Below are 70,352 nucleotides of genomic sequence, written 5' to 3'. Positions count from 1 at the left end.
CATTCAAGAAACCACAGTGTCCCATGTAGCAGGAGGCCTGACTCTTCTTCGGGATCCTGCCACTCCAAATGTTGTGTAATAGCCATGATCTCACCCAACTGCCCAGGAATGGGCGGAAAGCTGGTTTCTGAGGTTCAGTAGATTCTTGGGTTTGGTTCCACTCTGAGCCCAGTTACACGTTGGTAGACACGGTTTTGAGGTGCTAAGGAGCCACCTCCTGCTTTAAGCTCCTCTGTTAAGAAGGACCTCTTGAAGGAGGGTTGATGTTTGGACCCCAGATGCCCTGGAAAGGTCAAGTGGGCACCAGAGCACCCATTCCTCTCTCCATTCTCATCCACAGAAGTCATTCTCGGACAGCTCCAGGATTCAGACGGTCAACACTGGGAACGAGATCCTGGAAGACGCACATGCCATCAGTTCCCCGAGGAGGTAGAGTTTCTTCTTGAACTTTTGTGTAGGGAAGGTTTTCTGTCCCCCTGCCAGCCTGGATCTGGGATGTATCCAGTGCCGCTGACTGGCAAGAGTTGCAGGGCAGACAGTCAAAAACGACGTCTTCATACATTGTGTAGAAGGAGGGGCGTAACTAGGTTGGAGTGGGCCCTGAGACAAGATTCTTAAATGGGCCCCCCCGCCCAGAAATTTTTTAATAATAATAATAATAATAATAATAATAATAATAATAATAATAATAATAATAATTCGATTTCTATAGCGCCCTTCCAAAAATGCCTCAGGGCGGTTTACAAAGAGAAAAAGGTGCCTCTTTGCCCCGTAAGCAGGGGGCTTTTATTCTCACATTTCTGTCCTCATTCAAAACATACAAAAAACAGATGTACAAAATTGAGCAAATGAGGAGAGAAGAATTATATGGGAGTAAAACCTTTTTTTAAAGGAGTCAGGAAGTGCATCTTTGGAGGCTCAAATGGATACCTTTCAGGCACAACTATTTCCAAGTCAAAAATTCCTTTTTCATGTGGTGTATTTGCAAAACCAAGGATTTGAGCTTGAAGTTCATCTAAGCGACTTCCAGTCTGCCAGCAAGTAATACCTGGTGGTGGCTCTGTGGACAGCAGATGCAGCTCCCTTTTCAATCATGAAGCTCTCTGCATTGTGCTCCGTTTTCGAAGTAGAGCTCTAAGAACGGAGCCAAATGCGCTCAGGGGCGTAGCAAGGTTGGAGTGGGCCCTGAGAAGAGATTTTAAATTGCCCCCCCCCCCAAAGTCCAGGGCTTCCACACACCCCAGGCTTCCAAGGATTTAAGTCTGATATTTCAAAATATGTATGCTGCCAAGAAATACATTTCACTGAATACACACACACTTCACAATATATAGTGATATACATTGAATACTATATATTTGTGCTACTTTTAATGCCTAGAACACACTAGAAACACTAATGATTAAAATGGGCCCCTTGCTGCAGATTAGCAAAGGAGACTTTCAACCATGCACGGTGAGCCTATGTTTGTTTTCTCAGAATTCTGAACAAATTCAGTCCAGTTTGATTCCAGGAGGTTTTTCACAAGAGGCTTTGAAAGCCCTTTAACACACATCTCCTCTGGAATGGAGGTGCTGCATTCACATGTGGGCCAGATTGACCCTAAGGGGGAAAAATATAAAAGCACAACACATGCGTCACAGTTCTCACTCATGTCTGTTCTCACTCAGACTTGGGTTGCAAAACAACTTGAACAGAAGTGTATTTATGAATGAATGAATGAATGAAGACATAAATAAATTTGTTCCAGAAGTTTTTGTAATTTCCTGCCATGAAACAAGCCACTTCTAGGACTTTTTAGAGGGTTTTTTTAAGCCAGCAAATTTTCCAATCAGTCTTCCATGAAATATTCAGAGACTTCTCAGTCTCCCCACCCCCCATCCAAGCCCTATGGCAAGCAGATCCCTACCTGGATATAGGGGGCGGGGGGCGGGGTGTGACCACCAAAAGGAATCCACATTCTACCTGGCCAAGGCTGAGCTGTCTGGCCTGGGAAGAAGAGGGTCTGCTGCAGAGAACTGGAGTGGCCACTCTGACTGCCAGCCTTCTTCCTGGGGCTGGCCAGCCTACTCGAATTCAGGCTTCACGGAGGCCTACACGGAGGCCTCCCTGGAAGCCCCGCCCAGCCGCCGATCAGCTGAGAGGTGCCCGGGAGAAAAGCAGCTTGCCTGCTGCTTGGATGGCCGACCAGGAGGACCAGCAGGAGGGAGGGCAAACAGGGCAAGTGGCTGAAGGGTCTTGGGGCTGGGCAGGGGGCAATGGGGAGTCATGGGAGGTGTCTCTGGGGGGCCCCTCAAGGCAGTGGGGCCCCGAGGCGACGGCCTCCCCCGGCCTCATGGTAGTTACGCCCCTGCGTAGAAGCATTCACTCTTCCAAGATGTGGTGGTGATGTCCGCTAGCTTGAAGGGCACAGAGGATAGCTTCCTGGAGGCCTGCCGGATGGCTGTCCCCTATTGGAAGCAGAGTGCTGGGACAGATGCATCTTTGGTCTGATCCAGCAAGGCTCTTCCGAGGTACTCAGGCCATTGTATTTCTTCCTGCAGTGTCTTCACGGTTGAGGAGGATGGATGGTTTCTCCAGACCGTGGACACCGAATGGTCTTGTGAGGTAAGGAAACGATTCCAGTCGCTTTTGTGGATGGGCTGGTGGAGGGGTGAGGGGAGATTGCATCTCCACCGTCAGGAGACAGAGCGGGGTCAGATCCTGAAAGGGGAGGAAATCCAGCTGCTGCATGTTGGCCAGAGGATTACAGTGGGAACGTCGTGGCTAGGGAAGGATTCTGCAACCCTCTGCCTCTCCTTCCAATGGCCACCTTTCTGGGTTTGTGTGCTTTGGATTGGAGGCATCAAACGGCTCCCAAGACCCTGAGACGGGTCAGGAGAGGAGAGGGTCTTCCTGGCAGAGATCCTCCAGGTCTCTTGACTGAAGAGGCATTTCTGGAGAGACAATCCTGGTCCCCTCAGGGAAAAACAGCCCACAGCAGGAGGGATGGCCCTCACTCCGGACTCAGGGGCCCACCTTGTCTCTCCCCTTGGAAAGGCTGAGCTAACCCTGTTTCCTGCGGAGAGGAGAGAAGAGGACATGAAGGGGTGGGATCAAGAAGACTCTCTGGGCCAAACTATTGATGCCAGTGGGTCCCGTTCCTCTTGGTTTCCATTCCCCATGAAAGGAATGCAGAAGAAATGACAAGAAATGACAACAAGCAGTTAGCATTCCATTCTGGAGCTCCCATGCAGTGATGTTTCTGTTAATGGCTGGTTTTGGGGAGGGAAAGAAAGAGATTTCACAGACCTACCTGTCATGCTGTCTTTGGACTAGAGCTCCAGAGTGCAGCCAGCTGATTCTGATGGCCCTTTTGAATGATGGTGGCCAGTTTGCTTACCACAGTAGATCATATCACAATGGAGGTTCATGGTTGGACATAGGATGAAACCAAATGGCCACAAGCATGTGGTGGCTGTGCCCTGGCACTCCCAACCAGTTAGAATTAGAACAAATGGTTTCTTTTTAATAAGGTTTTTTTGTCTTTTAAAAAAAAAATCAAAATAATTTAAAGAAATAAAAATGAACTCAAAGAAAATGTCAGGGGGAAAACTCCCTACGAATCCTAGGCCCTAGGAAGATCAGAGTGAGTACACTCATTGGAAACCTTTGTCTCATATGCAGAGTCCTGACATCCAAGAGGCCAAGATCCCAGAAGACAACACTAGGGATCAGGAGCTGGACGTGGAGAGCTTTGTCAGTTCCCCGAGGTACTCTTTTCTCACCTGGAGGGGCAGCTCCATCGCTCATGGAAGTAGAGGACCTTCCTTAGGAGCCCATGCAATTTTTTGGGGGGTGGAAGTGGTTAGTTTAGCAAGAAGCCAAGGGTGGAGAGAAGCTCCGAGCAGCATGGAGGGTTGATTCCATGGAGGCAGGTGTCTCCATGCCCAGCCCGTGGGCTTCCTGCAGGCATCTGGCTGTCCACTCCTGGAAACAGGGTGTTGGGCTGCATGCCTCCTTCATCTCATCAAGCAGAGCTCTTTCTAAGCACTCGTGTTCTGATCTCATGTGTCTTCTTTCTTTCTTTTCTTAGCGTCCAGAGGCCAAGCACCGTGTTGAGGAGGCTGCAAAACACCGCCGCTGACCAAGAGCCATCCCTTGGAGAGGTCAGGAAGCCTCAACATCCAGTCCCTCCCTCGGAAGAACTGTGGGTTGGGCGTGTGGGTCCCCCGTGTTGCCCAGGAGTAGAGAGCATGTGGAATGGCCCCAGTTTTGATGCTGCCGGGTGGGCGGCCATCTTCTGACAGTTGTTTGCTTAAAGCTATGGTAAAGGGACAGCCATGCCCTTAACAACACTGCATCACAATGGTGGCACGGTGGGGGTGATAGGATTAAAGAATATGGCCGCAAGGAGATGGTGGCTATGGCCTTGACTTCTGGTCGAGATCTCACAGTTAAAGGTGGAGCATCCTGTTGCTTTAATGGCAACCATTGAAAAACAGTGACAAATAAATGAAGAATGAATAAAAATACAAAACAATAAGCAAACTAAACCAAACCAATGAGAAATGAACTAAATGAAAAAGGGGAAAGAAATGGGAAAGAAACAGGAAAGGAGACCCAGTTTTGGCATGTTTTTGCTCGTGCCTTTAGTGTCCTCACTAAGGAGCCGACTGAAAGCATGAAGTGGACTGGAAGTGGTCTTTTCCAGTCACCAGAGCCATCGGGGCCCCAGCTGAGTGAGGGAGCGCAGCATGTCTTGGAGTGGGGGGAGTTGATGCCTTTCCCGTCTGCCATTTGCATGAATGCACGAAGGCCTGAAATCAGCCCGACCGACCTCATTGCGAGGAAGGCGGGCACGAGAGAAGAGCTCTTTTGCCATCTCTCCCGCCCGCCTCCAGCCAGCATGCCTGGGCTCCAAAGTGGTTTTTAAGAAAGTTGGAAATCAGGAAAGCGGGAAGAGTTGTGTCCAGAATGGGACGATCCCCTTCCGGCCCACTTCCTGCATTCAGCTCACCCGGTGATGACCTCTGGAAGGTGCCAGGCTGGCCTTTTCCCTGCTGAAGCCTAGGAAGCTCAATATGAGGGACAGAGCAACCATTTCTCCCCCTTCTCTCCTTCACAGAGTTCTTCCTTCCCGGGGGCCGAGACTCCACATGCCAGCATGGAGGAAGAGGGGTCGGAAGAGGACTATGCCACCAGTTCCCCCAGGTACCTTTCTCAGCTGAAGGGCCGCTCCAGGGATCATAGAGGCGGATCACCTTCCCTGGGAACCTTGGTTGATTAGACATGTTCATGGAGGAGAATCCAGTTGAAGATTATAACCCATGACAGCCAAGGAACCTCCGAATCTCGAGATCTCTCTCTCTCTCTCTCTGAATAAACACACTTTAATGCCACATGTAACCAGGTCTCAAGTGGTTCACAAACAACTAAATAGGCATCTGGCTGTCCACTCTTGGGTTCTGGGCTACACGTGTCTTTCACTTGATCCACAGGGCATGCATTGCTGTTCTTATGCCATGTCTCTCCTTTCTCCTCTCAGAGTCCCGAAGCCAAAGAAGTGGCTCATCAAGAAGATGATGAAGAACACCTACACGGTGGAAGACTCGTCCTCCGCGGAGGTCAGAACTGATCCATTTCATCATCCATTTTTTCATGTGAACGGGCTCTAGGTTGTGTGTGTGTGTGTGTGTGTGTGTGTGTGTGTGTGTGTGTGTGAGTGCCCTGTTCCCCAGCAGGAGACAGAACATGGAATGTTTCTAGTTCTAGATGCTGCAGGATGGGAGGGATTGTGATTGGTGGGATGGGAGGAAATGCAGCTGAGGCATTGGAAAGGGGGCAAAAATGTGGTGAAAGGCTCTTCTGGGCTGAGATGCCAAATGCCTTTTCTACCAAGAGGCAGGTCTTATTTTAGAGCCGGATGTCTTCCCAACCGTCCCTTGGGCTTGGTTCCTCTCAGAAGCCTCGCAAGGTCAATGCAAGCCCCGGAACACTCCCGTTTCTCTTCTCTCTCCTCCCCAGTGCTCCTCGAAGGATGAGGATGACACCATGCATGACATCAGCAGCATCGAGGACGAGGTGTGGGACTCTCCGCTGACCCCCAGTTCGGCCAGGTAGGTATCCTCGTCTCAGCTGAGGAGCCAGTAGGGAGCTGGGGGGCTTTTAGCGTAGCCAGCAGAAGAATGCAGGGGACAGGGGCAGATCCCCCATGTCTGAGCCCCATAGAGGGATGTTTCCTCCTACCTGCTCCCTGAGAAATCTGGAGGGGGAGTTCACCCAAGAAGGCCTATTGGCAGCCGGTGCAAGAGAGACACCAGCAAGTCTATTGCTCGCTGTTAGCAGAGGGAGCTCTGAGACCCCCATGCTGTTGGCATGAGCGGGTGTTGGGGAGAAGGAGCAGGGGAGGGCTCCTGTCTCGATGCCCCCTTTGAACACTTCCCAGGGCTTCTCAGTGGGGAATGAAAGGCTGGACTTGGGAGATCTCTGGCCTGATGAAGTTCCCCTGCCAGCCACCTCCCAAAGGAGGCGAGATCTTTGCTTAGCATCTGTTTGGGTGCCCGTGTTCTTCTTCAGCTGGCTGCCATCTCCAACAGGACAGTTCTTGGAGAAGCTTTTCTCTCTCCTCTCCTCTCTCAGGAACATCGGCGAAGAGGAAAGAAGAGGACAGCTGGCCCCAGATTGGTTCTCCTCGGTCCATCTGGGAGAGGTAAGGGGTGCAAACCAAGGGTGACTTGACTCCACCCCTCTGCCCCTCCTTTCCTGCACTACACAGGATGGCGGCTTGGATGGCAGTCACTGTTCACACGGGAGGTGGGGACTTCCCTTTTCCCCTTGTGGATGTCTTTCCCTTGCAGTTGACCTCATGCACCCTGAGCCAGAGGCAGCACCCTTCAGGCCCAGATGTGGGTGCAGACACCCATGGCACTGGCCTGGCCCTGGGGATTCTCCTGACCCATAACCGTCCCTCGGACTGTGTGCTGAGGCCTGACCCTCCTCTTCTTCACAGGGGAGAGCAACAAAGAAGATTGGGGACGTCATCCGGAGCGTGGAGTATGCCAGTGAGGTGGAGGAAAGGTTCCCCGAACTCCTGGTGGGCCTGGTCAACAAGATCCTCACCGGCCTGCAGAACACCACCGAGGGAGTCGGGAACCGAGACAGCCATTACCTGCCTCCTGAGTAAGTCATGGCGGTGGGGAAAGCGGGGCCAGCAACTCCTCCTTCCAGCACTCTGGGAGGACAGGCTAGGGTCATTTCTCCCATGTCCCACTCTGATGGGTGAGCAGCATTTCTGGCCTGTTGGGGTGACTCTGGCACGGAGGTCCCCTGCCTCAGCTACACAGAGGAGAGCCCAGAATTTGCAGCCCTCTTGGCTCTGCAGAGAGCCTTAAAATGCATCTGCAGTGTTAAAAAGCCAGCTGTGGATAAAGTCACTTCACCTCTGTGGTCTCCCTCCCATGGTCCAACTCAGTCCCTCCACCCTTGATACTATGCCACCCCGCAAGGAGTCCCTCCCTTGTCCACTGCCTCCACCCTTGACATGGTGGTGACAGCAACCTTCTCTTCTCTGCAGGGAGACCGCGCAGATTGTCCGAACCCTGCTGGAGAGGGTGGCACAGGTGACCCCAGAGAAGACCTGCTGGGAATCCCTGTGCTCTCCGCAGAGCTGCCTCCAGGGTGTGGCCCTCTTGGTGAGGTAAGTAGGAGTGAATAGGAGATTCCTCAGGAGGCCTGGGGGCTGGGGTGGTTTGGGTCAGGTCTGCTCTTTCTGGGCCTCCCGCCCAGGACTCAGCAGGGGCCTTTGTGTGTTGCAGGGCTCTCCTCCAGACACCATCCTCCACAGTGGCCAGGCTGAAGGCATACTTGGCTTCCCTCTTCAGCCTCGATAAAGATCCAGAAGAGCATTCCCTCGCAGAGGTGGCCTTCTTTGTGGAGGTGAGAAGCATTTTCCTCAGGTGGGCTTCCCTGAGAGGAGGGTTTGGCCCCAGGGGCTGATGGGTCTTCTGCTCCTTTCCCTCTTGTAGCTGCTCCTGAAAGACCAAGACTTTGCTGCCTTAGAGAAGACCTGGATGCTCCTGGTAGCGTGGCTAGTCCACCCCAGCCAGAACATCCGCTACCTGAGCGAAAGGGGTCTTCTCCACATTTATGGAAAGCTGAAGGCAGTGAGTGACATCCCTGGGCATGGAGCATCCCTAGACATGGAGACTCCTCTCTTTGGGGAGCCCTTCCTGAGGCTGGTGCTCCTAGGCATCCCCAGGTGTGACAGGAAGATTTTTCCAGTTGGGAGGATTCAGCCTGTGGAACCCTTGCCACAGGATGAAGGAGAAATCCTTAAGGGAATGCATCTCTCAGTGGGAGCCCTGATTCCCCACGTGCTCCAATGCCGCCTTCTCACCCCTCTTGGATGGAAGCCAAGCGGCATCAAACATGGACAGCTATGTGGTCCATTTAGCAGGGGGTAGACTAGCATGTGTTCTCAAGGATCCACCTTTTCCCTCCCTAGGCGAAGAAACCCCAGGATTTTAGTGCTGGGATCCTGGGAGGGCTCAGGACCTCCAGTCTGGATGCCACTTTGGGGGTCCTGGCCTTCATGGAGCGGCTGAGGCACTGTCCATCAGAACACCAGGCCACGGTGAATGCTGTCCTGGCTGCCCTGTGCCGCCCTCTCTTCCACCACGTGAGTACTTGCACGCCAGCCCTCCGCCCCGGCTCTATGAGGGCCGGCCAACCTGCAGGTTCCGACTGGGTTGGAGAAGGGAAACCAGACACCCCCTAGAGACCCATGCAAGCTCTTCATCAATTATGGAGGTGAGGAATTCCTCCCTAATAACAAGCCCTGTTCTTCTTTGTAGGAGGAGGCTAAGATCCGAAGGGCAGCCATGAGGACCCACCTGGATCTCCTGCAGCACCGCCACCATCATCATGAGGGTACAGAGGAGAACATCACGACCCTCATCGCGGTGCTGATGCATGTGGAGGATGAGGACCTGGAGGTAGCACAGGTGAGAGCCCACTTCTTCCTGCCACCCCTACGAAGGTGTTTAGGCTTCCCCAAGTCCAGCTGCCCAGTGGCAGACCCCAGAGTTAGCCTCATGGGATGGTGAATTCACGAGCTGTCCCGCTGTGGTTTGGCATATCCAGGCCCTACTCCTTGAAGCCCCCTAAGAGGTTTCTTGGAATCCCTTGGGAGGATTTTTCACTCCCATTCCGGTCTTTCTTTTGGCAGGCTGCGAAGGACAATCTGAGCCTCCTGGCGGAAGCCCTCCTATGGCACCTGGAGGGCAAGCTGCTGGCGCGGGACTCTTACAGCCTGCAGGAGCTGCTCCACAAGATCGCCAAGCGTCTGGTAAGGGCAGCCCCTCCCTGTCCATCCCTCGGCTCAAATGGCTCAAGGACCTTTGGGCGATGCTTTGCTCACTCGGGATTTGTCTTTGCTCTTGATCCCAGATTCGGCAGCTCGGCACAGAGGACGCCGTGGAGATGGAGGCCACCAAGATCCTGGGCTTCTTCCACAGCGAGCAGCCTTCAGTGAGGAGAATGGCTGCCCTGCTGATCGGTAAGCGAAACAAGACTTTTGGGTCTCCCTTAGTGGGTCGTCTTGGTGGGCAAAGGTTCATTCTCTTGGAAGGCACTGCCAGAAGGGTGTGGAGGGGCAGGAGCTGTTCCCTCCCCAGGAGGACTGGCCCAGTGCGTGTTAGCGAGGTCTCTTGGCTTAATTTCCACCCAAGGTGACATAAGAGTCCCTGGAGGAATGGCTCAAATTGTCAGTCCCAGAGGGAGCAGAGAGGGGAGGACTTCCTCTCCTGAATGATCGGGTTGTCCATGCACAGTGTCCTGAACTGTGGTCCCATTTCCTTCCACCCTTGTTTTTTAGGTCACCTGGTCCACAAAAAGGGCAGCATCCTCACTGAAGGGAACATAGAGACCTTCCATGCTGGTAAGTGCCGGTTTCTGGGTGGGAAGGGGAAGTTTCTGTGAGGGGAGAGGCCTAGATTTAGGGACCACAGAGCTGGAATGGGCCACCTGTCCCCTCAAATGGAAGGTCCCGCTTGCATCCTCAGGGATGCTCAGCAGTAGGCTTTCCCAGAGTGCAGGGGAGAAAGAGTCAGGACTTGCGCCCTCTTGGTGTGGAAATGGTGGGGCTTGGCCAAGGGTGGGGTGATCTCTTCATGCCATTTCTGAACCTTCTCCTTCATCCCTCCAGCGCTGGAGAGCTTGCTTGGCGACCATGACCCCGAGGTCGGGAGAGTTGCCTGCAAGACAGAGAAGATCGTGAAGAAGGCCTTTTCCCTCCACTCCCGGCACGGGCTGCGGGCTGCCGTTCGGCGCTTGTGGGCGGGCTGTAAGAAGAAGAGACACCCGCCAGAGTACGGTGATCTCTCCACCTGACCGACTGGTGAGTAGACCAAGGCAGGGCTTCACTTGAAGGGGCCCCGATGGTTAGGGAGGGGGAGGGGGCTGGGGCTGCAGGAAGGGTGGGCAGGAATCTGGGCAACCCTCCCTCGTGTTGGAATGCCATCTTCGGCCCTTGTGGCTGGTTGTACCAGTAGCCAAAGGGAAAGAGGAAAGATCTCTCTTCCCTCTGGGAAATGAGGACACAAATATTCTGCCAGGAGTCCCTGGTGCTTGGTGGTGTCATGGGGGAGAGTGTGAGAAGACCCCCCATCTCTGAACCAATGTCCTTCTCTCTTTCCAGGAACAACAGCCCCGTGCTCTTCCCTTGAAGATCAGCAGCTGAAGGGAGGTTCAGGAAAGACCGTGCAGCGCAGGGGCCTCCCAGAAGACCTCCTCCAACCGCGTGGACACAAGATCTGTCCACAAGAAGACATCCAGCAGGGAAGTGCAGTTCTGTCTGAGGAGTGAGGGGGAAGCAGGCTCCACTCCCCTGGCCCAAGGAAGCCCCGCCTCTGGGGTGCAGAAGCCCCTCCCCTTGCTTGTGCTGGCAGGCTGTGGGAGGAGGCTACAGGACCACCCTGCCCCCAAGTGGCCCTTTGGAACCATTCTTGGGCTTCCCTTGGGTCCGGGTAGGCTGTGTGGCCCCAGCAGGAGGGCAAGGTCACCGCCTCCCTCCATTCCCACCAGCTGGCCAAGGAGCGCCCCCTCCTCCTTCCACCTTTCTCCCCTTCCCCAGCGGCCTGGCTTCCCCTGGCAGGGGAAGCCCCATCCAGGCATCCGCCCCCTCCCCTGCCGAGGGTGTGCTCCTCCCCCCCCTCCACTCCCGCAGCCACGCCTCACTCCCCCCTCCGCTCCCTCCTCCTTCCTCCCAAACCGGTGCAGCAGCAGAGGAGCCTGGGAGACTCTGGGGGCCCCCTGCAGCCCCAGTAGCGCCCCCTGGTGCTGCCCGGTGGCAGGCCAGAGAATCCTCCTCTCCCTCCTGCTCCATGCTGTGGCTGCACAGTGGGGAGCCCGAATTCTCTGGCTTGCCCCCCCATCAACCCCCACCCCACTGCCCGATCCCCGCTTGCTGGGCTGCCGGAGTGGAAAGGGAGGAGGAGCAGGGCAACCCCACTGACGCTGCTTTGTGCTTCTTGCAGGCATGTGCTGCTGCTGGGAGGCTGGAGGAGTCGATCCGCCCCAGAAGAGGAGACCAAGTGAACATGCCTGCAAGGAGCGGTGGGGTGGGTGGGGGCTGGCTGGGACTCCCCCCAATTTTGTTTGCCCTGCTATTCCCTTGTTCCGTGTGACCCTGGGCTTCCTCCCTTCCCTCCCTCCCTCCCTCCCCCTCCCTCCCAGGGACAGAATGGGCTTTGCTGGTCGCCCTGTTGGGGGCCGAGTAGGAATTTTTGGCTTTCCAACAGATTGGCCAAGATGGAAAGTTTTTTTGCCTACTCCATTCTGTCCTGTTTTGTTTCCTTTAGTTAGAAAGTTAAGTGACGACTTGTAACCTATTTAAGTATATTAATAAAGTTGCCCCTTTTGTTCAAAACATATGTCGTGTCTGAGTTCCTCTTTTCTTCTCGTCTCCCTTGGAGCGTTTGTGCCCACAGACTCCCAAGCTCACCTCTTGGCTGAGGGAGACGCTGCTACACTGCTACAGGTCCATGCAAATGCCTCTTGTTTGGAAGCACTCACTCAGACAATTGGCTTGGATCACTCCTGAGGAGCCCACTTGAGGTTTGCCGCCAATGAGGTTTGCTGAGCACAGGATCCTGGGAGCAAGCTGCACCTTCCAATCGAGTGCCCGGAAAGCACAGCCTTGGCAAGGCCTGGCAAGCTTACAAACCAACACTGACTGCCTCCAATACAGCCAAATATGACATGTGATTCCATTCCAGTGATTAAAAAGTCCTGCCAAGTATGAAATGCCATTTGTGCAGGAACAAGGCCTTGACCTCCTCTTGTGCTCTTCACATTTCTGTTTTGAATGCGTATTTGCTTCCTTCCTGTGCTCTGTAATAAGAAGCTGGCAGGGATCAAGAGTTCACAGCTCCCCTTTGACAGTTTGGTCTGGTTGGGGAAAGAGTCCTGCTGTTTGGTTTTTGGAGGGAGGAGAGGGTTGGATTGGATTGGTTTGGTTTCGTTTTTTTAATGGGGGGAGCTTGTATTAATTTTGATTGGTTGGTTTGGTTTTTTCCCCAAATTCAATTTTTATTATTTTTAACAATATTAATATGTCATTTATTACGAATAGACAAAGGTGGACTTCCCGCACGCATCTCTTCGTGAATCATCAGCTATAAAGTTCACCCTTGCTATAATAATAGTTCAAAACATAAATTTAAATCCTTACAAACATAGCTAATCTATCCAACCTGCAGGTTTTTTTTACTAAATTTCGAACCCTGCTGTAAAGTCCATAGTAGGAAAATAGTTCTTTAGATACAACAAGAATGGTTTCCAACCTTCTTTGAAGCATTCAAAATTTTGGTCTCTTATTAGTGTTGTAAGTTTTGCCATCTCCGCATATTCCAAAAATTTTATCAGCCAATCTTCTTTTGAAGGCACTTCATTACTCTTCCATTTCTGTGCATATATAATTCTAGCCGCCGCCGAAGCGTACATAAAAAGCGTTGAATTAGTTGTAGAAATTGCACCTTCTATTATTCCCAGCAGGAAGGATTCTGGCCTCTTAGGAAATGTCATTTTAAATATTTTCTTTAACTCATTATATATCATCTCCCAATATGCTTTAGCCTTCCCACAGCTCCACCACATAGGAAAAAAAGTGCCTTCAGACTGTCCACACTTCCAACATTTGTTTGATACATTTTTATACATTAATGCCAATTTTTGGGGTGTCATATACCATCTATACATCATTTTGTAATAATTTTCTTTTAAAGCATAACATGCAGTCAATTTTAAATCGGTTAGTTTCGGAAAATTGGAGGGGGGGGAGAGAATAAAAGGAGGCTCGCCTGCAGCAGAAAGTTAGTGAAAGCTGGAGGAAGAGTTTAAAGTTGGCGCTAAAGCTGGAATTAGAGCTGACTGGGAGTAAGACCCTGAGGCTATTCACATGATAGTCCTGGGATGCGGAGGGCGGGCAGTGGGGTAGGCAGAGTCCAACTAATTTCCCCCCCAGATGATTCTTCTGCTTTTCTTCAGGTATACTACCATGCGCTCACATGATCCTCACTGCTACCAGCAGTGTGGATCTTTGGAGGCTGGGATGACACATCCCAACCTTTGGATATTCCACAATGCATAGTGTGTCGAGCGTGGTGCATTGGGGGATAGGAACATATGAAGCTGCCAGTCAGACCATTGGTCCATCTAGCTCAGTATTGCCTACACAGACTGGCAGCAGCTTCTCCAAGGTTGCAGGCAGGAATCTCTCTCAGTCCTATCTTGGAGATGCTGCCAGGGAGGGAACCTGGAACCTCGATGCTCTTCCCAGAGCGGCTCCATCCCCTGATGGGGAATCTCTTATAGTGCTCACACGTCTAATCTCCCATTCAAATGAAACCAAGGCAGACACTGCTCAGCTAAGGGGGGAAGACACGCTTGCTACCACAAGACCAGCTCTCCTCTCCTCTGAGACGGGCGCTCTAGGCACCCATCTCTGTGTGCACTCAGGCAACAAGCAGCCTGAGCACCCATCTGATCCCAGTGCCGGGGTAAAGGGCACGCTCGCACCCTAAACTTTGTCTAAAGGCCAGGCTTCAAAGTGGGGTTAGGCGGGCCAGCAGCACCGTGATCCATAGGGATGCCTGCGCTGCAGACGAGCAGCCTGGGTTAAACTGCTTCTGGGAACCGTCTTCCTGAGAAACATAGCTAGAACAGTGAAGAGGGAAGCAGACGCAGGAGAGAACTGGCCCCCACCCCCACCCCGATCATTTAGGAGCAGAGAGCTGGAAATCACGGAGCTGGAATTGCATCTGCTTTGCTCGCAGAAGGTCCCAGGTTTGATCCCTGTCGTCTCCTAAATCTGCTTCCTTGCAATTTCACCCCATGGAATTTTTAATCCAATTTGTAATCCAGTCCTCGGGGGCAACAGAGAAAAGCTGCCTGTGACCTTGGAGAGCTGCTTCCAGTCAGAATAGACAATATTGTGCCAGAAAGTTCTGAGCCAGGTGGACCCAGGGTCTGACTTGGTATAAGGCAACTTCCTATGTTTCTACTGGGGGCAGGACCAGAGTTGTGAAGGCCTGGAAAGATGGTCTTCAAATACCCAGAAGATCATGGAAGGTGGAGGGAGGAGTTCAAGAGATGCATCATGACATTTCACAACAGAAACGGAAGAGGAGCAATGTGATATCCATTGTGAAGCACTAAAAAGGACTGTAGAAATGATCAATTCTGAGTGTGTTTTCTCTTATGCAAACTACCTGCCTTCCCTTGGCACATTATAGTTGCTGCACAAGGGTGTGGTCTGGTTTCGTTGCACATCTCGACTGTATGCTAGAACACTAACTCATCATTCGAAGGTCAGGGGTCCTCATATTTGGGTCTCCAGATGATACTAAACTACAACATCCCTGGCCACCATGGCCTTATAGAAGAAGGAACAGACTGGTTCTCTGTTGCTCCTTAGGGCTGGGCTACTCGAATCCATGGGTTGAAATGGCAAGGAAGCAGATTTAGGCTAGGCATTAGGAAGAATTTCTTAATTGTAAGAGCTGTTCGACAGCGAAGCAGTCTCCCTCATGCAGTGGTAGGCTTTCCTTTGCTGGAGGTTTTCAAACAGAGGCTGGACAGGCATCTGTCCGAGCTGCTGTAGCAGTTTCCTGCACAGAGTAGGGGACTGAAGAACTCTAAGGTACCTTCCAACTCTGACATTCTATGATCCTGTGATTCTATGGGAGTTGTATATAGGAACATAGGAAGCTGTCTTATACCAAGCCGGACCATTGGTCTGCTTAGCTCACTATTGTCTATACGTGTTGGAGATGGAGTTCCAGTGCATCGACCTTTTGCACCAACTAACCTAATGGCAACTAGGGGCATTAGGATCAGAGGGAGCTAGTCAGGGTCTCCTCACCTGTCCCTGCTTGCCTCTACTCTATGAACCCTGCTTTGACTCCTCAGGTACCTCCTGTGGTGAGTCAATCTTCTTTGTTTCCTCCTAGAGAGATGATGGAGACATATCCCCCTCTCTCTCCCTGATTGATTGATTGATTGATTGATTGATTAAGTGCTGTCAAGTCTGTGTCGACTCTTAGCGACCACATATATAGATTCTCTCCAGGATGATCTGTCTTCAACTTGGCCTTTAACGTCTCTCAGTGGTGCATCCATTGCTGTCGTGATCAGGTCCATCCACCTTGCTGCTGGCCATTTTCTTCTCTTGCCTTCAGCTTTCCCCAGCATTATGGACTTCTCAAGGGAGCTGGGTTTTCGCATAATGTGTCCAAAGTATGATAGTTTGAGCCTGGTCATTTCTGCCTTGAGTGAAAATTCTGGATTGGTTTGTTCTGTGATCCATTTGTTTATTTTCCTGGCTGTCCATGGTATCCTCAAAAGTCTTCTCTAGCACCAAAGTTCAAAAGTGTCAATACTTTTTCTATCTTGCTTCTTAAAAATCCAGCTTTTGCATCCACAGAGTGTCACGGGGAAAACAATTGTCCAAACTATTCTAATCTCTGTAGGTATAGACACTTCATGGCATCTAAATATCTTTCCCAAGGCCTTTCTTACAACTCTGCCAAGTGCTAGTTGAATAAATGATGATGATGATGATGATGATGATGATGATGATGCTTAGTACCGCAAGACCAGCTCTCCTTCTCAAACAACTTGTGGGAATCCAAATTTAAGAAGAATTTAAGAACGCGCCTGCCTTGGACACTCTCTGCCTCGAAGCTTCCCACGTGGACAGTTTGGTGCATTAGCATCATTTTCAGAATTGTGGACCGCCTCCCCCTATTCAGATTCCAAGTAAGATTTCATTCATTCATTCATTCATTCATTCATTCATTCATTCATTTGATTTTTATACTACACTTTCAAAAATGGCTCAGGGTGGTTTACACAGAGGAATAATAAATAACTAAATAAGATGGATCCCTGTCCCCGAAGGGCTAACACTCTAAAAAGAAACATAAGATAGACACCAGCAAAAGTCACTGGAGGGATGCTGTGCTGGGGATGGATAGGGCCAGTTACTCTCCCCCTGCTAAATAAAGAGAATCACCACGTTAAAAGGTGCCTCTTTGCCTAGTTAGCAGGGTATTGCTCATGCTCTTCCCCAGGAAAAAAACCACACATTTATTCTATGCAGAAACCACATGCTTTTTAAAAAACAAAAACAAGTTTTAATACAAGCAAGCATTGTGTAAGACTATGTGTAAGACAAATCCTATGATATTTATTTAGACTGCCTTCCTGCCTTCCTAATCTCCACCACCCTCTTGCCATTTTAAGCAAATCCAGACTCACAGTTCCATCAAAAATGTCCAGGTTTTCAGTTTTAAATATTTCCCCCCTCCGTTTCAAAACACTTAGGACTTCACTGTGAATATAGGAACTTAGGAACATCAGAAGCTGCTCTATATTGAGTCAGGCCCTTGGTCCATCTAGCTCAGTATTGTCTACACAGACTGGCAGCAGCTTTTCCAAGTTTACAGGCAAGGGTTTCATATGCTTTCGTAGTTTGTTGGTTCAATAAAAAAATCTTGTCCTAAAATCTTGTCCTAAAAATAAAAAAAAATCTTGTCCTGTCTTGGAGATGCTGCCAGGGAGGGAATATGGAACCTTCTGCATGCAGTTTTCAAACATTATTCCCTAAAGGAGCATTTTATTGTCCCTTGGACTGTGTTAGGGATGGGGCTGTATTTCAGTGGTAGAGTATCTGCTTAAAGATGCTGAAGGTCCCAGGTTCAATCCCTGGCATCTACAGGGAGAGCTGGGGAAAACTCTTGCCTGAAACTCTGGAGTGCCACTGCTAGACAGAATAGACAATATTGAGATAGATTGGGGTTCCCAACAGGGGGTACAAGTACCCCTAGGGGTACTTCAAAGGCTATCGGAAGAGCCAGCGTGGTGTAGTGGTTAGAGTGCTGGACTAGGACCGGGGAGACTTGAGTTCAAATCCCCATTCAGCCATGATACTAGCTGGGTGACTCTGGGCCAGTCGCTTCTCCCTCAGCCTAACCTACTTCACAGGGTTGTTGTGAAGAGAAACTTAAGTATGTAGTAAACTGCTTTGGGCTCCTTGGAGGAAGAGCAGGATATAAATGTTAATAATAATAATAATAATAATAATAATATCATTATTATTATTAATTATTAAAAATAATAATTATTATTATTATTACAAGACAAGTCTCACCAGAGGATCCAGACAAAGAGTGCCTCTCCCATCAACAATATGGTGAGACGTAACTTTAATAAATCTATACCGGATTGGTCATCGCCCGGGTCAACAAGGACCGCGCCAGGTGCTATAGTCCCTGGACATCTGGTGGCAAGTGGGCTACAGGACTCAGGATCTTCAGTTGAGCAACCAGGGCTGGAGACAGCAAAGCTACTGGAAGAAACGTCGCTTAACCAAAAAAAAATATACAAAAAATGCCAAGAAGGATATAATGATCTGCTATTACAAGTCTAGTCCAACTAGAAGAGGTGATTTAAAAAGAATGTACCAAATTTGGAAAGAGAAGCATCCAGATACAGAAATAACAGAACAAAGGCTAGCAGACCAGAGAAGATTCAGAATAAGAAATAAAGTATTCACAGGAGTTGTGCTGGAAGAACTGCAAAGAGCAACACAGGCTCAAGATATGGAAGAAGAATTACCACCAACGGAAGCAGTTGCTCAGGCGCAGATGGAGGAGGTGTTGGAAATAGAGGATATCACCGTTGCTGAACTGTTTTAAAATTAAAACCAGGCAACCTCCCCTTTGCCTTCACCTCAAAAACCCAAATGCCGTTTAACAGGAAAGCAAGAAGAACTAAAGCAAAAAATAACTGAGCACATGAAGCAAACAACCACCAGGGTTCGACTTCCCGCTCTAAAAACAGTTGCCAAAAAACAACTTGCTCAGGCATTAAAAGATGTCAATGCTGCACTTGCAGAAATAACAACCAATAATTTGCAAGAAACAAACCAACTCATGTACAGTGCAGCAACAATAACAACACAAGAGCTCGGATAGAAGATCAGTGGACCTGTCAAAAAAGAAAGCAGTACATCACCTAAATGGAAGATTTGATTAGAAAATAAAGTCTCCAGGCTTAGATCAGATGCTAGTAAATTGAAAGATATGCCAGACAAGAAGCTGAAGAATGAAAACACTAAACAGTATCGGATCCAAAAATACCACCTAGATTCAAGGAAAATGAGAGAAGTCCTGGAAATAATAAAGCAGCAAATAACAGCAGTGTCAAAGAAGATTAGCAGATATGAAGCCAGAATTACACAACACAGGCAGAATCTCCAATTCCAGTCGAATCAGAGACGTTTCTACCAAAGCATAGAAGGAGAAACTGCAAGAAACGTAGAAACGCCAAATAAAGAAGAAACAGTGCAATTCTGGAGGAAATTATGGGACAATCCAATAGATTATAATAAAAAAGCAGGTTGGATGAAAGAAGTCAAAAAATGTAACCAACAAATGCAAGATCTAATAATAACACCAGAATTAATCAGTGAAAGAGCAAAGAAAATTAAAAATTGGACTGCGCCAGGCGACGATGAACTGCATGGCTTCTGGCTTAAACACCTAACAAGCCTTCATAAACAACTATCCAAACAGTTCAATCACATTTTGCAAGGAGTGATATTGAACAATGGCTAACAACTGGGAAAACTCATCTCATCATGAAAGACCCAGCAAAAGGTGCAGTTCCAAGTAATTATAGACCGATAACCTGCCTGCCAACCATGTTCACATTATTACCTGGAATAATAGCAGATGAAGTGATGCAACACTTATTAACTAACAAACAGCTTCCAGTTGAACAGAAAGGAAATTGCCCGAACACCAGAGGCACAAAAGACCAGCTGCTGATTGACAAAATAATCTTAGAAAACTGCAAGAGAAGAAAAACCAATCTAAGTGTTGCATGGATTGACTACAAGAAAGCCTTCGATTCATTGCCTCACACATGGATACTAAAATGTTTAGAAACAACTGGTGTCAGCCAAAACATTCAGATATTTATTTAAAAAGTAATGAGCATGTGGAGTACACAGTTAACAATCAACGGCGAGGCACTTGGACAGGTTAGCATTAGAAGAGGCATTTTCCAAGGGGACTCACTATCCCCTCTATTGTTTGTAATCGCCATGACCCCACTTTCACAAATACTAAACAAAACAAGCCTCAGATACCAAACATCTAAAACATCCAGTAAAATCAACCATCTGCTGTACATGGACGATCTGAAGCTGTATGGAAAGTCCCAGTCAGAAATCGAATCACTGCTAAACACTGTCCGTATATTCAGTAGCGATATAGCAATGGAGTTTGGACTAGACAAGTGTGCTGCATTAATAATGAACAGAGGGAAAATAAGAAAAACAGAAGGAATAGAACTGCCCAATAGAAGCAAGATCAAGAACCTGGAAGAGAAAGAACCTTACAAATACTTGGGCATTCTCCAGGCTGATAACATCGCACACACTGAAGTTAAAAGAAAAATGGGAAGTGAATACATCAGGAGAGTCAGAAAAATCCTCAAGTCCATACTCAATGGCGGGAACATCATACAAGCCATAAACACCTGGGCTATACCTGTTATTAGATACACTGAAGGAATGATAGACTGGACCCAGGCAGAGCTGGAGACGCTAGATCGTAAGACCAGGAAAATCATGACCATCAATCGTGCTCTGCACCCCCACAGTGATGTAGATAGGCTCTACCTCCCTCGCAGCTCAAGTGGAAGAGGAATGCTGCAAGTCCATCAAACAGTAGAGGAGGAGAAAAGAGACCTTGAAGAATATATCAGGGACAGTGAAGAAGATGTACTTCAAATGGTCAAGAACGCACAACTATTCAACACCAATGAAACAAAACAGGCCTACAAGAAAGAACAAGTCAAGAACCGAGCAGAAAAATGGAGAAATAAGCCCCTGCATGGTCAATATTTACACAATATAAGTGGAAAATCAGACATCACCAAGACCTGGCAATGGCTTAAGAATGGCAACTTGAAGAAAGAAACAGAGGGTTTAATACTGGCTGCACAAGAACAGGCACTAAGAACAAATGCAATAAGAGCCAAAGTCGAAAAATCCACAACAAACAGCAAGTGCCGCCTTTGTAAAGAAGCAGATGAAACAGTGGACCACCTGATCAGCTGTTGTAAGAAGATCGCACAGACTGACTACAAACAAAGGCATGACAAGGTAGCAGGGATGATACACTGGAACATCTGCAAAAAATACAAGCTACCTGTAGCCAAAGATTGGTGGGACCATCAAATTGAAAAAGTTGAAGAAAATGAAGATGTAAAAATATTATGGGACTTCCGACTACAAACAGACAAACATCTGCCACACAATACACCAGATATCACTGTAGTCGAGAAGAAAGAAAAACAAGTGAAAATAATCGACATAGCAATACCAGGGGATAGCAGAATAGAAGAAAAAGAAATAGAAAAAATAAAATAATAAAATACAAAGATCTACAAACTGAAATTGAAAGGCTGTGGCAGAAAAAGACCAAAATAATCCCAGAGGTAATTGGCGCCCTGGGTGCAGTTCCAAAAGACCTTGAAGAGCACCTCAACACCATAGGGGCCACAGAAATCACCATCAGCCAATTACAAAAAGCAGCTTTACTGGGAACAGCCTATATTCTGCGACGATATCTATAACGATTGACAATAAAATTCTGGCATCCCAGGTCCTTGGGAAGGACTCGATGTCTGGATAAAACAAACCAGTCAATAACACCTGTCTGACTGTGTAAACAAGAAATAATAATAATAATAATAATAATAATAATAATAATAATAATAATAATAATAATAATAATAATAATATTTTCCCTTCTACGGAGTGAAAGCAGCTACTCTGGTGAGAACGCAGGTGGCAGGATGGGAAGGAATGGAGCAGCTCCGTCAAAGTGGCCACTGCAAAATCAGGAGCATAACAAGGTTGGAGTGGGCCCAGAGACGAGGTTTTACAATGGGCCCCTCGCTGATTGATTGGTTGGTTGGTTGGTTGACACATTTCACAATATATAGTAAACTCACACTCATATCCCCAATATGTATCACATCCCCTAACCGCCCTGAGCCATTTTGGAAGGGCGGTATAGAAATCAAATAAATAATAATATGAATATGGTGAATATTTATAAAGTTATATTTATATCTATTATTATATAGTTATATTTATATCTATAACTATATATAGTTACAAATATAACTAAATTTATATAGTTATATAGTTCACTGCCAGAACTATGATCTCAGGGAACTAATGGTGAAGTTCCAGATTTGTTTCTGGTTGATTATGCAGCCTTGTTCTATCTATCTATCTATCTATCTATCTATCTATCTATCTATCTATCTATCTATCTATCTATCTATCCATCTATGCAGATAGTCTCCCCTAAGCACCAGAGCTGTGTGTGTGTTGGGGGGGGGTGTCTTTTAGCTGGTCTTCTATAGGCTATCGAAGCTACTTCCTTAGAGACAGGGAAAGAAACGTCAAAGAGGGCTCTCACAGATGGAGCGGGCATTGCACAGAATGCTGTTTAATGCAGGGACCAACAACCATCACGTTTGCTGGGAGCATGGGGGGGGGGCGTTGGGGGGGGGTCAGCACAAAAGGAGAATGTCCCATCTGTCCCAATTGAATCCAAGAAGGCTTCCCTCTCGCCATCATCATCGGCTGTCAAAATCGAAGATCCAGCTGGCCACTTGATTCCTTAAGCAAACAGGCAGCCTTCGGATGCTCTTTCTCTCTCCCTCCCTCTTAGGTCCAGAGGCAGGCAGGTTTAGCAGAAAATGGATGGTTGGAGAGAAGCAATGGTTTTTGAGAGATTGGCTGCTGGTTTTTGAACTAACTTAAGTTTCCAAACTGCGTACAAAGGCAGCCCCACGTAGAGCGCATTGCAATAGTCAAGCCTGGAGGTTACCAGCTGATGCACCACTGTTTTGAGATTGTTCTCTTCAAGGAATGGACGCAGCTGGTGAATCAACCCAAGCTGTTGGAAGGCACTCCTGGCCATAGCCTCCACCTGAGATACCAGGGTGAGGCTTGGGTCCAAGGGTACTCCCAAGCGGCATACCTGTTCCTTTTGGGGGAGTGTAACCCTCACCCAGGACAGGAAGATCTAACTCATCCTTCAGATTCTGAGTGCCTACAATGAGCACCTCCGCCCATTACTGCCTGTAGGCAGGCATTTAGGGAATGAATGCCATTTCCTGATGATGGTGGTGGTGGTGGTGATGACAAGGAGAAATAGATGACAAGCATCCTGATAACACCCTGCACCAAATCTGATGATCTCACCCAGCGGTTTCATGTCGATATTAAAAAGCACTGGTGACAGAATGGAGCCCTCTCAACTCCATAGCCAGCTCTAAAGCCAGTTTGAAATGGGTCTAGATAATCAGTTTCCTCCAAAACTGTCTGGAGTTGGTAGGCCACCACTCTCTCAGTCACCTTGCCCAACCATGGGAGATTGGAGACTGGCCTGTAACTAGCCATCGCTAAGGGATCCAGGGAAGGTTTCTTAAGAAGTGGTCTATCTATTGCCCCTCCTCCAAACAGGGGGTACTCCCTCAGCGATGCATGAATGATATTAACGAGGCCACCTCCAACAATCTCCTTGCTAGATAGAAGCAGCCAAGTTGTAGGAACACAGGAAGCTGCCATATACTGAGTCAGACCATTGGCCCATCCAGATCAGTACTGTCTACACAGACTGGCAGCGGCATCTCCAAGGTTGTAGTCAGGGATCTCTCAGCCCTATCTTGGAGATGCCAGGGAAGGAACTTGGAACCTAGATGCTCTTCCCAGAGCAGCCCCATCTCCTAAGGGGAATCTCTTACAGTGCTCACACTTCTAGTCTCCCATTCATATGCAACCAGGGTGGACCCTGCTTAGCTAAGGGGACAAGTCATGCTTGCTACCACAAAACTAGCTCTCCTCCTGTTAGTCGGGCAAGGTTCCAGAGAACAGGTGGTAGGCCGCACCGCCCGAAGCAGCTCGTCCACATCCTCAGAAATCACAGATTGAAACTGATCCAGCATAATACTGCAAGAGGGATTGCTGAACACCCCCTTCATAACCCTTGCAGAAATAGTGGAGTCCAAGTCAGCCCAGAATACAGGAGATTTTATCCGCAAAGAACCCATTAAAAGCTTTACAGCAGAACAAATTCTCCGGGGACTGATTCCAAACAGAAAGAGCAGAAATTAAACTCCTCACAACCTGGGATAGCTCTGCTGAACGCAAATCTGCATGCACAATTCATGCAGACCAAAATTGGTTTTTTGCCGCATGCACCGCTATCACATAAACCTTCAAATGGATCCAGTGCTGTGTCCTGTCAAATTTGAGCCAGGTTTCCCTCCACTTGTGTTCCAGTCACACCTACTCTGATGCTTCAGCCCCCGCAACTCCTCTGTATACCAAGGGGCCATTTTTGAAGCAGGTTGGAAGGGACGCTTAGGAGCAATCGTGTCTCTTGCCCTGGTGAGTTCCATATTCCAGGTTCCCACCAGGGCCTCGACAGACTCACTGGCAGCACCAACATTAAAACCCTCCAAGGCTTTTTTGGAATCCTACTGGATCCAGCAGCCTTCTCGGGTGGGCCATCCTAATAGGTCCACCACCCCTGCAGGGGTGGGTTGTGGCTGTGAAGCAGGCAGTGGTCCGTCCATAACAATGGGGAAACCACAGGATCTCCTGACGATGGAGCCCAACAGAAGACCAAATTGAGTGTGTTTCCGGCACCATGAGTTGGTCCTGAAATTAATTGCGATAGGCCCATCGATTTCATGGCCTCTATGAACTCCCAAGCTGCACCAGACAAGCCAGCGCCAAAGTGGATACTGATGTCGCCTAACATCAAAAGTCTGGGAGACTCCAACACCAACTCTGTGACTGGTTCCATCAACTCAGTTAGGGAGTCCGTTGGGCAGCGGGGTGGACGGTACACCAAGAGTCTATCCCTAGTTCCCAGCCTCAGAAATATACACTTGGTATAAGTCAACTGTCTCACAGAGGCTCTGGTAAGGGAGATGGTATTCTTATGGACCACAGCCACCCCACCCTACCCCACCCCACCCACTTCCCCTAACCTGCTCCCCATCAGAGTAATCTGATTGGAGAAGCTGGGCCCAAACTGGACCCCTTTCCTCCCGCAGCCAAGTCTCAGTTATAGACTTATACAAGCCGGGTCAGCTCCCTGCCTCACCCATGATCAAGTCGTGGATGATTTCAGTCTTCTTCTGAACTGACCTGGCATTGCAGAGGAGCAAGGTCCTGCTCCAGTGAGTGTATGCACACGCTCTCTACTGAAGGAGATTCGGGGCAGAAACCCTGTGTGTAAAGCCTCCTGCAAACTCTAGCCCAGACCTCCAGCCCCACCCTAATATAACCTTCTCCTAGACCTCAGTCCCACCCCGAAGGCCCGGCACCAAAAGCTGGCCCCCTTTGGAGGCCAGCTTTGGTGGCCGCCTAGAGGCGGTCTGCCGGCCCTCTGGTGCACCTCCCTCCTTTTTATGCCTCCAACAGCTCAGCAGCCCCTCCCAGGGGTGCACCAAAGTAATTCAGGTGCCTGGACCACCCAGCCATGAGACACCCCTCCCCCCGCCCTGTATGAGGCCCCCCAATCTTATTGGGGGGGCGCCCCTCCAAAGCTCCGCTTAAAAAAATACTTGTGGCTGGGGGGGGGGAGTGGAGCAGTCCTCCCTCCCCCCTCCTCCGGCGGCAGCCAAGAGAGATGCTGGACCCATCTGTTGGGGCCAGCATCTTTAAGAAACTGCCAGACGCGCCCGTGCAGTTTAGAGATCGTTGCAAGCCTAAACGTCACGGGCTTGCGATGATCTCCTCAGAGCAGGCGCGCCTCGCAGTTTCTTAAAGATGCTGGCCCCAACGGATGGGTCCGGCGTCTCTCCTGGATAGAGCAACTGGCCCTATCCAACCCCAGCACGGCACCCCTCCTGACGGCTGCTGCTGGTGTCCACCTTGTGTTCCAGCATTTCCAAGCATTTCCTAACCACACCGCTCTACCTGATGGATGTCCAGCCTACAGGCAGCAGGCAGGGTGGGAGAGAGAGGAGAAACCTGAGCCGCCTCCTTGGGTGTCCCCCTGACTCATTAGGACGAGCTGCTCCTGATCTATAGTTGAGCCTTAGCTTCTTTCAGGGTGGTGGGAAGGCAGAAGTTGGCCTAGAGAAAGGGAAGTGGCGGAAGGGGGAATTACATGTCGACTCTCCTTCCCTTCCACGGCGTTGCTTGTTCTGTTATGACAAGTACGGTAACTACAGGAAGTCCCTCACTCACCGACAGGCTGTATTGTCTTCCTAAAGTTTGTTTGAAGGTCAGCTGTTTGGAACCCAGGACACATTTCATGTAACAGGCGTGAGTCATCCCCTTTGCTAAGCAGGGTACATCTTGGTTGGCATTTGGATGGGTGACGACATGTGAGCCTGGGGCGTAGCTAAGGGAGGTGGGCCCGTGGTTGGCCCTCTCTCTGACGGTGCCTTGGAATGAGGGGAAGAATGAAGAAAAGAGGGAGGGGTGGAGCTGGGGGGCCTTCAGGAGCTGGGGGGGGGGCTGGGTCCTTTGAACCATCCATCATAGCTACACCCCTGATATGGGCACTGTCAGCTGTAAGAAATCCTTGGAGGATGGGGATTTAGCTCAGTGGCAGGGCATCCGCTTGGCGCGCTGGAGATCCTAGGTTTAATCCTTGGCAGCATCTCTCGGGGTAGATCTGGGGGAGACTCCTGCCTGAAACCTTGGAGAGCTGCTGCCAGTCAGTGTAGACAATAGTAAACTAGGTGGACCAAAGGTCTGACTCGGTAGGAGGCGGCTTCCTGTGTTCTTATGTAACAGCAGGAAAAACCAAAGCAGAAGAGCAAAACAACAACACCCAACCCAATTGCTTAGACTGTGTAGACTAGGAACAGGGCCAGCAACGAACCTGACCACTGCTATCCACACTGAGGAGACCATTGTGATGCACTGTATGCAGAGCTGTCTTTTGAGGAGACGAACCCAACACAAGCCCGAAGTTGCAGTCGGTCTTGAAATACAAGCAAATTGCATTTAATATTCCCCTCTTTTGCAGTATTTGTTGGGCCCCTAAGTACCTTCTCTTCCACTGCGGCTAGGAGGCTTAAAATTAAAAATCCAGCTGCCAGACAACTAGCCAGACAACTAGCCAGCCAGCCAGATAGCCACTCTTGCTATCCCTCCATGGACAGCAGGGTGCCGTTCACATTTCCAGTGCCTTGTTGTGAATTTAATTGCTGCGATATAGAGATAGGACATTGTATACAGGTGAAACTCGGAAAATTAGAATATCGTGCAAGAGTCCATTAATTTCAGTAATGCAAATTAAAAGGTGAAACTGATATATGAGACAGATGCATTACATGCAAAGCGAGATAAGTCAAGCCTTAATTTGTTATAATTGTGATGATCATGGCGTACAGCTCATGAAAACCCCAAATCCACAATCCCAGAAAATTAGAATATTACATGGAAACAAGAAGACAAGGATTGTAGAATAGAACAATATCGGACCTCTGAAAAGTATAAGCATGCATATGTATTCAGTACTTGGTTTGGGCCCCTTTTGCAGCAATTACTGCCTCAATGCGGCATGGCATGGATGCTATCAGCCTGTGGCACTGATGAGGTGTTATGGAAGACCAGGATGCTTCATTAGCGGCCTTCAGCAATTCTGCATTGTTTGGTCTCATGTCTCTCATCCTTCTCTTGGCAATGCCCCATAGATTCTCTATGGGGTCAGGTCAGGCGAGTTTGCTGGCCAATCAAACACAGTACACTGTATACTTTTCGGAGTATGTTATCCAGACATGCTATCTGGAATGCTGGCCTTTGTGGATGATATTAAAACTGATTTCCTGTATGCCTATAGCAATGAGATATGTGCCACTCTGTGGGGAGGCGGTAGGAAGCCATGCTCTGATGATACACAGTCAGATTCAGATGTTGATCCTACAGAGCTGTCTCAGACAAACTCATCTGCAGAAGCAAAAACTATTGCTTACAGACAGGTTGGTACCAAACTGTCAGGCAGCTCTGAAGAATCAGACGTTTGTAAACTGACTAATTTTTTGAACCACCCTGTGAATCTTTTTCACTGAGATAATTTTGACACATCTGCATGCATGGCATTATATTAAGGGTCTAAATTCAAACAAGTATCCTCCCTGGCAAACTATGAACATGCTACCATATGTATGTATGTATGAGATTTATACCCTGCCCCTTCTTCCAAGGAACTCAAGGTCGTGTTCCCTCATTGTATCTGCACAACAACCCTGTGAGGTAGGTTAAGCCAAGAAGAGCAAATGCCCTTCCTAGTCTGACACTCTAGGCACTACACAGCACCGACTCTCTGGAGTACTAGTACGCTTTGTAAACCCTCTCCTGAGCTTAGGAACATCAGGCTGGGAGCTCCCTGGCTGCCTGTGAGCTATCTTATAGTTATCCATACTCATCTTTTAGAGGAAAAGACCTTTCATACTTCAAAAAGCAGGCACTTGTTTTTGTGTGGATCTAGAGCAGACAATGATTGGCTGCTTTGGAAAACACATAAAATATAGTACAGAGCCAAAAAAACCAGAATTGATTCTAAAGTGTTTAGATTGGATAATTCTGTACTGTTGATGAGAAAACAAACAATCTTAAAGACATATGATATGTACAGCAGAGTCAGCATACCTTATGTTATATACAACATACAAGATGTATTTAACACACACGTACACACACATCATATTGCTATTTAGTTGTTCACTGTTCTTTTGTAAGGAAAGTGAATGGCTCTACATGCATAAGGTCTGGCCTACACACCTGATGAAATATCCTACATGTCCAAGCATGAATCTTGTATGTAGCTCCATCATGTAAGATGAATGCACACAGATATGTCATTGTACATACAAGCAGGAAGCAGCAATCAATTCACTTCAGGACGCCCACACAATTTTCATTTTTACACACACACACACACACACAGAGAGAAATGGTCTGATATGTAATTGTTTTGTCAACAAATTTAATTTCTTTTTTTAAAAAGAATTTGTTTTCTAGAAGAGAAAATGGACTTTTATAAGAAATAATTTAATTTCTTATAATTTCCCTTGAGAGGTATTAGCTAGTCTGGTTGTTTTCCAGTGATTCTAAGTTAGAATGTTAGTGACTAGGGCAATACAGACCTTTCCATCTCTGACACAGTTTTGCACCTAGTCCTTGTCACTGTTTCTTTGCTTCCGTTTTTAACAAATCTCTCCCCCTCCCTCCCCCCCCCTTCTTCCTACATCTCTAATATGAATTAGCCTGGATTAGGCATTAACTTGAATAAGGACAATTATACTGACACTGCTTCCTCTTACTAACCTCAACCTGGCCCATAGCTAACTAGGCTCTCCCCACCCCCACCCTGTGTTCTTGTCACTTTTTAACCATCTAGATTTCCTTGGCCTCAGACACTGTTTTTCACTCAATCCTTGTCAATGTCCCTTCTCCTCTGACACAGTTTCACAACTAGTCCTTGTCACTGTTTCTTTGCTTCCGTAAATATCCTACATGTCCAAGCATGAATCTTGTATGTAGCTCCATCATGTAAGATGAATGCACACAGATATGTCATTGTACATACAAGCAGGAAGCAGCAATCCATTCACTTCAGTACGCCCACACAATTTTCATTTTTACACACACACACACACACACACACACACACACACACACACACACAGAAATGGTCTGATATGTAATTGTTTTGTCAACAAATTTAATGTCTTTTTTAAAAAAGGATTTGTTTTATAGAAGAGAAAATGGACTTTTATAAGAAATAATTTAATTTCTTATAATTTCTCTTGGGAGGTATTAGCTAGTCTGTTTGTTTTCCAGTGATTCTTCGTTAGAATGTTAGTGACTAGGGCAATACAGACCCCGGCTTGATCTGATGACTGCCTCTATTTAATTGGAAGTTCTCAGTGAACTATTAATGCAATGTACATTATCTCTTAGTGCTAGACACTCTTACAGGTGTCTTTGTAGCGCAAACATATCTTTAAAAACCACAGTTCTGTAGACTGTGGTATCTCAAACTTTCTTTGATTCTACTTCACATCTACAGAGCCTAGACCTGTCCCCTAACTAGGATCTTTCTCCCCTTTCCATCTCTGACACAATTTTGCGCCTAGTCCTTGTCACTGTTTCTTTGCTTCCGTTTTTAACAAATCTCTCCCCCCTCCCTTCCCCCCCCTTCTTCGTACATCTCTAACTCTGATATGAATTAGCCTGGATTAGGCATTAACTGGAATAAGGACAATTATACTGCCTCTGCTTCCTCAACCTGGCCCATCGCTAACTTGGTTCTCCCCACCCCCACCCTGTGTTCTTGTCACTTTTTAACCATCTAGATTTCCTTGGCCTCAGACACAGTTTTTCCCTTCTCCTTTGACACAGTTTCACAACTAGTCCTTGTCACTGCTCTTAATCTTTCATTCTTGCTTGCTTGCTTGCTTTCTCTGTCCTCAATAGGACTTAGTCTTGGTCAGTAATTTTGATGCATTTAATTAGTGTGTGTTAGTTGATTTCTAAAGAACCAGAACTCTCATTTCCTAGTGAATACACAAAATACAAACTCCCACCCCCCCACCAAGCGTCAGATAAATAGAAATTGCATCTGTCAGCCTACCTGTGCATGCACACACACACACACACATCAAAAGCCTCTAGTGGTCATTGATCTGATGAAGACTTAACGGTTAGACCACACCATTTGAAGGGCCCAGTCCTACCAGTTTTTTGGAGAACTGGTTATTTAAAAAAAAAAAAAAAAAGCCTTGTTTCTTAGACAGCAAGGCATTGTCACTGCATAACGAAAGAGATCATGATTTTAATGTTTTTAAGAAGCTGTACTTATCAGAATGTATGAAATTGTCCTACTTATACATCACACACAAAAACCATTTTTAGTTATTTATTTATTCAATTTCTATACCACCCTTCCAAAAATGGCACAGGGAGGTTTACACAGAGAAATAATAAATAAATGAGATGGATCCCTGTCCCCAAAGGGATCACAATCTAAAAAGAAACATAAGATACACACCAGCAACAGTCACTGGAGGTACAGTGCTGAGGATGGATAGGGCTGATGTTTCAGGGGCCTCTCAGGATAAAACTCCAGGCTAGCCTCATCACAGAGACAAAGAAAAGATGATCCAGCATTAATTGCAGGGCAACTTTTCTTTTTAAAGGGGGAAAACTTTCAACTTCAGAATCCATAGTACAAAGTTAATGTGTATGAGTTCTTAAAATCTAGAATATACCCTATTGAGTTAATCTGAAGAGCATTTTATTTTCTCTCTACAAAAATAACAACCCTGCTCTGGGGATAACCCGGGGGGTACACCATTCAAATGTTTTGATGGGCTGGAACCAACCACAATGGTGTTCAGTGGTCAAGGTCAATTTTCAGCACATTATTGAATTAAAATTAATTCTTAAAAATATTAATGCAAGCAATTATTAGATAGTTGTGGATCTTTCCCCCCTTTGGCAAGGGACCCACAATTTTAACTAAGAATCATGGCCAGAAAATAGAGCCTGTCCTTGCTCAGTCACTGGGGCATCTAGTGAGATCTCCCTTAAAAAATGCCAGCCCCAAACAAATGCAAAATCCTCTCCTCTTTCTAAATTGCTGTCGATTTCATGTTGCAATCCTAGTCGTGCTTACTGAGGAGTCAACTAAGTAAATATTTCCAAGTAAACATGCACAGGATGGTGCTGTCAGGCAGTTTCAGAGAGGGCAGAGGATGAAAAGATGAAGAAGAAGAGGGAACTAACCCAAAGAGTGGCCTTGGGGTGCTGTTGCTGCAAGTTGTGACAATCAGTGGACCCACAAAAAAGTCCCTGAGGGCCTGATCTGGTCCCCGGGCCTTATGTTGTGCAGGCCTGGCCTAACCCTTGCTCTGTGCATGTCTGAACATACACAGACCTGTTCGGGGGGTGTGGGGGGCTGATGTCCAAACATGGGTGTTTGTTCTGCATCTGCTCTGGGCATGTCTGAACATGCCTGGACATGGGGGTCTGCCTGGCCATGTTGTGTGGACGCTCTCCACAGGGTCTCACTATACCCTTAGGAGGCGGTGGCTTCAACCTGCCCTTAGTTAGAAGCTTTCGGCTCCTTCCTGCTGTGATGTCATCATGCCCTTCGAAGGGCAGGGCTTCAACTTGCCCTTACTAGGCTCTGGCTTTCCCTTGCCCATCGTTCCTTGCCCTTACTAGGCTATGGCTTCACTTTGCCCTTACTTAGGCTCCGCCCAGGTACTATAGGGCTCTTCATTGATATCCAGGCCCAAGAATTTCTGCATTGCTATGCGAGAGCGTTTCCGAGTTTGCACAAGTGCTGAATTCTAAAGGGAGAAAAGAAAAGACTATGAGTTTAATGTCCTTTTGCACACACACACACAACCTCAAAACCTAGCCTGTAAAATATATTTACCTGTGGCTCAGCTGCCATGGTTGCCAGGATCTCTTGCCATATTTCCCTTGTCTCAGCTTGTTCTTCAGCATAGGTTTTCACAGGAGGTCCTTCATCATCTGCACTGGTGCTAATAGAGCGTTTTCTTGGCTTAGGTGTCGAATCTGGCTGATTTGTTGCCAAATTAGGGCTCTGAGGAGATCCCATCATCAAACCCACAAGCAAACAGTAGAATTGTTACCGTTATGCAAAGGGGGCTATGCTACAAGCCTTGTAGGATACTCCATGCAGCAGCAACACTATAAGCCTTGAACGGCTGGCTGGGAACTCCTTCCTATTGGTCCTCACATGTCAGGTGGGTAGGGCTCATGGTACAGGAGGCTCTGGGCATGCCTGGGCATGTTCTCTGGAGGGTTTACAACTCCTCCCTACTGTGGTGATGTCATGCCCATCAGTGGGAGGGGATTGATGACATCTTGCCCTTCAATGGGCGGGGCTTGATGACGTCTTGCCCTTACTAGGCTCTGACTTCACTCTGCCCATCTTTCTTGCCCTTACTTAGTCTGTGGCTTCACTTGCCCTTACTTAGGCTCCTCCCAGGTCTGTATATAATACTACTGGCCTTATTTCTTAGCAGACCTGGTTTATGCACGAGGCAGAGAGAAGCAGATGTGCGGGCGACTTCCTTGCCCTGGCTTGCAAAGAGTCTTCAGTTCTTGCAGCCAGAAGGAAACTGCAAGTCGAGAGGACGAGACAGATCCGAGGCTGCCCACAGTAGCAGGGGATGTGGCAAGGAGGGTTTCCAGCAAGCCTGTTCCAGGAGAAGATGGGACATTTCTGCTGAGGAGTGGCTGAACTTTGGCCAGTCACTATCTTTGGCCAGTCACAGGGTGATGGTAGACTGACTTTGGACTAGACTGGTAGACGGACTTTGGTAGACTGACTTTGGCCAGTCACAGGGTGATGGTAGCCCTAGCAGAGCCAATAAGGATGAGTTCAGTTCAGTCCTTTATTACGGTCATGGACCAGTGCATAGCTAAAACATACATACTTACATGCTTACATATAAGAAAAGAGACTCGGCATAATAAAACGGATTGTAACACAATAGTACCAAGTTAAAATTAGAACAGTTATGGTGAACTCCAAATAGGTCTGACTGAAAACCTTATTAAACAGGGCAGCCTCCATTGCAATCATGAAACAGGAATCTCAGGGGAAGAAAAGAAAAGAACAGAACATTGTTAAAAACCTGAGCGGATGGTGCAAATGATATGACAATACCTTGCCATTTTGATGATTAGGTTGTCATCAGAACTGGACAATAAGTACTTCAAATAGAAGTCATCCAAGTGCCCGGGAAAATGTCGCAACAAAGGGGACACTAATCTTAAGCGGGTGTCCCTATAAAAGTTACAATAAAGTATGGCATGCCCAATTGTCTCCACTTGACCAGACCCGCCAGGGCAAAGTCGAGCAGAAAAAGGGGTACCTTTCAATCTTCCCTCCATGACAGCAGATGGAAGCGCATTAAGACGGGCGAGCGTCAGAGCACGTCTAAATTTGGGGATGGTAACTAGACTTAGATAGCTAGCTGGTTTAGTGTTGAAGATTTGATCCCCTAGAAAGATATTCTTAGGCAGAGAAGCGACTTCTTCCTGCAGTTCCATGTCCATGATACGTTGTTTAATCTCAATCCTGGCAGGATCGTATCCCAATTTTATAATCTCATCCTGAGAGAAACCATAGTGAGCCAATTTGTCAGCAATTTGGGTCTGCCACTTAAATCGGAAACAATCAGTCTTAATAAGGGGGGCCAGTCCTACGCAAGAGAAGACAAATTTTAACCAAAATAATATGATAGTCCTCCAATAGCAAGTTTTCAATCTAATCATACCCACCTCTCGTCTAAGCACAGCATTGGGCACGCATCGGGGGGCTAACAATATAGATCTCAAAAATTTAGACTGCAGGGTTTCTAAAGCCATAAAGTTGCTGACAGGTCCTATTTGGGCTCCGTACAGCACTTGGGAGTGGACTTTAGATACAAACAGTTTAACTGCAGCGGGGATGTAAGAAGCCCCCCTCGAGAAATGAAAAGAGGTAATAAGGTTCGTGGTTGACTGTGCCGTCAGCAATGTGGATTTGAGGTGGGCATTGCATGAACCTGATGACTGAAAAACCACTCCTAGATATTTGAAGGAGTTGACCTGTGCAATCCTGTGGCCATTGATGGACCAACAATATTGCCTAGGTCGTTTGGCAAAGACTTGAACTTTGGTTTTTCCATAGTTAATCTCAATGGACTCTTGGGAGCAAAATTTTGAGAGGAGACCCAAAGCACGTCTCAAACCAATTGGGGTTGGGGACATGATTGCCATATCATCTGCATATAAAAGTATAGATACATGTTTATTTGCTATTTTGGGAGGATGCGTGGAAGGTATAGATACAAAAGAGACCACCGAATTAATATATAGATTAAATAATAAGGGAGCTAAAATGCAGCCCTGCCTCACGCCCCTGTATGTGGGTATCGCATTCGAAAGGGACCCCAGTGCATTACATCGAACTTTCAGAAAAGCACCTTCATACAAGGAGGAAGGATGAGAAACCCGTTCCCCAGTGCCCAGTTCCTCAAGGAGGGCAGAAAACCCTGCAGCGGAAAGGAGAACAGCTAGAAAGCAACCGGAGTCTGGCATTCCATCCAAAAAGGAGGAGAGAGGCTTGATGATTTGCTATTCAAAAGCTTTTCCAGCTTCCCTGGGGGGAAAAGGTATCTTCATCATGAAAGCCCCATATGTATCTACCTTTATTTGCACACATTATTTATGCTGAAATTTTGCCTTGCCAGGTGGAAAGGCATTCATACAGATTCATCATGTTGCTCTTGCCTGCCTCTTTTCTTCCTTCCCTCCTTCCCTCTACTGTCTTTCTCTGCTAAAAATCGAGATTGCATGCTCCTTGGGACAGGGACCTGTCAATTGGCTCTGTGTAAATCCATCAATGGTACTTTATCAGTTGTTTGATTGTTCAGAGAGCGCTTCAGCTGTGTACTTCACGCCATGATTGCAAACTAATGCATGAAGCAGTGTTTAACATGTTGTTGGGAGTGTGTGTGTGTTTGTGTGTGTGTGTGTGTGTGTGTGTGTGTGTGTGTGTGAGAGAGAGAGAGAGAGAGAGAGAGAGAGAGTCGGGGTGCAACTGTGGGGAGTCCAGCGAGATTTAATTATTGAACAGAGAGGTGATAAAGCAGGTCAAGCCTTTCTGGAAGTCCTGTTGGAGACGGAACCATAGCTTAGCACAGAGAACATAGCTGCCTTTTGAGGGGAAGGAGGTGTGAAGGATCCAGAGGTTTGAGAGAGAGCATCTGCTTTGTATGCAGACAGTCCCAAGTTCCATCCCTGGCAGCATCTCCAGGTAGGGCTGGGAGAGACTCTTGCCTGCAACCTCAAAGAGCCGCCGCCAGTCAGTGTTGACAGAACTGAGCTAGATGGACCAAGGGTCTGACTCAGGATAAAGCAGCTTTCTATGTTCCATGGTCTGCCCCTAGGTGCATGGGGCATTCTGCCCCAAAGCATGCCTTTTATACTACTACTACTACTAGTAGTAGTACTAGTAGTAGCAGTAGTAATAATATGCTCCAGGACAGAGCTTTTACAATTAAAACAGTTTCTTGGCTCACATTAAATCCTTTACCCTGTGTAGGACACTCTCTTCTGCATCCCCTATGCCCCTTCCTCTCACAAAACCAAAAACCAGACGCGCACTCTTGCAATGTCCTTCTGCGTGGCGCTTTCCAAACTAGCTGCTCAGCAGCAGCAAAATGCCTCCGTTCAGGCAAGTTGCATTTGGAATGTAAACAGCAGGGGGAGCAGTCTCGCGGAAACAAACCACCCGAAAAAAGCAGCAACCGTTTGACCTCCGAAAAGTATACAGTGTACTGTGTTTGATTGGCCAGCAAACTCGCCTGACCTGACCCCATAAAGAATCTATGGAGCATTGCCAAGAGAAGGATGAGAGACATGAGACCAAACAATGCAGAATTGCTGAAGGCCGCTAATGAAGCCTCCTGGTCTTCCATCAGTGCCACAGGCTGATAGCATCCATGCCACGCCGCATTGAGGCAGTAATTGCTGCAAAAGGGGCCCAAACCAAGTACTGAATACATATGCATGCTTATACTTTTCAGAGGTCCGATATTGTTCTATTCTACAATCCTTGTCTTCTTGGTTCCATGTAATATTCTAATTTTCTGGGATTGTGGATTTGGGGTTTTCATGAGCTGTACGCCATGATCATCACAATTATAACAAATTAAGGCTTGACTTATCTCGCTTTGCATGTAATGCATCTGTCTCATAGATCAGTTTCACCTTTTAATTTGCATTACTGAAATTAATGGACTTTTGCACGATATTCTAATTTTCCGAGTTTCACCTGGATACAATGTCCTAACTCTATATCGCAGCAATTAAATTCACAACAAGGCACTGGAAATGAGAACGGCACCCTGCTGTCCATGGAGGGATAGCAAGAGTGGCTATCTGGCTGGCTGGCTAGTTGTCTGGCTAGTTGTCTGGCAGCTGGATTTTTAATTTTAAGCCTCCTAGCCGCAGTGGAAGAGAAGGTACTTAGGGGCCCAACAAATACTGCAAAAGAGGGGAATATTAAATGCAATTTGCTTGTATTTCAAGACGGACTGCAACTTCGGGCTTGTGTTTGGTTAGTCTCCTCAAAAGACAGCTCTGCATACATTGCATCACAATGGTCTCCTCAGTGTGGATAGCAGTGGTCAGGTTCGTTGCTGGCCCTGTTCCTAGTCTACACAGTCTAAGCAATTGGGTTGGGTGCTGTTGTTTTGCTCTTCTGCTTTGGTTTTTTCTGCTGTTACATAAGAACACAGGAAGCCGCCTCCTACCGAGTCAGACCTTTGGTCCACCTAGTTTACTATTGTCTACACTGATTGGCAGCAGCTCTCCAAGGTTTCAGGTAGGAGTCTCCCCCAGATCTACCCCGAGAGATGCTGCCAAGGATTAAACCTAGGATCTCCAGCGCGCCAAGCGGATGCCCTGCCACTGAGCTCAATCCCCATCCTCCTAGGATTTCTTACAGCTGACAGTGCCCATATCAGGGGTGTAGCTATGATGGATGGTTCAAAGGACCCAGCCCCTCCCCCCAGCTCCTGAAGGCCCCCCAGCTCCACCCCTCCCTATTTTCTTCATTCTTCCCCTCATTCCAAGGCACCGTCAGAGAGAGGGCCAACCACGGGCCCACCTCCCTTAGCTACGCCCCAGGCTCACATGTCGTCACCCATCCAAATGCCAACCAAGATGGACCCTGCTTAGCAAAGGGGGTGACTCACACCCTGTTACATGAAATGTGTCTTGGGTTCCAAACAGCTGACCTTCAAACAAACTTTAGGAAGACAATACAGCCTGTCGGTGAGTTAGGGACTTCCTGTAGTTACCGTACTTGTCTTAACAGAATAAGCAACGCCGTGGAAGGGAAGGAGAGTCGACATGTAATTCCCCCTTCCGCCAGTTCCCTTTCTCTAGGCCAACTTCTGCCTTCCCACCACCCTGAAAGAAGCTAAGGCTCAACAATAGATCAGGAGCAGCTCGTCCTAATGAGTCAGGGGGACACCCAAGGAGGCGGCTCAGGTTTCTCCTCTCTCTCCCACCCTGCCTGCTGCCTGTAGGCTGGACATCCATCAGGTAGAGTGGTGTGGTTAGGAAATGCTTGGAAATGCTGGAACACAAGGTGGACACCCGCAGCAGCCGTCAGGAGGGGTGCCGTGCTGGGGTTGGATAGGGCCAGTTGCTCTGTCCAGGAGAGACGCCGGACCCATCCGTTGGGGCCAGCATCTTTAAGAAACTGCGAGGCGCGCCTGCTCAGAGGAGATCATCGCAAGCCCGTGACGTTTAGGCTTGCAACGATCTCTAAACTGCACGGGCGCGTCTGGCAGTTTCTTAAAGATGCTGGCCCCAACAGATGGGTCCAGCATCTCTCTTGGCTGCCGCTGGAGGAGGGGGGAGGGAGGACTGCTCCACTCCCCCCCCAGCCACAAGTATTTTTTTAAGCGGAGCTTTGGAGGGGCGGCCCCCCCTATGAGATTGGGTGGCCTCATACAGGGCGGGGGGAGGGGTGTCTCATGGCTGGGTGGTCCAGGCACCTGAATTACTTTGGTGCACCCCTGGGAGGGGCTGCTGAGCTGTTGGAGGCATAAAAAGGAGGGAGGTGCACCAGAGGGCCGGCAGACCGCCTCTAGGCGGCCACCAAAGCTGGCCTCCAAAGGGGGCCAGCTTTTGGTGCCGGGCCTTCGGGGTGGGACTGAGGTCTAGGAGAAGGTTATATTAGGGTGGGGCTGGAGGTCTGGGCTAGAGTTTGCAGGAGGCTTTACACACAGGGTTTCTGCCCCGAATCTCCTTCAGTAGAGAGCGTGTGCATACACTCACTGGAGCAGGACCTTGCTCCTCTGCAATGCCAGGTCAGTTCAGAAGAAGACCGAAATCATCCACGACTTGATCATGGGTGAGGCAGGGAGCTGACCCGGCTTGTATAAGTCTATAACTGAGACTTGGCTGCGGGAGGAAAGGGGTCCAGTTTGGGCCCAGCTTCTCCAATCAGATTACTCTGATGGGGAGCAGGTTAGGGGAAGTGGGTTGGGTGGGGTAGGGTGGGGTGGCTGTGGTCCATAAGAATACCATCTCCCTTACCAGAGCCTCTGTGAGACAGATGACTTATACCAAGTGTATATTTCTGAGGCTGGGAACTAGGGATAGACACTTGGTGTACCGTCCACCCCGCTGCCCAACGGACTCCCTAACTGAGCTGATGGAACCAGTCACAGAGTTGGTGTTGGAGTCTCCCAGACTTTTGATGTTAGGCGACATCAGTATCCACTTTGGGGCTGGCTTGTCTGGTGCAGCTTGGGAGTTCATAGAGGCCATGAAATCGATGGGCCTATCGCAATTAATTTCAGGACCAACTCATGGTGCCGGAAACACACTCAATTTGGTCTTCTGTTGGGCTCCATCGTCAGGAGATCCTGTGGTTTCCCCATTGTTATGGACGGACCACTGCCTGCTTCACAGCCACAACCCACCCCTGCAGGGGTGGTGGACCTATTAGGATGGCCCACCCGAGAAGGCTGCTGGATCCAGTAGGATTCCAAAAAAGCCTTGGAGGATTTTAATGTTGGTGCTGCCAGTGAGTCTGTCGAGGCCCTGGTGGGAACCTGGAATATGGAACTCACCAGGGCAAGAGACACGATTGCTCCTAAGCGTCCCTTCCAACCTGCTTCAAAAATGGCCCCTTGGTATACAGAGGAGTTGCGGGGGCTGAAGCATCAGAGTAGGTGTGACTGGAACACACACAAGTGGAGGGAAACCTGGCTCAAATTTGACAGGACACAGCACTGGATCCATTTGAAGGTTTATGTGATAGCGGTGCATGCGGCAAAAAACCAATTTTGGTCTGCATGAATTGTGCATGCAGATTTGCGTTCAGCAGAGCTATCCCAGGTTGTGAGGAGTTTAATTTCTGCTCTTTCTGTTTGGAGTCAGTCCCCGGAGAATTTGTTCTCCTGTAAAGCTTTTAATGGGTTCTTTGCGGATAAAATCTCCTGTATTCTGGGCTGACTTGGACTCCACTATTTCTGCAAGGGTTATGAAGGGGGTGTTCAGCAATCCCTCTTGCAGTATTATGCTGGATCAGTTTCAATCTGTGATTTCTGAGGATGTGGACGAGCTGCTTCGGGCGGTGCGGCCTACCACCTGTTCTCTGGAACCTTGCCCGACTAACAGGAGGAGAGCTAGTTTTGTGGTAGCAAGCATGACTTGTCCCCTTAGCTAAGCAGGGTCCACCCTGGTTGCATATGAATGGGAGACTAGAAGTGTGAGCACTGTAAGAGATTCCCCTTAGGAGATGGGGCTGCTCTGGGAAGAGCATCTAGGTTCCAAGTTCCTTCCCTGGCATCTCCAAGATAGGGCTGAGAGATTCCTGACTACAACCTTGGAGATGCCTCTGCCAGTCTGTGTAGACAGTACTGAGCTGGATGGGACAATGGCCTGACTCAGTATATGGCAGCTTCCTGTGTTCCTACAACTTGGCTGCTTCTATCTAGCAAGGAGATTGTTGGCGGTGGCCTCGTTAATACCATTCATGCATCGCTGAGGGAGTACCCCCTGTTTGGAGGAGGGGCAATAGATAGACCACTTCTTAAGAAACCTTCCCTGGATCCCTTAGCGATGGCTAGTTACAGGCCAGTCTCCAATCTCCCATGGTTGGGCAAGGTGACTGAGAGAGTGGCGGCCTACCAACTCCAGACAGTTTTGGAGAAAACGGATTATCTAGACCCATTTCAAACTGGCTTTAGAGCTGGCTATGGAGTTGAGAGGGCTCCATTCTGTCACCAATGCTTTTTAATATCGACATGAAACCGCTGGGTGAGATCATCAGATTTGGTGCAGGGTGTTATCAGGATGCTTGTCATCTATTTCTCCTTGTCATCACCACCACCACCACCATCAGGAAATGGCATTCATTCCCTAAATGCCTGCCTACAGGCAGTAATGGGCGGAGGTGCTCATTGTAGGCACTCAGAATCTGAAGGATGAGTTAGATCTTCCTGTCCTGGGTGAGGGTTACACTCCCCCAAAAGGAACAGGTATGCCGCTTGGGAGTACCCTTGGACCCAAGCCTCACCCTGGTATCTCAGGTGGAGGCTATGGCCAGGAGTGCCTTCCAACAGCTTTGGTTGATTCACCAGCTGCGTCCATTCCTTGAAGAGAACAATCTCAAAACAGTGGTGCATCAGCTGGTAACCTCCAGGCTTGACTATTGCAATGCGCTCTACGTGGGGCTGCCTTTGTACGCAGTTTGGAAACTTAAGTTAGTTCAAAAACCAGCAGCCAATCTCTCAAAAACCATTGCTTCTCTCCAACCATCCATTTTCTGCTAAACCTGCCTGCCTCTGGACCTAAGAGGGAGGGGGAGAGAAAGAGCATCCGAAGGCTGCCTGTTTGCTTAAGGAATCAAGTGGCCAGCTGGATCTTCGATTTTGACAGCCGATGATGATGGCGAGAGGGAAGCCTTCTTGGATACAATTGGGACGGATGGGACATTCTCCTTTTGTGCTGACCCCCCCCAACGCCCCCCCCCCCACGCTCCTAGCAAACGTGATGGTTGTTGGTCCCTGCATTAAACAGCATTCTGTGCAATGCCCGCTCCATCTGTGAGAGCCCTCTTTGACATTTCTTTCCCTGTCTCCAAGGAAGTAGCTTCGATAGCCTATAGAAGACCAGCTAAAAGACACACACACCCCAACACACACACAGCTCTGGCGATTGGGGGAGACTATCTGCGTAGATGGATAGATAGATAGATAGATAGAACAAGGCTGCATAATCAACCAGAAACAAATTTGGAACTTCACCATTAGTTCCCTGAGATCATAGTTCTGGCAGTGAACTATATAACTATATAAATTTAGTTATATTTGTAACTATATATAGTTATAGATATAAATATAACTATATAGTAATAGATATAAATATAACTTTATGAATATTCACCATATTCATATTATTATTTATTTGATTTCTATACCGCCCTTCCAAAATGGCTCAGGGCGGTTAGGGGATGTGATACATATTGGGGATGTGAGTGTGAGTGCACTATATATTGTGAAATGTGTAAACCAACCAACCAACCAACCAATCAATCAGCGAGGGGCCCATTGTAAAACCTCGTCTCTGGGCCCACTCCAACCTTGTTATGCTCCTGCTTTTGCAGTGGCCACTTTGACGGAGCTGCTCCATTCCTTCCCATCCTGCCACCTGTTTTCTCACCAGAGTAGCTGCTTTCACTCCGTAGAAGGGAAAATATTATTATTATTATTATTTCTTGTTTACACAGTCAGACAGGTGTTATTGACTGGTTTGTTTTATCCAGACATCGAGTGCTTCCCAAGGACCTGGGATGCCAGAATTTTATTGTCAATCGTTATAGATATCGTCACAGAATATAGGTTGTTCCCAGTAAAGCTGCTTTTTGTAATTGGCTGATGGTGATTTCTGGGGCCCCTATGGTGTTGAGGTGCTCTTCAAGGTCTTTTGGAACTGCACCCAGGGCGCCAATTACCACTAGGATTATTTCGGTCTTTTTCTGCCACAGCCTTTCAATTTCAGTTTGTAGATCTTTGTATTTTATTATTTTTTCTATTTCTTTTTCTTCTATCTGCTATCCCCTGGTATTGCTATGTCGATTATTTTCACTTGTTTTTCTTTCTTCTCGACTACAGTGATATCTGGTGTATTGTGTGGCAGATGTTTGTCTGTTTGTAGTCGGAAGTCCCATAATATTTTTACATCTTCATTTTCTTCAACTTTTTCAATTTGATGGTCCCACCAATCTTTGGCTACAGGTAGCTTGTATTTTTTGCAGATGTTCCAGTGTATCATCCCTGCTACCTTGTCATGCCTTTGTTTGTAGTCAGTCTGTGCGATCTTCTTACAACAGCTGATCAGGTGGTCCACTGTTTCATCTGCTTCTTTACAAAGGCGGCACTTGCTGTTTGTTGTGGATTTTTCGACTTTGGCTCTTATTGCATTTGTTCTTAGTGCCTGTTCTTGTGCAGCCAGTATTAAACCCTCTGTTTCTTTCTTCAAGTTGCCATTCTTAAGCCATTGCCAGGTCTTGGTGATGTCTGATTTTCCCCTTATATTGTGTAAATATTGACCATGCAGGGGCTTATTTCTCCATTTTTCTGCTCGGTTCTTGACTTGTTCTTTCTTGTAGGCCTGTTTTGTTTCATTGGTGTTGAATAGTTGTGCGTTCTTGACCATTTGAAGTGCATCTTCTTCACTGTCCCTTATATATTCTTCAAGGTCTCTTTTCTTTTCCTCTACTGTTTGATGGACTTGCAGCATTCCTCTTCCACCTGAGCTGCGAGGGAGGTAGAGCCTATCTACATCACTGTGGGGGTGCAGAGCACGATTGATGGTCATGATTTTCCTGGTCTTACGATCTAGCGTCTCCAGCTCTGCCTGGGTCCAGTCTATTATTCCTGCAGTGTATCTAATAACAGGTATAGCCCAGGTGTTTATGGCTTGTATGATGTTCCCGCCATTGAGTTTGGACCTGAGGATTTTTCTGACTCTCCTGATGTATTCACTTCCCATTTTTCTTTTAACTTCAGTGTGTGCGATGTTATCAGCCTGGAGAATGCCCAAGTATTTGTAAGATTCTTTCTCTTCCAGGTTCTTGATCTTGCTTCTATTGGGCAGTTCTATTCCTTCTGTTTTTCTTCTTTTCCCTCTGTTCATTATTAATGCAGCACACTTGTCTAGTCCAAACTCCATTGCTATATTGCTACTGAATATACGGACAGTGTTTAGCAGTGATTCGATTTCTGACTGGGACTTTCCATACAGCTTCAGATCGTCCATGTAAAGCAGATGGTTGATTTTACTGGATGTTTTAGATGTTTGGTATCTGAGGCTTGTTTTGTTTAGTATTTGTGAAAGTGGGGTCATGGCGATTACAAACAATAGAGTTGATAGTGAGTCCCCTTGGAAAATGCCTCTTCTAATGCTAACTGTCCAAGTGCCTAGCCGTTGATTGTTAACTGTGTACTCCACATGCTCATTGCTTTTTAAATAAATATCTGAATGTTTTTGCTGACACCAGTTGTTTCTAAACATTTTAGTATCCATGTGTGAGGCAATGAATCGAAGGCATTCTTGTAGTCAATCCATGCAACACTTAGATTGGTTTTTCTTCTCTTGCAGTTTTCTAAGATCATTTTGTTAATCAGCAGCTGGTCTTTTGTGCCTCTGGTGTTCGGGCAATTTCCTTTCTGTTCAACTGGAAGCTGTTTGTTAGTTAATAAGTGTTGCATCACTTCATCTGCTATTATTCCAGTTAATAATTTGAACATGGTTGGCAGGCAGGTTATCGGTCTATAATTACTTGGAACTGCACCTTTTGCTGGGTCTTTCATGATGAGATGAGTTTTCCCAGTTGTTAGCCATTGTTCAATATCACCTCCTTGCAAAATGTGATTGAACTGTTTTGATAGTTGTTTATGAAGGCTTGTTAGGTGTTTAAGCCAGAAGCCATGCAGTTCATCGTCGCCTGGCGCAGTCCAATTTTTAATTTTCTTTGCTCTTTCACTGATTAATTCTGGTGTTATTATTAGATCTTGCATTTGTTGGTTACATTTTTTGACTTCTTTCATCCAGCCTGCTTTTTTATTATATTCTATTGGATTGTCCCATAATTTCCGCCAGAATTGCACTGTTTCTTCTTTATTTGGCGTTTCTACGTTTCTTGCAGTTTCTCCTTCTATGCTTTGGTAGAAACGTCTCTGATTCGACTGGAATTGGAGATTCTGCCTGTGTTGTGTAATTCTGGCTTCATATCTGATAATCTTCTTTGATACTGCTGTTATTTGCTGCTTTATTATTTCCAGGACTTCTCTCATTTTCCTTGAATCTAGGTGGTATTTTTGGATCCGATACTGTTTAGTGTTTTCATTCTTCAGCTTCTTGTCTGGCATATCTTTCAATTTACTAGCATCTGATCTAAGCCTGGAGATTGTATTTTCTAATCAAATCTTCCATTTAGGTGATGTACTGCTTTCTTTTTTTACAGGTCCACTGATCTTCTATCCGAGCTCTTGTGTTGTTATTGTTGCTGCACTGTACATGAATTGCTTTGTTTCTTTCAAATTCTTGGTTGTTATTTCTGCAAGTGCAGCATTGACATCTTTTAATGCCTGAGCAAGTTGTTTTTTGGCAACTGTTTTTAGAGCGGGAAGTCGAACCCTGGTGGTTCTTTGCTTCATGTGCTCAGTTATTTTTTGCTTTAGTTCTTGTTGCTTTCCTGTTAAACGGCATTTGGGTTTTTGAGGTGAAGGCAAAGGGGAGGTTGCCTGGTTTTAATTTTAAAACAGTTCAGCAACGGTGATATCCTCTATTTCCAACACCTCCTCCATCTGCGCCTGAGCAACTGCTTCAGTTGGTGGTAATTCTTCTTCCATATCTTGAGCCTGTGTTGCTCTTTGCAGTTCTTCCAGCTCAACTCCTGTGAATACTTTATTTCTTATTCTGAATCTTCTCTGGTCTGCTAGCCTTTGTTCTGTTATTTCTGTATCTGGATGCTTCTCTTTCCAAATGTGGTACATTCTTTTTAAATAACCTCTTCTAGTTGGACTATACTTGTAATAGCAGATCATTATTTCCTTGTTGGCATTTTTTGTATATATTTTTTTTCGGTTAAGCGACGTTTCTTCCAGTAGCTTTGCTGTCTCCAGCCCTGGTTGCTCAACTGAAGATCCTGAGTCCTGTAGCCCACTTGCCACCAGATGTCCAGGGACTATAGCACCTGGCGCGTTCCTTGTTGACCCGGGCGATGACCAATCCGGTATAGATTTATTAAAGTTACGTCTCACCATATTGTTGATGGGAGAGGCACTCTTTGTCTGGATCCTCTGGTGAGACCTGTCTTGTAATAATAATAATAATTATTATTTTTAATAATTAATAATGATGATGATGATGATGATGATGATGATGATGATGATTAACATTTATATCCTGCTCTTCCTCCAAGGAGCCCAAAGCAGTTTACTACATACTTAAGTTTCTCTTCACAACAACCCTGTGAAGTAGGTTAGGCTGAGGGAGAAGCGACTGGCCCAGAGTCACCCAGCTAGTATCATGGCTGAATGGGGATTTGAACTCAAGTCTCCCCGGTCCTAGTCCAGCACTCTAACCACTACACCACGCTGGCTCTTCCGATAGCCTTTGAAGTACCCCTAGGGGTACTTGTACCCCCTGTTGGGAACCCCAGTCTATCTCAATATTGTCTGTTCTGTCTGGCAGTGGCACTCCAGAGTTTCAGGCAAGAGTTTTCCCCAGCTCTCCCTGTAGATGCCAGGGATTGAACCTGGGACCTTCAGCATCTTTAAGCAGATACTCTACCACTGAAATACAGCCCCATCCCTAACACAGTCCAAGGGACAATAAAATGCTCCTTTAGGGAATAATGTTTGAAAACTGCATGCAGAAGGTTCCATATTCCCTCCCTGGCAGCATCTCCAAGACAGGACAAGATTTTTTTTTATTTTTAGGACAAGATTTTAGGACAAAATTTTTTATTTTATTTTTTAGGACAAGATTTTTTTATTGAACCAACAAACTACGAAAGCATATGAAACCCTTGCCTGTAACCTTGGAAAAGCTGCTGCCAGTCTGTGTAGACAATACTGAGCTAGATGGACCAAGGGCCTGACTCAGTATAGAGCAGCTTCTGATGTTCCTAAGTTCCTATATTCACAGTGAAGTCCTAAGTGTTTTGAAACGGAGGGGGGAAATATTTAAAACTGAACACCTGGACATTTTTGATGGAACTGTGAGTCTGGATTTGCTTAAAATGGCAAGGGGGTGGTGGACATTAGGAAGGCAGGAAGGCAGTCTAAATAAATATCATAGGATTTGTCTTACACATAGTCTTACACAATGCTTGCTTGTGGTAAAACTTGTTTTTGTTTTTAAAAAAGCATGTGGTTTCTGCATAGAATAAATGTGTGGTTTTTTTCCTGGGGAAGAGCATGAGCAATACCCTGCTAACTAGGCAAAGAGGCACCTTTTAACGTGGTGATTCTTTTTATTTAGCAGGGGGAGAGTAACTGGCCCTATCCATCCCCAGCACAGCATCCCTCCAGTGACTTTTGCTGGTGTCTATCTTATGTTTCTTTTTAGATTGTTAGCCCTTCGGGGACAGGGATCCATCTTATTTAGTTATTTATTATTCCTCTGTGTAAACCACCCTGAGCCATTTTTGAAAGGGTAGTATAAAAATCAAATGAATGAATGAAATCTTACTTGCAATCTGAATAGGGGGAGGCGGTCCACAATTCTGAAAATGATGCTAATGCACCAAACTGGCCACGTGGGAAGCTTCGGGGCAGAGAGCGTCCAAGGCAGGAGCGTTCTTAAATTCTTCTTAAATTTGGATTCCCACAAGTTGTTTGAGAAGGAGAGCTGGTCTTGCGGTACTAAGCATCATCATCATCATCATCATGACTTTTGAGGATACCATGGACAGCCAGGAAAATAAACAAATGGATCACAGAACAAACCAATCCAGAATTTTCACTCAAGGCACAAATGACCAGGCTCAAACTATCATACTTTGGACACATTATGCGAAAACCCAGCTCCCTTGAGAAGTCCATAATGCTGGGGAAAGCTGAAGGCAAGAGAAGAAAATGGCCAGCAGCAAGGTGGATGGACCTGATCACGACAGCAATGGATGCACCACTGAGAGACCTTAAAGGCCAAGTTGAAGACAGATCATCCTGGAGAGAATCTATATATGTGGTCGCTAAGAGTCGACACAGACTTGACAGCACTTAATCAATCAATCAATCAATCAATCAGGGAGAGAGAGGGGGATATGTCTCCATCATCTCTCTAGGAGGAAACAAAGAAGATTGACTCACCACAGGAGGTACCTGAGGAGTCAAAGCAGGGTTCATAGAATAGAGGCAAGCAGGGACAGGTGAGGAGACCCTGACTAGCTCCCTCTGATCCCAATGCCCCTAGTTGCCATTAGGTTAGTTGGTGCAAAAGTTCGATGCACTGGAACTCCATCTCCAACACGTATAGACAATAGTGAGCTAAGCAGACCAATGGTCCGGCTTGGTATAAGACAGCTTCCTAAGTTCCTATGTACAACTCCCATAGAATCACAGGATCATAGAATGTCAGAGTTGGAAGGTACCTTAGAGTTCTTCAGTCCCCTACTCCGTGCAGGAAACTGCTACAGCAGCTCGGACAGATGCCTGTCCAGCCTCTGTTTGAAAACCTCCAGCAAAGGAAAACCTACCACTGCATGAGGGAGACTGCTTCGCTGTCGAACAGCTCTTACAATTAAGAAATTCTTCCTAATGCCTAGCCTAAATCTGCTTCCTTGCCATTTCAACCCATGGATTCGAGTAGCCCAGCCCTAAGGAGCAACAGAGAACCAGTCTGTTCCTTCTTCTATAAGGCCATGGTGGCCAGGGATGTTGTAGTTCAGTATCATCTGGAGACCCAAATATGAGGACCCCTGACCTTCGATTGATGAGTTAGTGTTCTAGCATACAGTCGAGATGTGCAACGAAACCAGACCACACCCTTGTGCAGCAACTATAATGTGCCAAGGGAAGGCAGGTAGTTTGCGTAAGAGAAAACACACTCAGAATTTATCATTTCTACAGTCCTTTTTAGTGCTTCACAATGGATATCACATTGCTCCTCTTCCGTTTCTGTTGTGAAATGTCATGATGCATCTCTTGAACTCCTCCCTCCTCCTTCCGTGATCTTCTGGGTATTTGAAGACCATCTTTCCAGGCCTTCACAACTCTGGTCCTGCCCCCAGTAGAAACATAGGAAGTTGCCTTATACCAAGTCAGACCCTGGGTCCGCCTGGCTCAGAACTTTCTGGCACAATATTGTCTATTCTGACTGGAAGCAGCTCTCCAAGGTCACAGGCAGCTTTTCTCTGTTGCCCCCGAGGACTGGATTAGAAATTGGATTAAAAATTCCATGGGGTGAAATTGCAAGGAAGCAGATTTAGGAGACGACAGGGATCAAACCTGGGACCTTCTGCGAGCAAAGCAGATGCAATTCCAGCTCCGTGATTTCCAGCTCTCTGCTCTAAACCGATCGGGGTGCGGGTGGGGGCCAGTTCTTTCCTGCGTCTGCTTCCCTCTTCACTGTTCTAGCTATGTTTCTCAGGAAGACGGTTCCCAGAAGCAATTTAACCCAGGCTGCTCGTCTGCAGCGCAGGCATCCCTATGGATCACGGTGCTGCTGGCCCGCCTAACCCCACTTTGAAGCCCGGCCTTTAGACAAAGTTTAGGGTGCGAGCGTGCCCTTTACCCCGGCACTGGGATCAGATGGGTGCTCAGGCTGCTTGTTGCCTGAGTGCACACAGAGATGGGTGCCTAGAGCGCCCGTCTCAGAGGAGAGGAGAGCTGGTCTTGTGGTAGCAAGCGTGTCTTCCCCCCTTAGCTGAGCAGTGTCTGCCTTGGTTTCATTTGAATGGGAGATTAGACGTGTGAGTACTATAAGAGATTCCCCATCAGGGGATGGAGCCGCTCTGGGAAGAGCATCTAGGTTCCAGGTTCCCTCCCTGGCAGCATCTCCAAGATAGGACTGAGAGAGATTCCTGCCTGCAACCTTGGAGAAGCTGCTGCCAGTCTGTGTAGGCAATACTGAGCTAGATGGACCAATGGTCTGACTGGCAGCTTCCTATGTTCCTATCCCCCAATGCACCACGCTCGACACACTATGCATTGTGGGATATCCAAAGGTTGGGATGTGTCATCCCAGCCTCCAAAGATCCACACTGCTGGGAGCAGTGAGGATCATGTGAGCGCATGGTAGTATACCCGAAGAAAAGCACAAGAATCATCTGGGGGGAAGATGAGTTGGACTCTGCCTACCCCACTGCCCGCCCTCCGCATCCCAGGACTATCATGTGAATAGCCTCAGGGTCTTACTCCTAGTCAGCTCTAATTCCAGCTTTAGCGCCAACTTTAAACTCTTCCTGCAGCTTTCACTAACTTTCTGCTGCAGGCGAGCCTCCTTTTATTCTCTTCCCCCCCTCCAATTTTCCGAAACTAACCGATTTAAAATTGACTGCATGTTATGCTTTAAAAGAAAATTATTACAAAATGATGTATAGATGGTATCTGACACCCCAAAAATTGGCATTAATGTATAAAAATGTATCAAACAAATGTTGGAAGTGTGGACAGTCTGAAGGCACTTTTTTTCCTATGTGGTGGAGCTGTGGGAAGGCTAAAGCATATTGGGAGATGATATATAATGAGTTAAAGAAAATATTTAAAATGACATTTCCTAAGAGGCCAGAATCCTTCCTGCTGGGAATAATAGAAGGTGCAATTTCTACAAGTAATTCAACGCTTTTTATGTACCCTTCGGCGGCGGCTAGAATTATATAGGCACAGAAATGGAAGAGTAATGAAGTGCCTTCAAAAGAAGATTGGCTGATAAAATTTTTGGAATATGCGGAGATGGCAAAACTTACAACACTAATAAGAGACCAAAATTTGGAATGCTTCAAAGAAGATTGGAAACCATTCTTGTTGTATCTAAAGAACTATTTTCCTACTATGGACTTTACAGCAGGGTTCGAAATTTAGTAAAAAAACCTGCAGGTTGGATAGATTAGCAGTGTTTGTAAGGATTTAAATTTATGTTTTGAACTATTATTATAGCAAGGGTGAACTTTATAGCTGATGATTCACGAAGAGATGTGTGCAGGAAGTCCACTTTTGTCTATTCGTAATCAATGACATATTAATATTGTTAAAAATAATAAAAATTGAATTTGGGGAAAAAACCAAACCAACCAATCAAAATTAATGCGAGCTCCCTCCATTAAAAAAAAAACACCAAACCAATCCAATCCAACCCTCTCCTCCCTCCAAAAACCAAACAGCAGGACTCTTTCCCCAACCAGACCAAACTGTCAAAGGGGAGCTGTGAACTCTTGATCCCTGCCAGCTTCTTATTACAGAGCACAGGAAGGAAGCAAATACGCATTCAAAACAGAAATGTGAAGAGCACAAGAGGAGGTCAAGGCCTTGTTCCTGCACAAATGGCATTTCATACTTGGCAGGACTTTTTAATCACTGGAATGGAATCACATGTCATATTTGACTGTATTGGAGGCAGTCAGTGATGGTTTGTAAGCTTGCCAGGCCTTGCCAAGGCTGTGCTTTCCGGGCACTCGATTGAAAGGTGCAGCTTGCTCCCAGGATCCTGTGCTCAGCAAACCTCATTGGCGGCAAACCTCAAGTGGGCTCCTCTGGAGTGATCCAAGCCAATTGTCTGAGTGAGTGCTTCCAAGCAAGAGGCATTTGCATGGACCTGTAGCAGTGTAGCAGCGTCTCCCTCAGCCAAGAGGTGAGCTTGGGAGTCTGTGGGCACAAACGCTCCAAGGGAGACGAGAAGAAAAGAGGAACTCAGACACGACGGTATGTTTTGAACAAAAGGGGCAACTTTATTAATATACTTAAATAGGTTACAAGTCGTCACTTAACTTTCTAACTAAAGGAAACAAAACAGGACAGAATGGAGTAGGCAAAAAAACTTTCCATCTTGGCCAATCTGTTGGAAAGCCAAAAATTCCTACTCGGCCCCCAACAGGGCGACCAGCAAAGCCCATTCTGTCCCTGGGAGGGAGGGAGGGAAGGGAGGAAGCCCAGGGTCACACGGAAGAAGGGAATGGCAGGGCAAACAAAATTGGGGGGAGTCCCAGCCAGCCCCCAACCCCACCCCACCCCCGCTCCTTGCAGGCACGTTCACTTGGTCTCCTCTTCTGGGGCGGATCGACTCCTCCAGCCTCCCAGCAGCAGCACATGCCTGCAAGAAGCACAAAGCAGCGTCAGTGGGGTTGCCCTGCTCCTCCTCCCTTTCCACTCCGGCAACCCAGCAAGCGGGGATCGGGCAGTGGGGTGGGGGTTGATGGGGGGGCAAGCCAGAGAATTCGGGCTCCCCACTGTGCAGCCACAGCATGGAGCAGGAGGGAGAGGAGGATTCTCTGGCCTGCCACCGGGCAGCTCCAGGGGGCGCTACTGGGGCTGCAGGGGGGCCCCAGAGTCTCCCAGGCTCCTCTGCTGCTGCACCGGTTTGGGAGGAAGGAGGAGGGAGCGGAGGGGGGAGTGAGGCGTGGCTGCGGGAGTGGAGGGGGGGGAGGAGCACACCCTCGGCAGGGGAGGGGGCGGATGCCTGGATGGGGCTTCCCCTGCCAGGGGAAGCCAGGCCGCTGGGGAAGGGGAGAAAGGTGGAAGGAGGAGGGGGCGCTCCTTAGCCAGCTGGTGGGAATGGAGGGAGGCGGTGACCTTGCCCTCCTGCTGGGGCCACACAGCCTCCCCGGACCCAAGGGAAGCCCAAGAATGGTTCCAAAGGGCCACTTGGGGGCAGGGTGGTCCTGTAGCCTTCTCCCACAGCCTGCCAGCAGAAGCAAGGGGAGGGGCTTCTGCACCCCAGAGGCGGGGCTTCCTTGTGCCAGGGGAGTGGAGCCTGCTCCCCCCTCACTCCTCAGACAGAACTGCACTTCCCTGCTGGATGTCTTCTTGTGGACAGATCTTGTGTCCACGCGGTTGGAGGAGGTCTTCTGGGAGGCCCCTGCGCTGCACGGTCTTTCCTGAACCTCCCTTCAGCTGCTGAGCTTCAAGGGGAGAGCACGGGGCTGTTGTTCCTAGAAAGAGAGGAGGACATTGGTTCAGAGATGGGGGGTCTTCTCACACTCTCCCCCATGACACCACCAAGCACCAGGGACTCCTGGCAGAATATCCGTGTCCTCATTTCCCAGAGGGAAAAGAGAGATTTCCTCTTTCCCTTTGGCTACTGGTACAACCAGCCACAAGGGCCGAAGCTGGCATTCCAACACGAGGGAGGGTTGCCCAGATTCCTGCCCACCCTTCCTGCAGCCCCAGCCCCCTCCCTAACCATCGGGGCCCCTTCAAGTGAAGCCCTGCCTTGGTCTACTCACCAGTCGGTCAGGTGGAGAGATCACCGTACTCTGGCGGGTGTCTCTTCTTCTTACAGCCCGCCCACAAGCGCCGAACGGCAGCCCGCAGCCCGTGCCGGGAGTGGAGGGAAAAGGCCTTCTTCACGATCTTCTCTGTCTTGCAGGCAACTCTCCCGACCTCGGGGTCATGGTCGCCAAGCAAGCTCTCCAGCGCTGGAGGGATGAAGGAGAAGGTTCAGAAATGGCATGAAGAGATCACCCCACCCTTGGCCAAGCCCCACCATTTCCACACCAAGAGGGCGCAAGTCCTGACTCTTTCTCCCCTGCACTCTGGGAAACCCTACTGCTGAGCATCCCTGAGGATGCAAGCGGGACCTTCCATTTGAGGGGACAGGTGGCCCATTCCAGCTCTGTGGTCCCTAAATCTAGGCCTCTCCCCTCACAGAAACTTCCCCTTCCCACCCAGAAACCGGCACTTACCAGCATGGAAGGTCTCTATGTTCCCTTCAGTGAGGATGCTGCCCTTTTTGTGGACCAGGTGACCTAAAAAACAAGGGTGGAAAGAAATGGGACCACAGTTCAGGACACTGTGCATGGAAACCCGATCATTCAGGAGAGGAAGTCCTCCCCTCTCTGCTCCGTCTGGGACTGACAATTTGAGCCATTCCTCCAGGGACTCTTATGTCACCTTGGGAGGAAATTAAGCCAAGAGACCTCGCTAACGCTCACTGGGCCAGTCCTCCTGGGGAGGGAACAGCTCCTGCCCCTCCACACCCTTCTGGCAGTGCCTTCCAAGAGAATGAACCTTTGCCCACCAAGACGACGCACTAAGGGAGACCCAAAAGTCTTGTTTCGCTTACCGATCAGCAGGGCAGCCGTTCTCCTCACTGAAGGCTGCTCGCTGCGGATGAAGCCCAGGATCTTGGTGGCCTCCATCTCCACGGCGTCCTCTGTGCCGAGCTGCCGAATCTGGGATCAAGAGCAAAGACAAATCCTGAGTGAGCAAAGCATCGCCCAAAGGTCCTTGAGCCATTTGAGCCGAGGGATGGACAGGGAGGGGCTGCCCTTACCAGACGCTTGGCGATCTTGTGGAGCAGCTCCTGCAGGCTGTAAGAGTCCCGCGCCAGCAACTTGCCCTCCAGGTGCCATAGGAGGGCTTCCGCCAGGAGGCTCAGATTGTCCTTCGCAGCCTGCCAAAAGAAAGACCGGAATGGGAGTGAAAAATCCTCCCAAGGGATTCCAAGAAACCTCTTAGGGGGCTTCAAGGAGTAGGGCCTGGATAGGCCAAACCACAGTGGGACAGCTCGTGAATTCACCATCCCGTGAGGCTAACTCTGGGGCCTGCCACTGGGTGGCTGGACTTGGGGAAGCCTAAACACCTTCGTAGGGGTGGCAGGAAGAAGTGGGCTCTCACCTGTGCTACCTCCAGGTCCTCATCCTCCACATGCATCAGCACCGCGATGAGGGTCGTGATGTTCTCCTCTGTACCCTCATGATGGTGGTGGCGGTGCTGCAGGAGATCCAGGTGGGTCCTCATGGCTGCCCTTCGGATCTTAGCCTCCTCCTACAAAGAAGAACAGGGCTTGTTATTAGGGAGGAATTCCTCACCTCCATCACCATGCAGAAGAGCTTGCATGGGTCTCTAGGGGGTTTCTGGTTTCCCTTCTCCAACCCGTTCAGAACCTGCAGGTTGGCCGGCCCTCATAGAGCCGGGGCGGAGGGCTGGCATGTAAGTACTCACGTGGTGGAAGAGAGGGCGGCACAGGGCAGCCAGGACAGCATTCACCGTGGCCTGGTGTTCTGATGGACAGTGCCTCAGCCGCTCCATGAAGGCCAGGACCCCCAAAGTGGCTTCCAGACTGGAGGTCCTGAGCCCTCCCAGGATCCCGGCACTAAAATCCTGGGGTTTCTTCACCTAGGGAGGGAAAAGGTGGATCCTTGAGAACACATGCTAGTCTACCCCCTGCTAAATGGACCACATAGCTGTCCATGTTTGATGCCGCTTGGCTTCCATCCAAGAGGGGTGAGAAGGCGGTATTGGAGCACGTGGGGAATCAGGGCTCCCACTGAGAGATACATTCCCTTAAGGATTTCTCCTTCATCCTGTGGCAAGGGTTCCACAGGCTGAATCCTCCCAACTGGAAAAATCTTCCTGTCACACCTGGGGATGCCTAGGAGCACCAGCCTCAGGAAGGGCTCCCCAAAGAGAGGAGTCTCCATGTCTAGGGATGCTCCATGCCCAGGGATGTCACTCACCGCCTTTAGCTTTCCATAAATGTGGAGAAGACCCCTTTCGCTCAGGTAGCGGATGTTCTGGCTGGGGTGGACTAGCCACGCTACCAGGAGCATCCAGGTCTTCTCTAAGGCAGCAAAGTCTTGGTCTTTCAGGAGCAGCTAAAAGAGGGAAAGGAGCAGAAGACCCATCAGCCCCTGGGGCCAAACCCTCCTCTCAGGGAAGCCCACCTGAGGAAAATGCTTCTCACCTCCACAAAGAAGGCCACCTCTGCGAGGGAATGCTCTTCTGGATCTTTATCGAGGCTGAAGAGGGAAGCCAGGTATGCCTTCAGCCTGGCCACTGTGGAGGATGGTGTCTGGAGGAGAGCCCTGCAACACACAAAGGCCCCTGCTGAGTCCTGGGCGGGAGGCCCAGAAAGAGCAGACCTGACCCAAACCACCCCAGCCCCCAGGCCTCCTGAGGAATCTCCTATTCACTCCTACTTACCTCACCAAGAGGGCCACACCCTGGAGGCAGCTCTGCGGAGAGCACAGGGATTCCCAGCAGGTCTTCTCTGGGGTCACCTGTGCCACCCTCTCCAGCAGGGTTCGGACAATCTGCGCGGTCTCCCTGCAGAGAAGAGAAGGTTGCTGTCACCACCATGTCAAGGGTGGAGGCAGTGGACAAGGGAGGGACTCCTTGCGGTGTGGCGTAGTATCAAGGGTGGAGGGACTGAGTTGGACCATGGGAGGGAGACCACAGAGGTGAAGTGACTTTATCCACAGCTGGCTTTTTAACACTGCAGATGCATTTTAAGGCTCTCCGCAGAGCCAAGAGGGCTGCAAATTCTGGGCTCTCCTCTGTGTAGCTGAGGCAGGGGACCTCCGTGCCAGAGTCACCCCAACAGGCCAGAAATGCTGCTCACCCATCAGAGTGGGACATGGGAGAAATGACCCTAGCCTGTCCTCCCAGAGTGCTGGAAGGAGGACTTGCTGGCCCCGCTTTCCCCACCGCCATGACTTACTCAGGAGGCAGGTAATGGCTGTCTCGGTTCCCGACTCCCTCGGTGGTGTTCTGCAGGCCGGTGAGGATCTTGTTGACCAGGCCCACCAGGAGTTCGGGGAACCTTTCCTCCACCTCACTGGCATACTCCACGCTCCAGATGACGTCCCCAATCTTCTTTGTTGCTCTCCCCTGTGAAGAAGAGGAGGGTCAGGCCTCAGCACACAGTCCGAGGGACGGTTATGGGTCAGGAGAATCCCCAGGGCCAGGCCAGTGCCAGGGGTGTCTGCACCCACATCTGGGCCTGAAGGGTGCTGCCTCTGGCTCAGGGTGCATGAGGTCAACTGCAAGGGAAAGACATCCACAAGGGGAAAAGGGAAGTCCCCACCTCCCGTGTGAACAGTGACTGCCATCCAAGCCGCCATCCTGTGTAGTGCAGGAAAGGAGGGGCAGAGGGGTGGAGTCAAGTCACCCTTGGTTTGCACCCCTTACCTCTCCCAGATGGACCGAGGAGAACCAATCTGGGGCCAGCTGTCCTCTTCTTTCCTCTTTGCCGATGTTCCTGAGAGAGGAGAGGAGAGAGAAAAGCTTCTCAAAGAACTGTCCTGTTGGAGATGGCAGCCAGCTGAAGAAGAACACGGGCACCCAAAGAGATGCTAAGCAAGGATCTCGCCTCCCTTGGGAGGTGGCTGGCAGGGGAACTTCATCAGGCCAGAGATCTCCCAAGTCCAGCCTTTCATTCCCCACTGAGAAGCCCTGGGAAGTGTTCAAAGGGGGCATCGAGACAGGAGCCCTCCCCTGCTCCTTCTCCCCAACACCCGCTCATGCCAACAGCATGGGGGTCTCAGAGCTCCCTCTGCTAACAGCGAGCAATAGACTTGCTGGTGTCTCTCTTGCACCGGCTGCCAATAGGCCTTCTTGGGTGAACTCCCCCTCCAGATTTCTCAGGGAGCAGGTAGGAGGAAACATCCCTCTATGGGGCTCAGACATGGGGGATCTGCCCCTGTCCCCTGCAGCCTTCTGCTGGCTACGCTAAAAGCCCCCCAGCTCCCTACTGGCTCCTCAGCTGAGACGAGGGTACCTACCTGGCCGAACTGGGGGTCAGCGGAGAGTCCCACACCTCGTCCTCGATGCTGCTGATGTCATGCATCGTGTCATCCTCATCCATCGAGGAGCACTGGGGAGGAGAGAGAAGAGAAACGGGAGTGTTCCAGGGCTTGCATTGACCTTGCGAGGCTTCTGAGAGGAACCAAGCCCAAGGGACGGTTGGGAAGACATCCGGCTCTAAAATAAGACCTGCCTCTTGGTAGAAAAGGCATTTGGCATCTCAGCCCAGAAGAGCCTTTCACCACATTTTTGCCCCCTTTCCAATGCCTCAGCTGCATTTCCTACCATCCCAACAATCACAATCCCTCCCATCCTGCAGCATCTAGAACTAGAACCATTCCATGTTCTGTCTCCTGCTGGGGAACAGGGCACACACACACACACACACACACACACACACACAACACACACACAAACACACAACCTAGAGCCCGTTCACATGAAAAAATGGATGATGAAATGGATCAGTTCTGACCTCCGCGGAGGACGAGTCTTCCACCGTGTAGGTGTTCTTCATCATCTTCTTGATGAGCCACTTCTTTGGCTTCGGGACTCTGAGAGGAGAAAGGAGAGACATGGCATAAGAACAGCAATGCATGCCCTGTGGATCAAGTGAAAGACACGTGTAGCCCAGAACCCAACAGTGGACAGCCAGATGCCTATTTAGTTGTTTGTGAACCACTTGAGACCTGGTTACATGTGGCATTAAAGTGTGTTTATTCAGAGAGAGAGAGAGAGATCTCGATATTCGGAGGTTCCTTGGCTGTCATGGGTTATAATCTTCAACTGGATTCTCCTCCATGAACATGTCTAATCAACCAAGGTTCCCAGGGAAGGTGATCCGCCTCTATGATCCCTGGAGCGGCCCTTCAGCTGAGAAAGGTACCTGGGGGAACTGGTGGCATAGTCCTCTTCCGACCCCTCTTCCTCCATGCTGGCATGTGGAGTCTCGGCCCCCGGGTAGGAAGATCTCTGTGAAGGAGAGAAGGGGGAGAAATGGTTGCTCTGGCCCTCACATTGATCTTCCTAGGCTTCAGCAGGGAAAAGGCCAGCCTGGCACCTTCCAGCGGTCATCACCGGGTGAGCTGAATGCAGGAAGTGGGCCGGAAGGGGATCGTCCCGTTCTGGACACAATTCTTCCCGCTTTCCTGATTTTCAACTTTCTTAAAAACCACTTTGGAGCCCAGGCATGCTGGCTGGAGGCGGGTGGGAGAGATGGCAAAAGAGCTCCTCTCTCGTGCCCGCCTTCCTCGCAATGAGGTCGGTCGGGCTGATTTCAGGCCTTCGCGCACGCATGCAAATGGCAGAGGGGAAAGGCATCAACTCCCCCCACTCCAAGACATGCTGCGCTCCCTCACTCAGCTGGGGCCCTGATGGCTCTGGTGACTGGAAAAGACCACTTCCAGTCCACTTCATGCTTTCAGTCGGCTCCTTAGTGAGGACACTAAAGGCACGTGCAAAAACATGCCAAAACTGGGTCTCCTTTCCTCTTTCTTTCCCATTTCTTTCCCCTTTTTCATTTAGTTCATTTCTCATTGGTTTGGTTGAGTTTGCTTATTGTTTTGTATTTTTATTCATTCTTCATTGATTTGTCACTGTTTTTCAATGCTTGCCATTAAAGCAACAGGATGCTCCATCTTTAACTGTGAGATCTCGACCAGAAGTCAAGGCCATAGCCACCATCTCCTTGCGGCCATCTTCTTTAATCCTATCACCCCCACCGTGCCACCATTGTGATGCAGTGTTGTTAAGGGCATGGCTGTCCCTTTACCATAGCTTTAAGCAAACAACTGTCAGAAGATGGCCGCCCACCCGGCAGCATCAAAACTGGGGCCATTCCACATGCTCTCTACTCCTGGGCAACACGGGGGACCCACACGCCCAACCCACAGTTCTTCCGAGGGAGGGACTGGATGTTGAGGCTTCCTGACCTCTCCAAGGGATGGCTCTTGGTCAGCGGCGGTGTTTTGCAGCCTCCTCAACACGGTGCTTGGCCTCTGGACGCTAAGAAAAGAAAGAAAGAAGACACATGAGATCAGAACACGAGTGCTTAGAAAGAGCTCTGCTTGATGAGATGAATGAGGCATGCAGCCCAACACCCTGTTTCCAGGAGTGGACAGCCAGATGCCTGCAGGAAGCCCACGGGCTGGGCATGGAGACACCTGCCTCCATGGAAACAACCCTCCATGCTGCTCGGAGCTTCTCTCCACCCTTGGCTTCTTGCTAAACTAACCAACTCCACCCCCCAAAAAATTGCATGGGCTCCTAAGGAAGGTCCTCTACTTCCATGAGCGATGGAGCTGCCCCTCCAGGTGAGAAAAGAGTACCTCGGGGAACTGACAAAGCTCTCCACGTCCAGCTCCTGATCCCTAGTGTTGTCTTCTGGGATCTTGGCCTCTTGGATGTCAGGACTCTGCATATGAGACAAAGGTTTCCAATGAGTGTACTCACTCTGATCTTCCTAGGGCCTAGGATTCGTAGGGAGTTTTCCCCCTGACATTTTCTTTGAGTTCATTTTTATTTCTTTAAATTATTTTGATTTTTTTTTAAAGACAAAATACCTTGTTAAAAAGAAACCATGTGTTCTAATTCTAACTGTGGTGGGAGTGCCAGGGCACAGCCACCACATGCTTGTGGCCATTTGGTTTCATCCTATGTCCAACCATGAACCTCCATTGTGATATGATCTACTGTGGTCAGCAAACTGGCCACCATCTTTCAAAAGGGCCATCAGAATCAGCTGGCTGCACTCTGCAGCTCTAGTCCAAAGACAGCATGACAGGTAGGTCTGTGAAATCTCTTTCTTTCCCTTCCCAAAACCAGCCATTAACAGAAACATCACTGCATGGGAGCTCCAGAATGGAATGCTAACTGCTTGTTGTCATTTCTTGTCATTTCTTCTGCATTCCTTTCATGGGGAATGGAAACCAAGAGGAACGGGACCCACTGGCATCAATAGTTTGGCCCAGAGAGTCTTCTTGATCCCACCCCTTCATGTCCTCTTCTCTCCTCTCCCCAAGAAACAGGGTTAGCTCAGCCTTTCCAAGGGGAGAGACAAGGTGGGCCCCTGAGTCCGGAGTGAGGGCCATCCCTCCTGCTGTGGGCTGTTTTTCCCTGAGGGGACCAGGATTGTCTCTCCAGAAATGCCTCTTCAGTCAAGAGACCTGGAGGATCTCTGCCAGGAAGACCCTCTCCTCTCCTGACCCGTCTCAGGGTCTTGGGAGCCGTTTGATGCCTCCAATCCAAAGCACACCAACCCAGAAAGGTGGCCATTGGAAGGAGAGGCAGAGGGTTGCAGAATCCTTCCCTAGCCACGACGTTCCCACTGTAATCCTCTGGCCAACATGCAGCAGCTGGATTTCCTCCCCTTTCAGGATCTGACCCCGCTCTGTCTCCTGACGGTGGAGATGCAATCTCCCCTCACCCCTCCACCAGCCCATCCACAAAAGCGACTGGAATCGTTTCCTTACCTCACAAGACCATTCGGTGTCCACGGTCTGGAGAAACCATCCATCCTCCTCAACCGTGAAGACACTGCAGGAAGAAATACAATGGCCTGAGTACCTCGGAAGAGCCTTGCTGGATCAGACCAAAGATGCATCTGGCCCAGCACTCTGCTTCCAATAGGGGACAGCCATCCGGCAGGCCTCCAGGAAGCTATCCTCTGTGCCCTTCAAGCTAGCGGACATCACCACCACATCTTGGAAGAGTGAATGCTTCTACGCAGGGGCGTAACTACCATGAGGCCGGGGGAGGCCGTCGCCTCGGGGCCCCACTGCCTTGAGGGGCCCCCCAGAGACACCTCCCATGACTCCCCATTGCCCCCTGCCCAGCCCCAAGACCCTTCAGGCACTTGCCCTGTTTGCCCTCCCTCCTGCTGGTCCTCCTGGTCGGCCATCCAAGCAGCAGGCAAGCTGCTTTTCTCCCGGGCGCCTCTCAGCTGATCGGCGGCTGGGCGGGGCTTCCAGGGAGGCCTCCGTGTAGGCCTCCGTGAAGCCTGAATTCGAGTAGGCTGGCCAGCCCCAGGAAGAAGGCTGGCAGTCAGAGTGGCCACTCCAGTTCTCTGCAGCAGACCCTCTTCTTCCCAGGCCAGACAGCTCAGCCGTGGCCAGGTAGAATGTGGATTCCTTTTGGTGGTCACACCCCGCCCCCCGCCCCCTATATCCAGGTAGGGATCTGCTTGCCATAGGGCTTGGATGGGGGGTGGGGAGACTGAGAAGTCTCTGAATATTTCATGGAAGACTGATTGGAAAATTTACTATCTTAAAAAAACCTCTAAAAAGTCCTAGAAGTGGCTTGTTTCATGGCAGGAAATTACAAAAACTTCTGGAACAAATTTATTTATGTATTCATTCATTCATTCATTCATTCATTCATAAATACACTTCTGTTCAAGTTGTTTTGCAACCCAGGTCTGAGTGAGAACAGACATGAGTGAGAACTGTGACGCATGTGTTGTGCTTTTATATTTTTCCCCCTTAGGGTCAATCTGGCCAACATGTGAATGCAGCACCTCCATTCCAGAGGAAATGTGTGTTAAAGGGCTTTCAAAGCCTCTTGTGAAAAACCTCCTGGAATCAAACTTGACTGAATTTGTTCAGAATTCTGAGAAAACAAACATAGGCTCACCCTGCATGGTTGAAAGTCTCCTTTGCTAATCTGCAGCAAGGGGCCCATCTTAATAATTAGTGTTTCTAGTGTGTTCTAGGCATTAAAAGTAGCACAAAGATATAGTATTCAATGTATATCACTATATATTGTGAAGTGTGTGTGTATTCAGTGAAATGTATTTCTTGGCAGCATACATATTTTGAAATATCAGACTTAAATCCTTGCAAGCCTGGGGTGTGTGGAAGCCCTGGACTTTGGGGGGGGGGCATTTTAAAATCTCTTCTCAGGGCCCACTCCAACCTTGCTACGCCCCTGAGCGCATTTGGCTCCGTTCTTAGAGCTCTACTTCGAAAACGGAGCACAATGTAGAGAGCTTCATGATTGAAAAGGGAGCTGCATCTGCTGTCCACAGAGCCACCACCGGATATTACTTGCTGGCAGACTGGAAGTCGCTTAGATGAACTTCAAGCTCAAATCCTTGGTTTTGTAAATACACCACATGAAAAAGGATTTTTTGACTTGGAAATAGTTGTGCCTGAAAGGTATCCATTTGAGCCTCCAAAGATGCACTTCCTGACTCCATTTAAAAAAGGTTTTACTCCCATATAATTCTTCTCTTCTCATTTGCTCAATTTTGTACATCTGTTTTTTGTATGTTTTGAATGAGGACAGAAATGTGAGAATAAAAGCCCCCTGCTTACGGGGCAAAGAGGCACCTTTTTCTCTTTGTAAACCGCCCCGAGGCATTTTTGGAAGGGCGGAATTATTATTATTATTATTATTATTATTATTATTATTATTATTATTATTATTAAAAATTTCTCGGCGGGGGGGCCCATTTAAGAATCTTGTCTCAGGGCCCACTCCAACCTAGTTACGCCCCTGCTTCTACACAATGTATGAAGACGTCGTTTTTGACTGTCTGCCCTGCAACTCTTGCCAGTCAGCGGCACCGGATCCATCCCAGATGCAGGCTGGCAGGGGGACAGAAAACCTTCCCTACACAAAAGTTCAAGAAGAAACTCTACCTCCTGGGGGAACTGATGGCATGGGCGTCTTCCAGGATCTCGTTCCCAGTGTTGACGGTCTGAATCCTGGAGCCGTCCGAGAATGACTTCTGTGGATGAGAATGGAGAGAGGAATGGGTGCTCTGGGGCCCACTTGACCTTTGCAGGGCATCTGGGGTCCAAACATCAACCCTCCTTCAAGAGGTCCTTCTTAACAGAGGAGCTTAAAGCAGGAGGTGGCTCCTTAGCACCTCAAAACCGTGTCTACCAACGTGTAACTGGAGGTGGCTCCTTAGCACCTCAAAACCATGTCTACCAACGTGTAACTGGGCTCAGAGAGGAACCAAACCCAAGAATCTACTGAACCTCAGAAACCAGCTTTCTGCCCATTCCTGGGCAGTCGGGAGAGATCATGGGTATTACACAACATTTGGAGTGGCAGGATCCCGAAGAAGAGTCAGGCCTCCTGCTACATGGGACACTGTGGTTTCTTTAATGGTGCCCTTAATTAAGGAAAGCCTAGCTAAGTTCTTCTCTTTGCTGGGCAGAGCTCTTGGCCACTTGATGCTGCAGACCCGTGTTTTGAGGCCCTTTTCAATGGCACCAGAAACGGGGCCATGTGGAGCCAAGAAGTGGCAGGGGGGAAAGAGTGCACCATCTACCCCAAAGAAGACTTTCCCACTCTAGTTCCCCCCCAGACTGCTCCCTTCCTGGATGTGTTTTCTGCTTGGTAGTCCAGAACAAAATCAAAGTCTAGAACCCTGGGGGAGGGAGTGATTTGGGGCAGGAGAGCGGAATGAAGGAGCCAGGTTGGAAGATAGGTAGACACACCACTCTTCCCTCTCAGCACTTCCCATCCCAAAAGTTCCCATGATGCTTCCTCCATAGCGAGGGTCTCCAACCTTTGCCTGAGTCACTTGTAGTTGAGCCCGGATTGTCACTCATCCCACCCACCCAATTCACTGCTACTACCACTGCAAATATCAAGGCATATGGATTTTCCAGACAAGTTCTCAAAGCATCCCTTCAACTTGCTAAGACAGGATCTCTACCACACGCCCTCTATTCTAGCTCGAAATGGGGTCTCTCCCACCCCCTCCCAGCCCTGCCATGTACAGACTGGGTTTTCATCCCTTACCAGTGACCATTTGCTCGTTTTGGCTACGGAGCACTCTTCATATATCTCCTGTGGCTGGAAGTCACTGAGATGGGAAAAGGACAAAAGACACAAGTGAGTGAGTGTTTCAAAGGAACCCAGAGTAGTCAGTTTCCAGTAGTGGGCAGGGGTGAAGGCAAGAACCCTCCAAGCTCCTTGCAACATAAAGGTTACTTTCTTTCTTTTATTTTATTTTATTTTATTTTATTTTATTTTATTTTATTTATATACCCTCCCCGCTCTCCACAACATAAAGAGCTAGCTTCCTTCCTTCCTTCCTTCCTTCCTTCCTTCCTTCCTTCCTTCCTTCCTTCCTTCCTTCCTTCCTTCCTTCCTTCCTTCCTTTCTTTCCTGATTCATTCATTCATTGGATTTATATATATATTTTATACTGCCTAATTTAAAAACCTCTAAAACAGCTCAGCTCCCTTGGTTGGGGTTTGGAGAGCGGCTACTGGTCAGAGTAGAGCAATGGTCTGACTCAGCATCACCTGTTCCGAGGGGCTGCCACGACCCCCTCCTCTGCCCCCCAGAGGGGCTTCCACTGTTCCCCTCCCAGTTGCTCCCTTTGCCCTGCAACCACTCAAGGAGGCACCAGCAGATCCAGCCCTGAAGGAGCAGCCAGCCACACCCTGGCTCTAGTCTCCTTCTCCCGCTCTGGGTGGCTGCAGGGCTCACCTGGAATCCAGGGCCTGAGAAATAGTGGGCCATGCACACCAGCCCATGGAGTCCCACAGCCCTTCAGTCCTCAGAGAGCAGACTAGGGGACCGATCCCCCCACCCCACCCATCCTCATTTAAAACCCAAGGGAGCAAAATGTGCACGAGAACCCTCCCTGGCCTCCTGTGCCTGAACCCCTGGATCCTCTCCCAGAACCCAGCTAGCTCAGACGGATCGGCTCTTCTCCTTTGGAACTCCCTTTACCTGCCCCTGCTCTCATTCCTTTCTGTCTTCCCCACATTCCAATAGTAAGAACTTAGACTGGGTGCCTCTTGCAAACTGGGACCTCTTGGGGGTTGGGCTTATTAATGTTGGGGGTCATGACTTCTATGGCAGAGTATTCAGCAGCTATTTCACTCCCATTACAGCAGAAGTCAACAGGGTCTCCGGGGCAACAGCTTGTCCATGATAAGCAGGGAGATTCACACAAGGTTAAACTAATCTGCTTTATTCAGAAGAAGATGCTGAGAGGAAAATACCTCTATCTGACTTCTGGCTACGTGTTGGTCAGAGAGAGACCTGTCGTGGTCATCAGGGTTACTGGTGCCAAAGGCCGATGGCATCTGGAGCTGGATCTCCAACAATGAAACCCTGGCAGGGGCCATGTTTCTTGAGAGGATCCTAAGTGGTCTTGAAATCCAAGGTGCCATAAATCAAGAATGGGCCCAGATAACCCAGGAGGAGCAGGAGGACGTACCTGAGAGGAGCCACAGGAGTTGCCTCATCAAGGCTGCCCACGCCGCGGAGTGAGGGGCATCCTTCTCCCATGTCCTGTCAAGGAGAGAGGAGAGCAGGAGTGAGGATGGGCTGGGCCAGCTCACACCCACCGGGGTCATTCCTAAGCAGCCAGTGGGGACTCCCACCCTAGATTTCTCATCAAACCGCTTTGAGAACTTGGGTGGTCTTTCCCCCACATTGGACCTCTTTGGGGCAGGATGGTGAACCCTTCCTCTAAACCCCCTGCCGGAGGCCATGTTCAGCGCTCCCACATGGCCCCAAATGGACAAAATTTGGCGTGAGCCGCAGGGGAGACAGGTTGCTCTCCCCCTGCTAAATATCAGAGGATGACCACTTTGAAGGGGTCTCTTGGCTCAGTTAGCTGAACTCCCTGGGCCCCGTGGTTGGCATGGGGCACCACCAGCCAGCAGGGTTGCCAACTCTCTCACTAATCCTGCTCCTGTGACTTCAGCAGAAGGCTGGCATGCAGATATCAAGCTGGTGATGCATTTCCCATCTCTTTGGGCTAAGCTGGTCAAGCTTTTGCTCAGAGCAGAGGAGCCAGGCCACATCAAGAGGGGGCAATTCCCATCTTCCATAGAACCTGTGACTCCCCCTGGGCAGAAATGGCCCTTTCGGTCCTCCCTCCATCCCCCTCCTCAACATTTCATTTCTTTTACCGAAGAATGACCAGTGTTGTTTTCTTCACTCCCTCATATGGCCATCCTGCCCCTCTGAAGGGGGAAGCTGCAAGGATCTCGGAGAGACCAGGAACCCCTTCCCTTCCTCTGTGCAGGTGGCTCCACTCTGCAGTTCCTCGCTGGATGAGGTCCTGGAGGAGGGAGGGGGCTGACGGGGCTCTGACCCATCGATGGGGGGCTGCTACTCCATGAAGACCCCGTGAAGATGATCTGGGCCAGTCCCTTCCTGCACTACAAGGTCAGCCCAGAGGGGCCAGGACAGTCTCACTTCCTAAATGTCTCCACCTTGACCCAAATCCAACCCCTGGGGGTCTCCCCATCCCCACCCCCTTCATCAAGAGGGGGCAATTCCCATCCTCCACATAAGTGCCACTTGACAGATCTTGCCATTTCTATCTTCCCTCCATCCTCCTCCACAACATTTCATTTCTTTTATATCCTACTTTTAGTTTAAAAATATCAAAGAGGCTTACAAGCAATAAAACTTGTATTATTTCATTCTAAGCTACTGAGGAAGAAGCCTTTCAAAACAAGGTCATCATCACCATCAATCCAAAGAGGGAGGGAGGGAGGGAGGGAGGGATCTAGGGAGGGAGAGCGCCTCTCTGCAGGGGTGTTGCTGGAGACTTAAAATGTTCCCGAGCCTGACCCCTTTTATTTATTTATTTATTTATTTATTTCATTTATATACCGCCCTTCCGAAATGGCTCAGGGCGGTTTACAATTAAAACAGGAAACATTAAAAACAATTAAAACAGAGATGCAAATATAAATACCAATTTAAAACTACTTAAAAAACAATTAAACTATCAAAACAATTAAAACACTGAAAACCAGGTATTAAAACAATTAAAACTGATTAAAAACCCTGAAAGGCCAGGCTCTCTTGAAGGACAGTAAAGAATCAAGATTACGAATTTCCGCTGGGAGTGCATTCCACAGTCCAGGAGCAGCTACAGAGAAGGCCCGCCTTTGAGTCGTCACCAAACGAACCGGTGGTAACCGGAGACGGACTTCCGCAGATGACCTTAACGTGCGGTGGGGATCATGTAAAAGAAGGCGCTTTCTAAGATATCTTGAACCCAAGCCGTTCAGAGCTTTAAAGGTAATAACCAGAACTTTGTATTTTGCCCGGAAAAAAAATGGCAGCCAGTGTAACTGTTTTAAAACAGGCTTTTGAGCATCCAATCCAGGCATTTCCAGCTCCCAAGAATGACGAATATTTTTTTAAAGCCACCTAATGGCGATGCAGGGAAGCAACTTGCCTAGAGAGCAGGAGGCTGTTGGTTCGAATGCCTGCTGGTGTGTTTCCCAAACAATGGGAAACTCCTATATCGTGCAGCAGCAATCAAGGAAGGTGCTGAAAGGCCTCATCTCAGACTGCACAGGAGATGGCAATGGTCAACCCCTCCTGTATTCTAGCAAAGATAACCACAGGGCTCTGTGGGCACCAGGAATCGACAATGACCAACAGCACAATCTTTCCTCTCCTTTAATATGGCCATCCTGCCCCACTGAAGTGGGAAGCTGCAGGGATCTCGGAGAGGCCAGGAGCTCCTTCCCTTCCTCTGTGCAGGTGGCTCCACTCTGCACTTCCTCTCTGGATGAGGTCCTGGAGGAGGGAGGGGGCTGACAAAGCTCTGACCCATCGAAGGGGGGCTGCTGCTCCATAAAGACCCTGTGAAGATGGGCTGGGCCAGTCCCTTCCTGCCCACCAGGGTCAGCCCAAAGGGGCCAGGACAGTGTCGCTTCCTAAATGTCTCCACCTTGACCCAAATCCAACCCCTGGGGGTCTCCCCCCACCCCCTTCAACAAGAGGGGGCAATTCCCATCCTCTACAGAACCGGCAACTCCCACTTGGCAGAATTCGCCATTTCTATCCTCCTTCCTCCCCCCCACCACATTCCATTAAATTCCTTTTAATTTAAAAATAATGTAATGGCTAACAAACAATAGAACTCATATAATCCCATGCAAAGCAACAGAGGAAGAAGCCTTCCAAAAAATGGAGGTCATCACCATCTATCCAAAGAGGAAGAGAGAGGGGGAGCCTCGCTGCAGGGGTGTTGCTGGATGCTGAAAGTGCTCCCGAGTTTGGGCTCTTTTCACCATCCATTCCAGTCATGCTCAAATACCAAGAATGACCAGTGTTATTTTCTTCAAGTCCCTCATATGGCCATCCTGCCCATCTGAAGGGGGAAGCTGCAGGGAGCACGGAGAGGCCAGGAACTCTTTCTCCTGTTCTGTGCGGGTGGCTCCACTTTGTGCTTTCTCGCTGGAAGAGGTCCTGGAGGAGGGAGGGGGCTGGCGGAGCTCTGAGCCATCCATGGGGGGGCTGGTGCTCCATGAAGACCTTGTGAAGGTGTGCTGGGCGAGTTCATTCATGCCCACATGGGTCAGCTCAAAGGGGCCAGGACAGTGTTGCTTCCTAAATGTCTCCACCTGGACCCAAATCAAACCCCTCTGGGTCTCCCCCCCCCCCATAAACTGAACCTATTTGGGGCAGGGCGGTGGACACTCACTCTGGACTCCTTGCCCGAGGCCATTTTCTGCACTCCCTCACGGCCAAAATTGGACGGAAATTGTTTGTGAGCAGCAGGAGATGCCAGAAAGTCTTCCTTTCAACGGTCGAGTCCAGAGAGTTTGAAGGCAACAGTGGAACCTCCAGCCCCATCAGGATCCGTTGCGACCGGTAAACACACCCAGCTGGGGACTCCCCCCTCCAGCAACCGCCATGTTTGAATGTACACAAGGATGGTGGAACTCCCAGGCCAAGTGGTGGGCACAAGGCACCAGTAGGCTGGGTTGCCAACTCTTTACCTGGTCCTGCTCCTGTGACTTCAGCAGACGCCTGACATGCAGATCTTAAGCTGGTGAAGCAGTTTCCCATTTCTTTAGGCTAGGAATGCCTTCACCTGCTCAATCTGCTCAAGCTTTTGCTCAAAGCAGAGGAGCCAGGCTACATCAAGAGGGGGCAATTCTCATCCTCCACATAAATGCCACTTGGCAGATCCTGCCATTTCTATCTTCCCTCCATACCCCCCCCCACCTCAACATTTCATTTCTTTTAGCCAAGAAAGACCAGTGTTGTTTTCTTCCCGCCCTAATATGGCCATCCTGCCCCTCTGAAGGGGGGAACTGCAGAGAGCTCAGAGAGGCCAGGAACCCCTTCCCTTCCACTGTGCAGGTGGCTCCACTCTGCACGTTCCTCGCTGGATGAGGTCCTGGAGGAGGGAGGGGGCTGATGGAGCTCTGAGCCATCCATGGAGGGCTGCTGCTCCATGAGGACCCCGTGAAGCTGCACTGGGCCACTCCCTTCCTGCCCTACAAGGTCAGCCCAGAGGGGCCAGGACAGTGTCGCTTCCTAAATGTCTCCACCTGGACCCAAATCCAACCCCTGGGGGTCTCCCCCGCCCAAAAAACATTGAAACTATTTGGGGCAGGGCGGTGGACACTCACTCTGGACTCCTTGCCTGAGGCCATGTTCTGCGCTCCCTTCACGATCCAAATTGGACAGAAATTTGCTATTAGCAGCAGGAGAGGCCAGAAAGTCTTCCTGCCAACGGTCGAGTCCAGAGAGACTGAAGGCAGCAGCGGAACCTCCAGCACCATCAGGATCCGTCGCGACCGGTAAACACTCCCGGCTTGGACCCACCCCCCCCAGCAACCGCCATGTTTGAATGTACACAAGGATGGCGGAACTCCCATGCCCAATGCTGGCCACGAGGCACCAGCAGGCAGGCTTGCCAACTCTCTCCCTGCTCCTGCTCTTATGCTTTTAGAGGAAACCTGGCATATTCAAATTAAACCGATGAAGATTTCCCCATCTCTTCATTTTCATTGCAGCAAAAGCTTCATCTGCTTAATTTTGGACTGTCAAGCTCTTTTTCAAGGCACAGAAGCCAGGCTAGCAAAAAGGTTGGCAACCCTGCAGGATAAAGACTGAAGTCCATCCCTGATCACACATGGAAGGGGACAACAGTGATGTGAATTCGGTTCGTCCCTGGGTCCGCCTTTTATCCAATCAAACAGACACAGTGGGAATCTCTTTTGAGGCGTTTATTGCAGATTAGCAGTGGGCTTTGGCTCTGCACTGAATACAAATTGGTTATAGGTGCATCTTACATTTATACAAACAATCTGAATGATGCTGACACCCTAGACATAGTATACGTGGCAATAAAATGGTGGGCTAAGTATCTAGTACGCATGCGAATGATTCATTGTTCATCTGGTGATTACTCCTTATTTGGTTACATCCTGTTTTCTTAATTGTCGGCAAAGAACAGTGAGAATCCTGTGAGAACCAAGTTTCCTCAGATACAATTTAGTGGAGAGAGATAACGACGTTGATCATGAGAGGCCGTGATGACCCTGAGCTGGGCTGGGGTTACTTTAAGTCAGACTGAGGTTTTCTAAGTAAAATGGAGTTACTTTGGTTTTCTAAAAGACATCAATTCCCCCCTGAAACACTGGATCATCCTGAACCTTCAGGATATATGGGCTTGTAAAGGTACAGCT

General features: G+C 48.8%; 2 protein-coding genes and 1 long non-coding RNA gene across 3 annotated transcripts; 1 reads left to right on the top strand and 2 right to left on the bottom strand.

The window, feature by feature from the left end:
* Window positions 1–1,934: 1,934 nt before the first annotated feature.
* LOC128332775 (uncharacterized) lies at window positions 1,935–19,286 on the top strand. The gene is made up of 11 exons (XM_053267495.1): window positions 1,935–2,220; window positions 2,544–2,607; window positions 3,667–3,752; window positions 4,076–4,148; window positions 5,108–5,193; window positions 5,528–5,606; window positions 6,007–6,098; window positions 6,622–6,691; window positions 6,992–7,161; window positions 7,556–7,673; window positions 19,275–19,286. The coding sequence occupies exons 1-11, from the start codon at window positions 2,180–2,182 to the stop codon at window positions 19,284–19,286; spliced, it is 891 nt and encodes a 296-aa protein (XP_053123470.1). The 5' UTR covers window positions 1,935–2,179.
* An 11,228-nt stretch (window positions 19,287–30,514) lies between these two features.
* LOC128332714 (uncharacterized) lies at window positions 30,515–32,227 on the bottom strand. Its single transcript, XR_008310730.1, has 2 exons — window positions 32,055–32,227; window positions 30,515–31,965 (listed from the first exon to the last, which is right to left on the bottom strand). It is a non-coding gene; the product is annotated as an uncharacterized LOC128332714 (long non-coding RNA).
* Window positions 32,228–51,097: 18,870 nt separating this feature from the next.
* LOC128332709 (uncharacterized) lies at window positions 51,098–60,943 on the bottom strand. The gene is made up of 19 exons (XM_053267330.1): window positions 60,777–60,943; window positions 60,390–60,453; window positions 59,247–59,332; window positions 58,851–58,923; window positions 57,806–57,891; window positions 57,395–57,473; window positions 56,898–56,989; window positions 56,305–56,374; window positions 55,835–56,004; window positions 55,318–55,440; window positions 55,079–55,199; window positions 54,852–54,989; window positions 54,337–54,510; window positions 54,010–54,159; window positions 53,666–53,785; window positions 53,456–53,564; window positions 53,076–53,138; window positions 52,617–52,808; window positions 51,098–52,322 (listed from the first exon to the last, which is right to left on the bottom strand). The coding sequence occupies exons 1-18, from the start codon at window positions 60,815–60,817 to the stop codon at window positions 52,624–52,626; spliced, it is 1,944 nt and encodes a 647-aa protein (XP_053123305.1). The 5' UTR covers window positions 60,818–60,943; the 3' UTR covers window positions 51,098–52,322; window positions 52,617–52,623.
* Window positions 60,944–70,352: the final 9,409 nt, after the last annotated feature.

The sequence above is a fragment of the Hemicordylus capensis genome, chromosome 7, assembly GCF_027244095.1.
Source record: "Hemicordylus capensis ecotype Gifberg chromosome 7, rHemCap1.1.pri, whole genome shotgun sequence".
NCBI lineage: Eukaryota > Metazoa > Chordata > Lepidosauria > Squamata > Cordylidae > Hemicordylus > Hemicordylus capensis.
The sequence above is the reverse complement of the archived record's forward strand: the minus strand, read 5'-3'. Positions and strand labels throughout refer to the sequence as shown.

Excerpts from the sequence above, each read along its gene's own strand:
- LOC128332775 (XM_053267495.1), top strand. The coding sequence starts at position 2,180 with ATGGCCGACCAGGAGGACCAGCAGGAGGGAGGGCAAACAGG. Across the intron at positions 5,194-5,527 it reads TATGCCACCAGTTCCCCCAG|AGTCCCGAAGCCAAAGAAGT; the intron begins GTACCTTTCTCA and ends TTCTCCTCTCAG. Across the intron at positions 7,162-7,555 it reads AGCCATTACCTGCCTCCTGA|GGAGACCGCGCAGATTGTCC; the intron begins GTAAGTCATGGC and ends TCTTCTCTGCAG.
- LOC128332709 (XM_053267330.1), bottom strand. The coding sequence starts at position 60,817 with ATGGCCGACCAGGAGGACCAGCAGGAGGGAGGGCAAACAGG. Across the intron at positions 57,474-57,805 it reads TATGCCACCAGTTCCCCCAG|AGTCCCGAAGCCAAAGAAGT; the intron begins GTACCTTTCTCA and ends TTCTCCTCTCAG. Across the intron at positions 56,375-56,897 it reads CTGACCCCCAGTTCGGCCAG|GAACATCGGCAAAGAGGAAA; the intron begins GTAGGTACCCTC and ends CTCCTCTCTCAG.